Genomic DNA, 72,089 nt, shown 5'->3' with positions numbered 1-72,089 from the left:
AATCTTCTGGCCGAACATACTATCTCTCACTTGTTACGAAGTTATTTCTGAGAGTTCGCTTTTTGACCAGGACTGGCTAACAAAGGCGAAGTTGATTCGGTGTTCGACCCCCCTCCCTGAGGGTTTGGAGAATCCGGTATTGGAAAAGATGCTCCAGGTCGCACCTGGCCCGGAGCCCTTGAAGGAAGATACCGGGGAGGATAATATGGGCGGACGCGGGCCCCCAATGCTGCCCATTCTAACCGAGGGAGCGAGCATCTCCATGAATGAAGACGACCGGAGGAGGAAAAGGACTGTGCCCGGGGATTCGGAAGCCGAAGCTTCCAAACGGGAGAAGAAGTCTCCCACAGAGGGTCCTACCTATGGGGGGTGCTTTTGCCACACAAAGTCCGCTGGGGGATCAATTCTCCAGCGAGTCGTAAGTGACCCGAAATACTTCAATCGTACAGGTATGCCATCTTTTTCTTCTGAGAAAATAACCACCGCATATATCTTTGCAGTTCGGGCCTTAGCCCCTCTCGAAGACTCGTCTTCGGGGGATCTTCTTCCAGAGATGATGGAGAGGGAAACGCCTCCTTCGGACTCCTCCGCTCCAGAAGCGGGCAACCCCGAAGTGTCGTCGTGGAGGGCCTCTCCGAGTCCGGTGAGGCCAGAAGATAATCCCATTGACCCCTGAAGCTCCCAGTGTCCGGCTCCCGAAGAGAGCAGACAAAAGAGTCCGGCACCGTCTGGTGTGCGATCGGATGTTCTGAGGGAGTTGGTGGGGCGAGCGGCCATCTCAGATGAACACCGTGTGCTGATGAATATGGTGATGGAGAGAATCTCATCTGCCGAAAGCGGATTGCATGAAGCTTTTATGAGTCTACTGACAGGCTTTGAGGTACGTAAAATAATGTATGATAGTCCTGCACATGCTAGGTGTGCCCTATGTAGATAGTAGCCCCTGAGACTCTAGTTGTCATCGGAAATGACGACGAACAGAGGATCATATTCCCAGGTAATAACCATACTGCCTTTATGTGCAGGTGATGGAAGCTCCGGTGGCTAACCGGACTAGCGAGTTTGCCATTTAAAACGGCAGTTGGATGCGGCAGACGCCGACATCGAGCTTGTTAACAAAAGGCTTGACGAGGCACATGGTAAGTTTCATTATCTGGTAAACGCCACATAGTAAGAGCATCATGATGCCAGTATCTTTAATATGTTGTGACTGCAGATGGAGCTGCCATTGTTGAAGCCTTGCGGGCAGAACATGCCCGAGCCAAGGAACAAGCGAGGTTTGGTAATGCGGCTGCTTTGAAGGCGGCCGAAGAGTTGAAAGCCGAGAAGGCCGCGCATGGCGATAGCCGGGATAAGATGGCCAAGATGGCCATAGAATTAAAAGCCGCCGCCGACCGTTGCCGGATTCTTGAAAAGGAAAACCTGGCAAAGGCATCGGACCTTGAGAAAGCTGCTGCGACGAGGAAAGACATCCGCTCTGCTATGAGGGCGAAGAAGGAGGAGCCGCGGGAAGCCGGGGATATTATAGCTGGGAAATCCTTTATGTTGCGGAGGAAGTTCGGAGATCCACGGTATGCCACTCTGGATCGGCTGTGGAGTTCGGAGAATGTGTATATGGATTTGGCGGCGAGCGCTGCCGATGCAGCCAAGTACTTCCAGGGTCAGACGGACCGTGAAGTAGACCAGCTGTTTTGGAGACAATTCCATTCTCCCGAGCGTCCGCTTTCATTGACTGACCAATTAGCGGAATGGGCCTAACTGAATAGGTTGTCCGGACTTGCCATGAGGTCTGTTGTGGATCAGCTATGGCCGGAAAGGCCAAAGCCGAACAGCTATTTCAGTTTGGTGCAGCAGTTCCTTGACGTGGTGCCGCACATTAATGCGATGAAGAGGTCGGCGCGCATAGAGGGTGTTGGGGAACGTTGCAGAAAACAAAAATTTTCCTACTCGTTTCACCAAGATCATCTAGGAGTTCATCTAGCAACGAGTGATTAGATGCATCTACATACCTTTGTAGATCGCGAGCGGAAGCGTTCAAAAGAACGGTGATGATGTAGTCGTACTCGACGTGATCCAAATCACCGATGACCAGCGCCGAACGGACGGCACCTCCGCGTTCAACACACGTACGGAACAGCCACGTCTCCTCCTTCTTGATCCAGCAAGGGAGGGAGGAGAGGTTGAGGGAGATGGCACCAGCAGCAGCACGACGGCGTGGTGTTGATGGAGCTGCAGTACTCCGGCAGAGCTTCGCTAAGCACTATGGAGGTGGAGGAGGTGTTGGAGAGGGAGAAGGAGGCAACCAAAGGCCAGGGCGTTCAGGTATGAAGTCCCTCCTCTCCCCCACTATATATAGGGGTGCCAAGGGGTGGTGGCCGGCCCTAGGAGATCCAATCTCCTAGGGGGTGCGGCGGCCAAGGGGGTTTCCCTCCCCCCCAAGGCACCTAGGAGGTGCCTTCCCCTCCTAGGACTCTTCCCCCTTAAACCCTAGGCGCATGGGCCTATGTGGGGATGGTGCCCTTGGCCCATTAGGCCAAGGCGCACCCCCTACAGCCCATGTGGCCCCCCCGGGACAGGTGGATCCACCCGGTGGACCCCCGGGACCCTTCCGGTGGTCCCGGTACAATACCGATAACCCCGAAACTTGTCCCGATGCCCGAAACAGGACTTCCCATATATAAATCTTTACCTCCGGACCATTCCGGAACTCCTCGTGACGTCCGGGATCTCATCCGGGACTCCGAACAACATTCGGGTTACTGCATATACATATCCCTACAACCCTAGCGTAACTGAACCTTAAGTGTGTAGACCCTACGGGTTCGGGAGACAAGCAGACATGACCGAGACGACTCTCCGGTCAATAACCAACAGCGGGATCTGGATACCCATGTTGGCTCCCACATGCTCCACGATGATCTCATCGGATGAACCACGATGTCGAGGATTCTATCAACCCCGTACGCTATTCCCTTTGTCTATCGATATGTTACTTGCCCGAGATTCGATCGTCGGTATCCCAATACCTCGTTCAATCTCGTTACCGGCAAGTCACTTTACTCGTACCGTAATGCATGATCCCGTGACCAGACACTTGGTCACTCTGAGCTCATTATGATGATGCATTACCGAGTGGGCCCAGTGATACCTCTCCGTCATACGGAGTGACAAATCCCAGTCTTGATCCATGTCACCCAACAGACACTTTCGGAGATACCCGTAGTCTATCTTTATAGTCACCCAGTTACGTTGTGACGTTTGGCATACCCAAAGCACTCCTACGGTATTCGGGAGTTACACGATCTCATGGTCTAAGGAAAAGATACTTTGACATTGCAAAACTCTAGCAAACGAACTATACGATCTTGTGCTATGTTTAGGATTGGGTCTTGTCCATCACATCATTCTCCCAATGATGTGATCTCGTTATCAATGACATCCAGTGTCCATAGTCAGGAAACCATGACTATCTGTTGATCAACGAGCTAGTCAACTAGAGGCTCACTAGGGACATGTTGGTGTCTGTTATTCACACATGTATTACGATTTCCGGATAACACAATTATAGCATGAATAAAGACAATTATCATGAACAAGGAAATATAATAATAATGCTTTTATTATTGCCTCTAGGGCATATTTCCAACAGTCTCCCACTTGCACTAGAGTCAATAATCTAGTTACATTGTGATGAATCGAACACCCATGGAATTCTGGTGTTGATCATGTTTTGCTCTAGGGAGAGGTTTAGTCAACGGATCTGCTACATTCAGGCCCGTATGTACTTTACAAATCTCTATGTCTCCATCTTGAACATTTTCACGAATGGAGTTGAAGCGACGCTTGATGTGCCTTGTCTTCTTGTGAAACCTGGGCTCCTTGGCAAGTGCAATAGCTCCAGTGTTGTCACAGAAGAGCTTGATCGGCCCCGACGCATTGGGTATGACACCTAGGTCGGTGATGAACTCCTTCACCCATATTGCTTCATGTGCTGCCTCCGAGGCTGCCATGTACTCCGCTTCACATGTAGATCCCGCCACGACGCTTTGCTTGCAACTGCACCAGCTTACTGCCCCACCATTCAAAATATACACGTATCCGGTTTGTGACTTAGAGTCATCCAGATCTGTGTCGAAGCTAGCGTCGACGTAACCCTTTACGACGAGCTCTTCGTCACCTCCATAAACGAGAAACATTTCCTTAGTCCTTTTCAGGTACTTTAGGATATTCTTGACCGCTGTCCAGTGTTCCTTGCCGGGATTACTTTGGTACCTTCCTACCAAACTTACGGCAAGGTTTACATCAGGTCTGGTACACAGCATGGCATACATAATAGAACCTATGGCTGAGGCATAGGGGATGACGCTCATCTCTTCTATATCTTCTGCCGTGGTCGGACATTGAGCTGAGCTCAATTTCATACCTTGTAACACAGGCAAGAACCCCTTCTTGGATTGATCCATATTGAACTTCTTCAATATCTTATCAAGGTATGTGCTTTGTGAAAGACCTATGAGGCGTCTCGATCTATCTCTATAGATTTTGATGCCTAATATATAAGCAGCTTCTCCAAGGTCCTTCATTGAAAAACTTTTATTCAAGTAGGTCTTGATGCTGTCCAAGAGTTCTATATCATTTCCCATCAAAAGTATGTCATCTACATATAATATGAGAAATGCTACAGAGCTCCCACTCACTTTCTTGTAAACGCAGGCTTCTCCATAAGTCTGTGTAAACCCAAACGCTTTGATCATCTCATCAAAGCGAATGTTCCAACTCCGAGATGCTTGCACCAGCCCATAAATCGAGCGTTGGAGCTTGCACACTTTGTCAGCATTCTTAGGATCGACAAAACCTTCCGGCTGCATCATATACAATTCTTCCTTAAGGAAACCATTAAGGAATGCCGTTTTGACGTCCATTTGCCAAATTTCGTAATCATAGAATGCGGCAATTGCTAACATGATTCGGACGGACTTCAGCTTCGCTACCGGTGAGAAAGTCTCATCGTAGTCAACCCCTTGAACTTGTCGATAACCCTTAGCGACAAGCCGAGCTTTATAGATGGTCACATTACCATCCGCGTCTGTCTTCCTCTTAAAGATCCATTTATTCTCTATGGCTCGCCGCTCAACGGGCAAGTCAGTCAAAGTCCATACTTTGTTTTCATACATGGATCCTATCTCGGATTTCATGGCTTCTAGCCATTTGTCGGAATCCGGGCCCGCCATCGCTTCTTCATAGTTCGAAGGTTCACCGTTGTCTAACAGCATGATTTCCAAGACAGGGTTGCCGTACCACTCTGGTGCGGAACGTGTCCTTGTGGACCTTCGAATTTCAGTAGGGGCTTGATCAGAAGTATCTTGATCATTATTATTAACTCCTTCTCTAGTCGGTGCTGGCACCTCAGGAACATTTTCTTGAGCGTCATTTTCCGGTTCAAGAGGTAATACTTCATCAAGCTCTACTTTCCTCCCACTTACTTCTTTCGAGAGAAACTCTTTCTCCAGAAAGGACCCATTCTTGGCAACAAAGATCTTGCCTTCGGATCTGAGGTAGAAGGTGTACCCAATAGTTTCTTTTGGGTATCCTATGAAGACGCATTTTTCCGACTTGGGTTCGAGCTTTTAGGTTGAAGTTTCTTGACATAAGCATCGCATCCCCAAACTTTTAGAAACGACAGCTTAGGTTTCTTCCCAAACCATAATTCATACGGTGTCGTCTCAACGGATTTCTACGGAGCCCTATTTAAAGTGAATGCGGCAGTCTCTAAAGCATAGCCCCAAAAAGAAAGCGGTAAATCGGTAAGAGACATCATAGATCGCACCATATCTAACAGAGTGCGATTACGACGTTCGGACACACCATTACGCTGAGGTGTTCCAGGCGGCGTGAGTTGTGAAACTATTCCACATTTTCTTAAGTGTGCCCCAAACTCGTGACTCAAGTATTCTCCTCCACGATCTGATCGTAGAAACTTGATTTTCCTGTCACGTTGATTTTCAACCTCACTCTGAAATTCCTTGAACTTTTCAAAGGTTTCAGACTTGTGTTTCATTAAGTAGATATACCCATACCTACTTAAATCATCAGTGAGGGTGAGAACATAACGATAGCCACCGCGAGCCTCAACACTCATTGGACCGCACACATCAGTATGTATGATTTCCAATAAGTCGGTTGCTCGCTCCATTGTTCCTGAGAACGGAGTCTTGGTCATTTTACCCATAAGGCATGGTTCGCACGTGTCAAATGATTCATAATCAAGAGACTCTAAAAGTCCATCTGCATGGAGCTTCTGCATGCGTTTGACACCTATGTGACCAAGGCGGCAGTGCCACAAGTATGTGGGACTATCATTATCAACCTTACTTCTTTTGGTACTCACATTATGAACATGTGTAGCATCACGTTCGAGATTCATAAAGAATAAACCATTCACCATAGGAGCATGACCATAAAACATATCTCTCATAAAAATGGAACAACCATTATTCTCAGATTTAAAAGAGTAGCCATCTCGAATTAAACGAGATCCCGATACAATGTTCATGCTCAAAGCTGGCACTAAATAACAATTATTAAGGTTTAAAACTAATCCCGAAGGGAGATGCAGAGGTAGCGTGCCGACGGCGATCACATTGACCTTGGAACCATTCCCGACGCGCATCGTCACCTCGTCCTTTGCCAGTTTCCGCTTATTCCGCAGCCCCTGCTTTGAGTTACAAATGTGAGCAACTGCACCGGTATCAAATACCCAGGAGCCACTACGGGCACTAGTAAGGTACACATCAATTACATGTATATCACATATACCTTTTGTTTTGCCGGCCTTCTTATCCGCTAAGTACTTAGGGCAGTTCCGCTTCCAGTAACCGCTTCCCTTGCAATAAAAGCACTCAGTCTCGGGCTTGGGTCCATTCTTTGGCTTCTTCCCGGCAGCTTGCTTGCCGGGCGCGGCAACCTCCTTGCCGTCCTTCTTGAAGTTCTTTTTACCCTTGCCTTTCTTGAACTTAGTGGTTTTATTGACCATCAACACTTGATGTTCCTTCCTGACTTCTACCTCCGCTGATTTCAGCATAGCAAATACTTCAGGAATGGTCTTTTCCATCCCCTGCATATTGAAGTTCATCACAAAGCTCTTGTAGCTTGGTGGAAGCGACTGGAGGATTCTGTCAATGACCGCATCATCCGGGAGATTAACTCCCAGCTGAGTCAAGCGGTTATGCAACCCAGACATAGTGAGTATGTGCTCACTGACAGAACTGTTTTCCTCCATCTTACAGCTGAAGAATTTGTCGGAGACTTCATATCTCTCGACCCGGGCATGAGCTTGGAAAACCATTTTCAGCTCTTCGAACATCTCATATGCTCCATGTCTCTCAAAACGCTTTTGGAGCCCCGGCTCTAGGCTGTAAAGCATGCCGCACTGAACGAGGGAGTAGTCATCGAAACGTGCCTGCCAAGCGTTCATAACATCTTGTTCTGCAGGGAGAACGGGTGCGTCACCAAGCGGTGCTTGTAGGACATAATCTTTCTTGGCAGCTATGAGGATGATCCTCAGGTTCCGGACCCAGTCCGTATAGTTGCTGCCATCGTCTTCAGCTTAGTTTTCTCTAGGAACGCGTTGAAGTTGAGGACTACGTTGGCCATTTGATCTACAAGACATATTGCAAAGATTTTAGACTAAGTTCATGATAATTAAGTTCAACTAATCAAATTATTAGTGAACTCCCACTTAGATTAGACATCCCTCTAGTCATCTAAGTATTACATGATCCGAGTTAAACTAGACCGTGTCCGATCATCACGTGAGACGGACTAGTCAACATCGGTGAACATCTTCATGTTGATCGTATCTTCTATACGACTCATGCTCGACCTTTCGGTCTTCTGTGTTCCGAGGCCATGTCTGTACATGCTAGGCTCGTCAAGTCAACCTAAGTGTTTGCATGTGTAAATCTGTCTTACACCCGTTGTATGTGAACGTCTGAATAAAACACCCGATCATCACGTGGTGTTTTGAAACAGCGAACTGTCGCAACGGTGCACAGTTAGGGGGAACACTTCTTGAATTTTATTGTGAGGGATCATCTTATTTACTACCGTCGTTCTAAGTAAACAAGATGCAAAACATGATAAACATCACATGCAATCAAATAATAAACGTGACATGATATGGCCAATATCACATAGCTCCTTTGATCTCCATCTTGGGGCTCCATGATCATCTTGTCACCGGCTTGACACCATGATCTCCATCATCATGATCTCCATCATCGTGTCTCCATGGAGTTGCTCGCCAACTATTACTTCTACTACTATGGCTAACGCGTTTAGCAATAAAGTAAAGTAATTTACATGGCGTTTCTTGATGACACGCAGGTCATATAAAAGAATAAAGACAACTCCTATGGCTCCTGCCGGTTGCCATACTCATCGACATGCAAGTCGTGAATCCTATTACAATAGCATGAACATCTCATACATCACATATAGATCATTCATCATTCATCACAACTTTGGCCATATCATATCACAAACCACTTGCTGCAAAAACAAGTTAGACGTCCTCTAATTGTTGTTGCAAGTTTTACGTGGCTGAATTAGGGTTCTAGCAAGAACGTTTTCTTACCTACGTTAAAGCCACAACGTGATTTGTCAACTTCTATTTACCCTTCATAAGGACCCTGTTCATCGATTCCGCTCCAACTAAAGTAGGAGAGACAGACACCCGCCAGACACCTTATGCAACTAGTGCATGTTAGTCGGTGGAACCGGTCTCACGTAAGCGTACGTGTAAGGTTAGTCCGGGCCGCTTCATCCCACAATACCGCTGAAGCAAGAAAGGACTAGTAACGGCAAGAGAGTTGACAAATCTACGCCCACAACAAATTGTGTTCTACTCGCGCAAGAAGAACTACGCATAGACCTAGCTCATGATGCCACTGTTGGGGAACGTTGCAGAAAACAAAAAATTTCCTACTCGTTTCACCAAGATCATCTAGGAGTTCATCTAGCAACGAGTGATTAGATGCATCTACATACCTTTGTAGATCGCGAGCGGAAGCGTTCAAAAGAACGGTGATGATGTAGTCGTACTCGACGTGATCCAAATCACCGATGACCAGCGCCGAACGGACGACACCTCCGCGTTCAACACACGTACGGAACAGCCACGTCTCCTCCTTCTTGATCCAGCAAGGGAGGGAGGAGAGGTTGAGGGAGATGGCACCAGCAGCAGCACGACGGCGTGGTGTTGATGGAGCTGCAGTACTCCGGCAGAGCTTCGCTAAGCACTATGGAGGTGGAGGAGGTGTTGGAGAGGGAGAAGGAGGCAACCAAAGGCCAGGGCGTTCAGGTATGAAGTCCCTCCTCTCCCCCACTATATATAGGGGTGCCAAGGGGTGGTGGCTGGCCCTAGGAGATCCAATCTCCTAGGGGGTGCGGCGGCCAAGGGGGGTTTCCCTCCCCCCCAAGGCACCTAGGAGGTGCCTTCCCCTCCTAGGACTCTTTCCCCCTTAAACCCTAGGCGCATGGGCCTATGTGGGGCTGGTGCCCTTGGCCCATTAGGCCAAGGCGCACCCCCTACAGCCCATGTGCCCCCCCCGGGACAGGTGGACCCACCCGGTGGACCCCCGGGACCCTTCCGGTGGTCCCGGTACAATACCGATAACCCCGAAACTTGTCCCGATGCCCGAAACAGGACTTCCCATATATAAATCTTTACCTCCGGACCATTCCGAAACTCCTCGTGACGTCCGGGATCTCATCCGGGACTCCGAACAACATTCGGGTTACTGCATATACATATCCCTACAACCCTAGCGTAACTGAACCTTAAGTGTGTAGACCCTACGGGTTCGGGAGACAAGCAGACATGACCGAGACGACTCTCCGGTCAATAACCAACAGCGGGATCTGGATACCCATGTTGGCTCCCACATGCTCCACGATGATCTCATCAGATGAACCACGATGTCGAGGATTCTATCAACCCCGTACGCTATTCCCTTTGTCTATCGATATGTTACTTGCCCGAGATTCGATCGTCGGTATCCCAATACCTCGTTCAATCTCGTTACCGGCAAGTCACTTTACTCGTACCGTAATGCATGATCCCGTGACCAGACACTTGGTCACTCTGAGCTCATTATGATGATGCATTACCGAGTGGGCCCGGTGATACCTCTCCGTCATACGGAGTGACAAATCCCAGTCTTGATCCATGTCACCCAACAGACACTTTCGGAGATACCCGTAGTCTACCTTTATAGTCACCCAGTTACGTTGTGACGTTTGGCATACCCAAAGCACTCCTACGGTATCCGGGAGTTACACGATCTCATGGTCTAAGGAAAAGATACTTTGACATTGCAAAACTCTAGCAAACGAACTATACGATCTTGTGCTATGTTTAGGATTGGGTCTTGTCCATCACATCATTCTCCCAATGATGTGATCTCGTTATCAATGACATCCAGTGTCCATAGTCAGGAAACCATGACTATATGTTGATCAACGAGCTAGTCAACTAGAGGCTCACTAGGGACATGTTGGTGTCTGTTATTCACACATGTATTACGATTTCCGGATAACACAATTATAGCATGAATAAAGACAATTATCATGAACAAGGAAATATAATAATAATGCTTTTATTATTGCCTCTAGGGCATATTTCCAACAGAGGGCTCATGGATGGCCTTTGCCCGTGTTAAAGCATACCGGGCGGAGATGGATGCTACCACTATTGCAGCGCGGGATTCGGCCATAGGCCTAAGGGCTGCTGAGCACTACTTTGAAGAAGTTCTTGAGGGTGCTCGTTTGATAGGGACCCAGTGCTCAAAAAATATTATGTTTGAGTGATATGTAATCTCATTGTAAGCGAAATGCTTTTATAAATTTTTATAAGGCTATTTTTATACTTTTGCCTGAAAGTAATATGATGCCTCCTGGGCGGCCGTTTATGTATACATGTGTATAACCTGAAAGATTGCAGCCGTCGGCTTCGACCCCCACGCATATAATGCGGAGGTGCTCGCAAAAAAACACGCATTCACACTTAACCCAACGTCTTGGTCCTATTAAGGAGGTTATAGCGGAGCGAGCGAGGCAACCGGACTATAATGCTTTAACACTTTCACTTAGCCATAGGAGTTTGACAGTGGGCTACTAGATAGCCCCTGGTGGCTCCGCACTCTCCCGATCCCGGGGTGCGTACATGCCTGGCCGGAAAACGGCCCTTCGTTAAGGCGGAGGAATTCTAACATTCCAACAGGTCATCGAGTGGTTGACCAGTCTCACGCTATATCATGACAGTCAGTTTTCGGCTTTCTCTACTGAGGTGCTCATCCGGATGAACCAGTGCACAATCACAGTAGTTCTCCTGGTGCTACCTTAGCTGGTAAAGCGGAACATAAGGCACCAAAACACAGGAGCCGGGCAAACCCAACATTTGACCAAATACAATGATTCGGAGCTGATGCATATAGGGCCAAACTCGCGACGCCGAACACTCCCTAAGGTATTCGGTCTTTGTGGTATAAACCGAGCCTAAATAATGGCCTTTGTAAGAAGCCCCTTGTGTCCAGGTACGTGCATTGTTCTGGCGTGGCCACATGCCAAGACGTCAGCATCCATCTCAACGGTGGATTTGTATCAACAAGAGACAGTAAAAAAAGGTTTACGCAGGGTCTTAATCTAAAAAGAATCCTTGGACCGGGTCCCTGCTGCAAGTCTGCGCCTGTGTCTTCGTTGTGCCGTATCCTGGACGGGTGTAGCACGATGATCGTCTGTAAAAGAGAGGAATTTAGGTGAAAAAGTTGTCGTGCAAAAAGATAGTTTTTAAAGAAACCATGTATAATTTAAGATGAGAAAAAATTGCCACTTGTCTACGCGCGTTGAGCCCCTTGTATTGACAAATAGGGGTGTGACCATTTATTCGGTATAACTAGCGGTGCCGGACTTGATTAGTTGTGTCTGAGGTCTTGACGACCTATTGGATGCTTTCGCTGGTCCGGGCGCCTTTAGTGTGCGTCCACCATGTATACGTCATACGATGGGGTGGCTTTCCGGGGCCCAATAGGCGCTGGTTCTTCATCGTCTCTTTCATCAGCGTCCATACCGTCGATGTCTTCGGAGTCGAAGTCGAGCATGTCGGTTAAATCATCGACAGTGGCTACAAAGTGGGTGGTGGGTGGGCTTTGAATTTCTTCATCGTCCGTATCCCAACCTTGCTGACCGTAGTCCGGCCAGGGCTCTCCTGATAAAGAGAGAGACTTTAGTGTCTTCAGAATATCGCCGAAAGGCGAGTGCTGAAAGATGTCCGCGGCAGTAAACTCCATGATCGGCGTCCAATCGGATTCGATCGGCAGGGGCGTGAAGGGTTCGGAGTCCGAAGAGGAGTCCGGCTCCTGGGAGTCACGAGTCTCGCAGAGTGCGGGGCTGGTGTTCGACTCAATCGTCATTGGGATCGCAGCCCCCGAGGCGGCGTCCAACCACCCGTCCTCGATCGGCGCAGTTGGCTCCGAATTAAGGGTCGAAGCCGATGCGGTTGCGGCCTCCAGGGCACTGTTCGACGGCAGAGCTAGGTCATGCTCGTCGTGACAGTGCGGCGCGCTCGACAGTGGCTCGAATCCGTCGAAGATCAAGTCCCCGCGGATGTCAGCCGTGTAGTTTAAACTTCCAAATCTGACCTGACGGCCGGGGGCATAGCTTTCGATCTGCTCCAGATGGCCAAGTGAATTGGCCCGCAGTGCGAAGCCGCCGAAGACGAAGATCTGTCTGGGGAGGAAGGTCTCACCCTGGACTGCATCGCTATTGATGATTGTAGGAGCCATCAAGCCTAACGGCGACGACACAAAGGAACTCTCAATGAAAGCACCAATGTCAGTGTCAAAACCGGCGGATCTCGGGTAGGGGATCCCGAACTGTGCGTCTAGGCCGGATGGTAACAGGAGGCAAGGGACACGAAGTTTTACCCAGGTTCGGGCCCTCTTGATGGAGGTAAAACCCTACGTCCTGCTTGATTAATATTGATGATATGGGTAGTACAAGAGTAGATCTACCACGAGATCGGAGAGGCTAAACCCTAGAAGCTAGCCTATGGTATGATTGTTCTGTATGTTGTCCTACGGACTAAAACCCTCCGGTTTATATAGACACCGGAGAGGGTTAGGGTTACACAAAGTCGGTTACAATGGTAGGAGATCTATATATCCATATCGCCAAGCTTGCCTTCCACGCCAAGGAAAGTCCCTTCCGGACACGGGACGAAGTCTTCAATCTTGTATCTTCATAGTCCAGGAGTCCGGCTGAAGGTATAGTCCGGCCATCCGGACACCCCCTAATCCAGGACTCCCTCACTCGCCTTCGCCATCGCTGCGCCCTAGGGTTAGACGATCGCCGCAACTGCGTTCCGCCGGAACTGGCCGGGCGCGCCGCATCCTCCCTCTTGGTTCGATGGCTGGAGCTGGAGGGGCTCCTCCTCCCGGGAAGAAGCCGCCTCCCAATGGGGCTGGCCGGGCTGCGGGGGTGCCGCCACCGGGTCCTGGCAGCGGATGGGGCGTGGTGCCGCCGGGTCTAGGCGCTAGCCGAGGAGCGTTGCCGCCGGGTCTAGGCGCTGGCCAAGGAGTGCTGCAGGTGCCCATTTCTGGTTCTGGTCGTGGTGGCGCGCCAAACTCTCATGCCGCAGCGGCGCGTGTGCCTGTCGGGGGGCACGTAGGGAGGCCGCCGGCTCCGGCCTTGCTATCTGGCGGGCAGGGAGGACCAGGCGGACCGGGCTCCGGTCTTTGGCCGCTTGCTCCGGGAGGGGCGGCGGTGGAAGTTGCGGGTAGGTGGGCCGGGCCGCCTAGGCCTCCTGTGCCTTTGGGTCCGGTGCTTAGACCGCCTACAGCCGTGCAGAGCTCTGCGGCAGTGGTAGCGGCGGGCCGGGGAGCTGCGCTACCTAGGCCTCCGGAACCTCCTCCCCATGTCGTTGCTCGCCCGCCTGGTACTGCAGCTGCGCCCCGAGGACAATGGGGGGACGATGGATATGATGCTTACGGGGCTGGCCAGCATCGTGGTTCTTCTTCCACGAGTGGTGGTCGTGGTTTTGCCTGGCAGAGTGATGGGTCTGTTGAGAGGCCGTCCTTGGGCCCTTCAGGTGGCTTCGTCGAGGGGCCCTTGGATCCGGGTCATCGGCAGAGACAAGGTTATCGAGGCTATCGGGGTGGTCGGGGAGGCCGAGGGGGCCGGTACCGTCCACGTCCCCCGCTACCTCCTGTTGTTGTCGACCAGACGATAGTAGACGGGGCTGCTGAGGAGCCTCTATTGCCTGGCCACGCTATGGAGGTGGTGACAGCTCTTGCCTCCGTGTAGGTTCCTGAGAACGAGGTTATGACCGATGTGTCTGCGGAGTTGACAGATAGGTCTGAGGCTGAGAGGGCATCCAAGTGGGCGCGTAGGAAGGAAAAGATGCTTTGCTATCGTTGCGGAGACAAGGGTCACTTCATTGCGGAGTGTGTGGCTATGTTATGTGATACATGCGGTAAACTGGCCATGACTCTGGGGAGTGTCCGCTGCTGCGAGATCAGGCACCGTCGCTCATGATGTATGGAGTGTACTGTGCTAAGTTAACTTTTTTTGAATCTCCAAATGAGCGAGAGGTTTCTGATGAGTCCATGAGTATGACCACGGTGATAGTCAAGGTCACCAGAGGGGAGGTGTCTGAGACACAGATCGTGCAGAGGCTCCATGAGTTGGCTCCTGGGGAGTTCCAGTGGGACCTTGTCAGCCTCGCTGATAGGATGTTCAAGGTTGAGTTTCCTTCTGTGGAGGATATGCAGAGGTTGTTGAGCTTTGGGATGTGTAAGGTGCCGGGAACGGATGGTATCCTTGAGTTTCAAGAGTGGAAGCTTGTTGAACCTCAGGGCAAGCCGCTTACTCAGGCATGGCTGCGATTCTCCGGGGCTCCCTCCAGGCCGCTGCAGGATGCTCGGGTTGTGGCCAGTATGGGCATTTTAGTGGGGAAGCCTGAGCGTGTGGACATGGAGTTCACGAGAGCTCATGGGATTGCTCGGGTTTTGGTTAGTATTTTGAACATTGAGTATGTACCGGAAGTGGTTAAGTGGGCTTATCGAGGCAGAATTTATGATCTGCTTATTGAGTTTGAGGATGAGAGCCTTCTAGTTGCGCCGGCTCATGACTCTGATGTGGATATGCACGAGGGTGATGGCGGTGCGGGGGTACGGGAGTCGCCGGTCGAGGACCCTGGACGACAGCTGTCCAAGGGGCCGGGGCCCGAGCTTGCGTCGACCGGATATGGAACAGTCCCACCCACCCTGGTACCTTCTACGACTCTGAGATTTGGGTCCTTTGAGCCTTCTTCTGCTCCCCCGAGGCTGTGGAGTGATCGGGTTGAGTCCGAGGAGGCTTTTGAGCTCGAGTTACCGGCTATGGGGTTGGAGGGTGCTATGGACACGATTCCTGGGGGTCGGTAGGTGGCCACTCCCTCTTGTGCTCAGCACACAGTACCTCCTCAGGAGGTGACGCAGCTTGTCGTACCTGGCTTGTCGTGTGGGGCCTTGGGGCAGGCGGCCTTGGGTTGCTCTCCTTCTGCTGAGGAAGGGGATTCGGGGCAGGTGGCCCCCGTGTCCTTTTCTTCGCCGGGAGGGGGTCTGGGGCAGGTGGCCTTGGATACCTCCTATCTCGTCGCGTCTACTTTGCGGTTGATGGCGGTTCTGCCTTCGGGAGAGGGCTCGGGGCAGGTGGCCTCGGAGCTTCCTCCCCCCTCGGCGCATGTGCGGGTAGCTTCTCCGGTGCTGGGTGGGGAGCGAGGGCGGGTGGCCCTTGTTCGGACTCCACCACCCACCCTGCCAGCTTCGTCGGGTGGGGCACGCCATGAGTCTGCGGAGAGTGCTTGCCCTCTCTCGGGCGAGGCTGTGGGTAAGCCCGTGCAGTTTGATCGGCCAGCTGGTTGGGGGCGGCACGAGGCCGGACCCCGACCGCGATCTCTCAGGAGGAGGTCATTGCGTTTGGAGGGATTCAGGATCCGGTATCTGAGGGGCGCCGGATGAGCGGCCGTCTCCAGACACAGCCGGATGTGGACGACATTCAGCAGCGGTGCACCATGAGGGCGGCCAAGCTTCGTGACGTGGATGTCACTACTGGTATGTCCGTTAATACCTCTAATTCCATTTTGCATTTTTCAAATGATGAGATTGTTCAAAATGCAAATCAATTAGGAGTCTCGTTGGGTAGTAATGACACTGAAATCTCTAATTCTGTTAATGATCTTCTAGACCTAGAGGCTGAGCGGGCCTTAGAGATGATTCGTAATATTGCGGCTGTTAAGCCCATGAGTGATTCTGAGGTTGATGCGCTCGGGGTCAAGGTGCTCGACAATTTTTGTGTGGATCTTATGCAACCTAATACTGACGAGGATGTAGAGGCTGATTCTACCGAGATAGTTTTGGCTAGCAACTCTGAGACTGGTTGTGAGGACCAGTTGCAGAGTCAAACTATTACCAAGCGCAAGTGGAAACGAAAGGTATAACCGGCATCCGCAGTGCGTAGGAGTGCTAGGATTCGTACGACAAAAAAATTCCATGATGATCTATGAAAGGAATATTCTGGAATAGCAGAGGTCTAAAGGACTTGGCTAAACGAAGGTTTCTTGCTGAGGCGTTTGTCGAGCATTGTTTAGATTTTATCGCTCTATCAGAGACAGGTAGAGATAACTTCGCGCCTCAATTTCTAAATACTTTATCGGGTGGTATAGATTTTGACTGGCATTGCCTGCCGCCGAGAGGGAGGTTGGGTGGAATCCTTCTCGGAGTTAGGTGCGAAGCGCTTGAGGTTCGCAGTGTGGTCATGGGAGACTTTGCTATTAAGTTTAGGGTGCGGTCGAAGGTTGATGGGTTTAATTGGGCCCTTGTTGCGGTATATGGTGCTGCACAGCCCGAGCTTAAGCCCGAGTTCTTGGCTGATCTTGTTCGGATTTGTGGTTCCGAACAGTTGCCAATCCTGGTGGGGGGTAATTTCAATATTATTAGACGGCGTGAGGATAAGAACAATGATAATTTTGATGGCCGTTGGTCGTTCATGTTTAATACTATCATTGAAAGTTTGGACCTGAGAGAAATTGATCTCTCGGGTAGAAAATTTACCTGGGCGAACACGATGCCAAATCCGACGTATGAGAAGTTGGATCGAGTGTTGGCCAGCGTCAATTGGGAACAGAAGTTTCCCCTGGTGACTGTCCAGGCCTTGTCCCGTGGTATTTCTAACCATACGCCGTTATTTGTCGACTCTGGTGAACCCACCCACCTGGGGAACAAAAATGTGTTCTCCTTTGAGATGGCTTGGTTTGAACGTGATGGCTTCCTTGATCTCGTGGCCAGAGAGTGGGCTAAGGAGTCAGGAGGGAGGACTGCGCTTCAGCGCCGGCAGAATAAGATTAGGCACTTGATGAGTTTCCTACGTGGGTGGGCTAAGCATCTTAGAGGGATTTATAAGGTCGAAAAGGAAAAGCTCCTTGCCCTTATTCAATCTCTGGATGTAAAAGCAGAAACCAGGATACTGCCGGCCGCGGAGCTTCATGCCAAGCTCGAGGCGTAATTGAGGCTGAAAGAACTTCTTAGGGAAGAAGAGTTGAAATGGGCGTTGCGGGCCAAGGTCCGGCGAGTAGTCTAGGGGGACGCGAACACCCAATTTTTTTCACATGATCGCCAATGGTAAGCATCGAAAGAAGAGGATCTTTCAGCTTGAGCAAGATGAGGGCACAATTATAGGACAGGAAAACCTAAAATTGTACATTATCGAGTACTATAAGCTGCTGTTTGGCCCTCCAGAAGAGAACTATGTGTCTCTGGACGAGTCAAGGGTTGAGGATATTCCTCAGCTCATAGCGGTGGAGAATGATATTCTTGCGGCTCCTTTCTCGGAGAAAGAGGTGCTCGAGGCCATCTCCCAAATGAAGAATAACAAGGCAACGGGCCCTGATGGATTCCCAGCGGAGTTTTATAAGAAATGCTGGCATATCATTAAAGGGGATTTGTTGCTATCGGGACCCCGATCCTAAGTCACATCGATCTAGCATGTAACACTTCATATCACTTTGCGGCCTCACGAACGGTATTCCCACGAGTGCCACCTTACCTGGCCCGGGACCGTTTGCGCATTTTGGCTCACGTATATGATAGTGTCGCTAGCATCCATATGACAGAGAACCCGGGCCGACATGACTAGTCGTGAACCCAAAGTGGCACTAACTTACAGGGACAGGCATACATGAATCAACCACGAACATGTCAGTCAACAGCGTATGAATCCGGGCTGTAGCACTGGGCTAATAGGACTCCAGGAACCTGGGCTGTAGCAGGCTAGGCAGGACTCCGGATGTCACCGCGTGACATTTCCCCGAAGGGACAGATACAGGAACAAAGTGAATCACATGCCAGCCAGTCAAGTGTTCCGGAGCAGTAGTGCTGGGCTAGCAGGACTCCGGTGAACCGGGCTATAGCGGACTACTATGGCTCATGGAAGCACAAGACTACATTTCCCCATAAAAGAGGCTATCAGAGGTAAACAACTAGGTTGTCGGATCCCACACATAGCAATACACGTTACACGTACGCATAACATGCAAGTATGTGTTGTACAACATGGCATCACAACATAACTCAAACTCATATAGATAAAGGCCCAGAAGAGCCACATAGAATTCAATACAAATAGGGGTCTCATGACCCATCATTCAGAGCATACAAGCAACAGAAGCATTACATGTCTGAGATTAGACAACTACAAAAGGAAAAGACTAAGAAGCCTGACTAAACACGACCCTCCCAAGGGTACAAGATCGTAGCTAGGATACAAGCTACTCGTCGAAGTCACTAAGGTAACCAACTGCAAAACATAAATAAGCAAACGTGAGTACAAAGGTACTCAGCAAGTCTTACATCAGAACTATCTACATATGCAACATTATCAACCAAGGGGGTGGTGGAGTTTTAACAGCAGCAAGCCAGCTTTGACTCAGTGGCTAGCCTATACTACGAGTATCAGAAACTTCTTTGAGGGGAGAAGACGCACACGAGTCCACATATTCACTATATCAATACTCCACTATGGATCCGTTCCCGTCTCCCTACAAGAAGGCCATCCATAGCACTCACGCTTATCTTGCGGATTTTAGAGTATCCACTTCAAGTTGTCTATGTACTACATAAGTCCTCCAAGTTTCCATATCCGAGGAAAACGGCTATTCGAATAGATAATATTGACCCTGCAGGGGTGTACTTCTTCACACACGCTCTCGCCACTTATAGCCCTGTACATGTCATGTACCTCGGCAACCTTCAAGCGGAAGTCGGGCGAGGGTGTCGGCCACAACCTGACTAACCACACAAGTCTCTCGTCCAGGTTTATCGCCTATTCGGGTTCCATCCACAAGGAGATCCGGCCGGGGTGTCGCTCACGGCCCCAAACAATGTGTGCAGGGTTCCCAAGCCCACCATCCGGGTGCCACTTGGTACACCGTGCCACGGTGCCTAGTCTGTCCCAAGCCCGTCCCGTCGGACACCACCTGGTAGACAAGTAGCACTACCTACAAACGCCAGAACTAGTTGCAACTCCTGGATAGAGATCAAGTGGATTAATAAGCCGAGAGGGGCCGGATAATCGGAACCCAATGCGTGGTAGTAACTAGACTTGGATAAAATACACAGAACTCAGTTCTTAGGGACGGTTCCAATGAGACAACCCACCATGTACTCCTACATGGCCTCTCATCGCTACCTTTACCAAAACATGTTCACACACTTAGCCTTTACCGGAAGGACATGTTCACCACTCCGATTCATTCCCGGTGAATCAGACCTGAAACAACTCTAAGCATAGCTGGCATAAAGAAATCAAGCATGGATGAGTAGGCAAATCAAGGCTCAAGCAACTCCTACTCATGCTAGTGGGTTCAACTATTTACTGTGGCAATGACAGGTCATGCAGAGGAATGGGTTCAACTACCGCAGCAGAAAGCAGCAGTTTGAATCGTTGTTGTCCTAATGCAGTATAAGGAGCAGGAGCGAGAGAGTGGGATTTATTGAAATGCTGAAGGGGGGGGGGGTTGCTTGCCTGATAGATCCACGAAGAAGCACTGCTCCTCAGACAGGTGCTCGGAACACCTTCCGGAGTAGAACCTATCGAGAAGGGACGGTGCCGGCAATCAATAAACAACCATATGCAACAATATGATGCATGAAGATGACATTTCAAAGATGCTATGATTTGCCCTAATGCATGTAGCATCAATTTGGTTGAAGTCCATATGAACCAAGGGTTCATATGCAAATCCCAAATTAAGTATATAACATGCCATTATTACGTTTTCACTTATACAGCAAGTATAAGTTGGTTTTTCATGCATGAAACTGGCATAAATGGATTCCTTGCATTTTTCTGATAATTTTTCATATATAAATTATTTCATTCTGAGCTACGGTTTAATTTCTAGGAATTTTAGAAGTTTTAACTATTTTCTGAAATTCTCGAAATTATTTAAAATCCAGAAAATCAATTACTGCGTTAGCGTGACATCATAGAGGCGTCAGCACGGGTGACCAGGTCAAACCTGACGTGTGGGGGCCACACGTCAGTGACACAGTTGTTAAGCCCGGGTCAAACCCGCACTGATCAGGGTTTGACTTGGCTCTAGGGTCCACTGTCAATCTCAGGGGGGGTGATTAGGCTGTGGGGTTAGCGCTAATTAACCTGCCATGTCAGCCTCGCCAGAGTTCGGCCGGTGACGACCAAACCGCGCGGCGGTGCTTCGCCGAAACGCGCTACAGGCGTCCATTTGACGCGCGGATGGGTGCTGAGGGTGGCTGGCGCTCGCGCGCATCTAACGGAGCAGGTGGGAGGCCGTGAGGTGGACGGAGCTTGCCGGAGCAGGGCTCGCGGCGGCGGCCGGAGCTCAGTTGATGCGAGGTTGCGGCTGCAGCGCGAGGCGAGCGAACGTGGGGTGCTAGGCAGCACCTAATGGGCAACAGGAGCCCGCCGGAGCAACTAGCAGGAGCAGAGGGCTCAGGGGCACGGAGCTCGCCGGCCATGGCGGACGGCGGCTCCGGTTACCCGCGGGGCAGTGGTTACAGGATGAAAATGACGACATGGTTAAGGGGAGAAAGACCGGCAGCTCACGGGGATCACGCAAAGCAGGCCAGCGGGCTCGGGGAAGGCCCGGAGCGAGCGGAGCAACGAGGAGGATCTTCGGTGGACGGCCATGGAAACAAAGACGGTGGCGTCGATGCAGAGCTTCCCGGGTCGCCTGGCTCGTTGAGGACGTAGCAGGCGGCGAGGCGGAGCTCTGGGGCACGTCCGAGAGGCAAGGGGAAGGCAGTGGCCGCGGTGGTGCTTGTCGGCGGCGATGGCAGCGCTCGGGTGCGTGCGAGAGAGAGGACCGAGGAGGGGGATGAGCGAGAGGGAGTGAGAGGGGGTCGGGGAGACTGTGTGGCGTCATCCTGGGCGTCGAGGCAGCGGCGGGAAGCAGGAGGTGGCCGGGCGTGCGCCGGCGCGCGTTGGGCACGCGCCGTGCATCCGACTAGCGGGAGGAAGAAGACCTCCCTGCCCCTGGTGGGCTGGGCCGGCCAGATGGGCTGCCAGGTGAGCGCCAGGTAAGTGTTTTCTATTTTTTTGTTTTCTTTTTCTATTTCTGACATTTGTTTTGACTCTAAAAGAAATGTTAAAATATTTCCATAAATGCTGAAAATATTTGTGGCATCTAGATATAATATTCCAGAGGCCCTCACCAATTCCCAACATTTTTGGAGCCATTAAAATATTTATATAATTTAAAACAACTCCAAATCAAATATTTATGCATTGATTCAAAAATCCAAAATGTGTAGCAAAAATGTGCATCACCTCTGGTTGTTGTTCCCAACATTATCCAAAGAGCATGAACATTTTTGAAGAGCATTTTGGGTTCATTGCAACTTTCCCCATTTCAAATTTATTTGAAAGATTAAACATGATGCACAAAGCAAGCCTAGGTCATACCAGAACTAGGGATGTGACAGTTGCCTATGTTTAATGATCTGTTTGCTGGACAGCTTCATCTTTTTCAGCTCAATTTTGGAACGATCACCCTTCTTCCTAAGAAAACAGAGGCTGTGAGAATTGAGCAATTCAGGCCAATCTGTCTTCTTAATGTTAGTTTCAAAATTTTCTCCAAGGTCGGGACCAATAGGCTCACAAAGATTGCGCATACTGTTGTGCAGCATACCCAATCTGCTTTCATGCCGGACAGGAATATCCTTGAGGGGGTAGTGGTCCTTCATGAAACGCTCCATGAAATCCACATGAAAAAACTGGATGGGGTTGTTTCCAAAGTGGATTTCGAAAAAGCGTACGACAAAGTCAAATGGACATTCCTTCAACAGGCCTTGCGTATGAAGGGTTTTGATGAGGCTTGGCGACGCCGGGTAGAATCCTTGACGCAAAAGGGGAGTGTTGGAATTAAAGTAAATGATGATATTGGGCACTATTTCCAGACACACAAGGGCCTGAGACAAGGAGATCCAATGTCCCCTATTTTGTTCAACATTGTGGTTGACATGTTGGCAATCCTAATAGGTCGGGCAAAGGAGGCCGGTCAGGTGGGTGGCTTGGTGCCCAACCTAGTTGATGGGGGGGTGTCCATTCTGCAGTACGCTGATGATACTATCATCTTTATGGAGCATGACCTGGCAAAAGCGAGAAATATGAAGCTAGTGCTATTCTTATTTGAACAATTGTCTGGGTTAAAGATTAACTTTCATAAAAGCGAGTTGTTCTGCTTTGGTAGATCCAAGGAGGAACAGGAGGCTTATAGGTAATTGTTTGGATGTGAATTGGGGGCTTTACCTTTTACCTACCTAGGTATACACATTCACCATCGTAAGCTAACAAACCGAGAGTGGAAATGCATCGAGGATCGGTTTGAAAAGAAACTTAGTTGCTGGAAGGGCAAACTTATGTCATATGGAGGCCGGTTAATTCTTATTAATTTGGTGCTCACGAGTATGCCGATGTTCCTACTATCTTTCTTTGAGGTTCTAGTTGGGGTTAGGAAAAGGCTGGACTTCTACCGATCAAGATTTTTTTGGCAGAGTGATGAACTTAAGAGAAAGTATAGACTCGCCAAGTGGGATGTTATTTGTCGACCAAAGGACCAAGAGGGTTTGGGTATCGAAAATCTTGAGGTCAAGAACAGATGCCTGCTTAGTAAGTGGCTGTATAAGCTTTCAGCTCCGACTGACGCAACTTGGGCGCAGATTCTTCATAACAAGTATCTGTTGTCCAAAACTTTGTCTTAGGTGACAGTGAGACCAACTGATTCGCCGTTTTGGAAGGGGCTTATGAGAGTCAAGGTAACCTTCTTTAATAGAACAAAGTTTATTGTCGGTGATGGCAATGATACACGTTTTTGGGAGGACACTTGGCTGGGTGATACACCATTAGCACTACAGTACCCAACCTTGTATCGTATTGTCCAACGACGTGATGCGCTAGTTGCAACGATTATGCAGTCCATTCCCCTTAATATTCAGTTTCCATGGGTGCTTGTTGGTGAGAGATGGGAAGCTTGGCTCCATTTGGTGCGTAGACTGATGGAAGTCCAGCTAGCTCAACAGCCCGATCTGTTGTGTTGGAAGCTTACTAGGAATGGACAATTTACAGTAAAGTCGATGTACATCGATGTTATTAACTCTACTGTCATTCCTAGTACCAAACATGTTTGGAAAGTAAAGGTTCCTTTGAAAATTAAAGTGTTTATGTGGTTTGTCCATAAACAGGTAATTTTAACAAAGGACAACTTGGTCAAGCGCAATTGGACAGGATCTACTAGGTGTAGCTTCTGTGATCATGACGAGACCATTAAGCATCTCTTCCTTGACTGTCCTTTGGCGAGAATTCTGTGGCGCACCGTGCAAATCGCCTTTAACATTACTCATCTGAGTACGATCGGGTCGTTATTTGGAACGTGGCTGGATAGGATAGAGTCCGATACAGCTAGACATATTCGTGTAGGAGTGTATGCGTTGTTATGGGCAATTTGGAACTGCAGAAATGATTTGGTTTCTAACAGAATAACTACTATTCAATTTTTGCAGGTTATATTCCGTGCTACGGCGCTGATCTGTATGTGGTCCTTACTCACTCCGACGGAGGCCAGAGAGCGTTTGGTTACTGGATCTGTCCGGTGGGAGATGGTAGCGCGGGATATCTTCAACCGGTTTGGTTGGCGATCATGTAATAGGATAGGCAATTAGTTTTCCTATCTTTATTTTACCAGCCGGTTGTGGCTCTTTGGCCTTTTCTTGGTTTGCTTCGAGGTTCTTTGTGATCTCGCTTTTATTTTGTTGAAGACTCTATGACTTTGTTGAACCTATTTTATTTATTGAAGTGGCCGTATGCATCGTTCTGATGCAGAGGCCGGGGAGTCCCCCTTTTCAAAAAAATGAAACTTCATTACTACATTTTGTAAACACATTACTACATGAAAATTGCCCTAATCATGCATAGCCAGACAAGGAGAGGCAGTAATGAGCAAAATCTATTACTATGTTCCATTAGAATTTTACGATGGATTCCACACGTCACGGAAGCGCACGAAAGATCAAGGTTACTATGTTCCATTAGCATTTTACGATAGATTTTTCACCGTGTTCCATTAGCATTTTATGATAGACTGGGTCAGGCGGCTGGAGCGTAAGCTAATCCATAATGCGCTCAGACTATATATATAGTCGCGCTATTCGTCACCCCGGGTGAGGAATAATTATTCTCCACCCCCCTCTATTTTACCATCAATGTACCATAATTTTACGTTACGTAAGTTTTGTCTTATTTCCGACGTAAAAAGAGACCGTAAGAAAATATATAATCGTCATAAAAAATATTTTATGTTATGTAAAATTACAACGTAAAAACAGTGTAAAATACACATAAACTGTAATTTTTTGTCTTATGACCTATATTTTTATTTTCTTGTGCCAAATTTTACGTAGTGATCATTAGGAATGTAAATATTTGAATTCCAAACGTAATTTAATTATGAAATGATCGTAAGATTACCTCGGATGAAGAATAACTTCTTATGCACCTTGGGTGATGAATAGTATCACTATATATATAAAGAGAGAGAGAGAGAGAGAGAGAGAGAGAGAGAGCGGCTTTCCTACCATCACTAGTAGCAGAGGGTGCTATCGGAACCCTTAGTTTGCATCAAGATCCGAACTTTTATGTGGATAAGGTTCAGAATTGTTGCATTATTGGATATCACATTTATAGAAGAGGAAAGCATGTGGGAAAGCTTTACTGGGTTGTGGATGAAAATGGCAAGCTAGGTTCTAACATAACAGACTTATAAGTGGAATGGGGGTAGTTCCTTTCCAGCATTGGTCAGCGAGCTTGCTCTATTTGGAGAAGGACTATTGTCTAGGTTTTGTTGCGTTCCTAGTTGTGAAAGATTCCATACATCTTGGGTTTTAAGTAGGTTTTAGTCTCAAAGATCTGATGCATCATCTACCAAGGGTTCTGCACCTTTTGCGTCACCTATGGCAAAACTATTGCATTTGTTTCCGGTTGTCCCAGTTGGCACTTGAAGAACACCATTGCACACCCCAGTGAGGAACTTGAATGAATCGCCCATTTGTTTCAATCTTGCAAAGTGTGCTACCCACTGTCTGCTGTGCATCAGAAAGGGCCATCAAATTCACACCCAAAAAAAAGATTGTAGTCAAGATGACCATTTATTTGGTTTGCAGTGCCAGCCCGTTGCCATAACTGTGTCCCTTTGGTTGGACTTCTTCAATCACCAATATATATCGCTGCAGCCATTTGCCGGATTTGAAGAAGCTACTTTATCTACGATGGCAGGGCTGGGTGATGGAAAAAGAACCATGTGAGGTTCATCCAGCAGTATTTGTAATGTTGAAGATCATTTTAGAGAGGGAATCACGCTGCCCTGTGATGTTCGTGTAACCGGAGGAAGCGATGTTGTCCAGTGCAGCAACGTTCAGGTATAGATCAACTTTATCCTGGGCATTTTGGTTCGACTTCCTACTAAACTGATGGATTTATGCAGCAGGTTGATCTCCCTAACAACCTTGTTCCTTTGACGGTGAAACAAATAACAATGCTCACTCCTTCAACGCAATATGGTGGTGCACTGAGTCTCCATGGGATTCTAGTCAAAACTTAAACTTCAAATATGAAGGGACGTTCCATTGGTGTGATGCAGAATCGACATGACTTGGACAGCAAAATTATGTTTGACTTTCATGACGGGACTAGCAGAATTCAGGCCAGGGAATTTGTGCATCAGATCAGACCAAGGAGTATGAGCCTGCTGTTTTCTGCGGCTGCGGCGCCAAGGCAGCCCGGCTGACCTCGTGGACAGACGCCAAACCCGGCCAGAGGTACCTGTCGTGCTCAGGGACGCCGGTGAGGCACTCTGCAAACTCTTTATTAAGTTGTTTTGCTAAAACATTTCAGACCGCGCAGAACACATCAAAACCTTTTCCCTGCAGGTTTGCGCTCACCCCCTCTGGAGCTAGATCAACCCCAAATCAAGTGAATACATGAGAAAGATGCTTGTGGATCTGCGAGACAAGATCTGCCGTCTTGAAGGTGATAATCATCTGCTGCGCGTTACAGTCGCTCAACAGAGGGATATGATTGAGCATAGTGGTCGCTGTTGGCATTTCGACACAAGATCCGTGGTGTACATGCTTTTCTTTGTCATCCTAGCATCCATGGCTTATCGCATTTGGATTGTTTGAGTGCTTTAAGGCAGAGCTTTTTATCGGCTATGTCTGTTGTATCAGTCGTTGTATCCGATGTTAAGACGCAATTAATACCTTTCGTTTGTTACTTTGTTTCATGCCAAAATGTTTACTTTGTTACAACTACACTATAATCTGCACTGGTCGTTCTTGAACGCCAGCTTTGCTCACGCCATGTACGCGCCATACCTTTGTGTCTGTATAGGAGTCATACTTTGTTTAATATAGCGAAAAGGCAGGCAACTCCTGGATGTATAAGTGTCAGACTACTCCACTGGGCCAGATAACTAGGCTCTCACGAGCCACCAGCACTGCCAAACACAACAAGATAGCAAGATTCAGCTCGGCGATTGAGTGGACTTGACTTCAAACATATGTGCTACTTTGAGACATGCCTATCACTCCTAGGAGCTGTGCATCCCGCTCTCATGCCGACAGCTCTGGCTGCATGCAGGCCGGTGCGTTGCTGACCGTGCCCAGGATGCACGGAGCGGATTTATCCGTCGCTGCCTTTGTTTTGTAGCGAATGGCCGTATTTTTGTGTGAAAAGTTACCGTAAACTAGTTAACTCATCGCTGTCTAACTTTACATATACGCTTGCTGTAGGCACGACACCAATGAACCGAAGCTGTCTCCGCTCACAGAAAAACATCGCTAGAGCATACACCGAGTGAAAATAGCAAATCAAGCGACCGCGTAGCAATTATGAAAGCAAGAGAACGCGAGAGTGTTCACTCGGGCAGATCAAGTTAGAACGGCTACCAATCTAGTGCGCCAAATTTTTAAGGAGATCACCAGGAGGTCCACGCGCGCGGCAGAGGCCACCGGGAGCTCCATGTTGTGTGCTCTGTTCCTGCATCTTTGATGTGTTCGAAGAAATGATAAGGCCGAACAAAACCGGACACTGTTTGGAGCGAGTCTGCTGCGTTGGATGCACCAACGGCCGCATGACCGCAAACGGACAGGCGTATCTGTTTTCCTGCCTTAAACAGATGAAATCCGGACATCCATTTGGGGTCGTGCGTTCGAGTTGGCCTAATCGCCAGCCACTGTTGTCTCACTGTGTGCTTGAGCAGATTCAGGAGATGGTGGAGGAGAGTCGCCTTCGAGCAACCGCTTTGGTTATCAATGCTACATGCACTGAACCATCGATGGTGAAGTCGGCCATGATCCGCTGCTTCTCTGACATCCCACGGGCAGCCATCAACGCCCCCGTCCAAGGCCACGAGCGGGCATCGACCAACTACCTCGTTAGGTTAGCCGACATGGGATGTCATGATAAAGTTGAAGTTGTGTGTCGGTGTTCTGCGACCGGCTGGGCATGCCCTACCTCGTGAAGGAGTGGTCTGCGGCCACGGAATCAGCAACAACAATGTTCACCTGCCTTTCATATTTCATTCACAATTCTTTGTTCATGATTGGTGTACCCTCTTAGGCCAACTCTACATGTATATATTTCGAGTGCATTTAACCACGTGTGAAGTGTTGGTGCCAACATTACATTCTAATCCATCTATCCCTAGACCAACACTCTCTCTCTCTCTCTCTCTCTCTCTCTCACACACACACACACAGAGTATGGATTGTCAAAGGCGGTAGTGGATCGTCAAAGGGAGCTGCTCGACGGTGGTGCACCAAGGGTTATAATGTTAGAGGTATAAAAGGTGACTGGTCCAATAAATAGAGTGCACACATATGATGTGCAAGGTTTTGGGACAAGTTTTGTTCGGTACCACCACCATCTAGCACCTGGTCGACCAGGACGGTGCCTCGAGGGGTACGCCCTTCATTTTATGAAAGGTGCCTTATCCAATAAAAAGAGTGCAATCATATGATTGTGCAAGGTTTGTGCAATAGAAAATAAAAGTTCCCGTGTCATTATGACGATACTGGGATACTAGACCACCGCGAGGGGTATAAGTTTAAGGTTGCTAATCCAATAAAGAGAGTGCACACATACGATGTGCAAGGTTTGGGGACAAGTTCTGTTAGGTGCTACCGCCATCTAGCACCTGGTCGACCAGGGTGGTGCCTTGAGGAGTACGACCTTCGTGGCATGAAAGGTGCCTGATCCAATAAAAAGAGTGTACTCATATGATTGTGCAAGGTTTGTGCAATGGAAAATAAAAGTTCTCGTGTCACTATGATGATACAGGGATACTAGACCACCGTGAGGGGTATAAGTTTCATGTTTCATTCACAATTGTTCATTCATAATTGGTGTGTCATCATATGCTAACTCTACCAATATATATTTCGGGTGGGTTAAACCACACGTCAAGTGTTGGTGCCAATATTACATTCTAATCCGTCTATCCTTAAACACATACACACACACACATAGAGAGAGAGAGGAAGAGATGAAGAGGTCGAGATTATATGGATGGTCGGAGGCGGCGGTGGACCGTCAAAGGAAGCTGCTCAACAAGGATGGTGCCCGAGGGGTATAATGTTAAGAGTTATAGAAGGTTCTCGGTCCAATAAAGAGAGTGCACACATATGATATGCAAGGTTTGGAGACAAGTTATGTTTGGTGCCACCGCCGTCCACCACCTGGTCGGCCAGGGTGGTGCCCCGAGGGGTAAAAAGTTAGATGTATAAAAGATGTCCGGTCCAATCAAGAGAGTGTACACATATGATGTGCAAGGTTTGGGGAGAAGTTGTATTCGGTGCCACCGCCACCCACCACTTGGTTGACCAAGGTAGTACCCTGAGGGGTACAACCATCATGGTATGAAAGGTGCTCGATCCAATAAAAAGAATGCACACATACGATTGTGCAAGGTTTAAGCAACGAAAAATGAAAGCATCACTGGCCAATGCGCACTCTTAGTCTAATATCCATGCCATTATAATGTCAAGTGGATCTTAATAATTTTGTTTAGGGCGGGTGTCCTAATTTGTATAATGTTCTAATAGACTACACAAGCAACGAAAAACCTAACCTACACATGCCCTTATAACTCTCGGGCAGATGGCCCGGTCAGTGGCCGGTCATAAAAATGCCACCTAGACGGACTCTTTAAAACGGGCCTCAAACGCCCAGGTTGGCCGGCACCCCTCATATCCAACCCAAATAGGGACGGATATGGGGGCGCCTGGGCCTTCCCGCCATGTCAGACTGGTGTTGGGGTCCCACAGGAAAACAGTCCGAAACATGGCGATTCGAAGCTCGTCTCCCCCGTCGGACCGGTGGCACCACATGGCGCTGCTCCGGCGGGGCGCATAGTCCCTAGCCCGGTTATTTAAGCCGACCGCCGGCACCAAACCCCTACCCTTTCATATTTCTCCCCTCCCGTCCACCGCCGCCGCCACTTTCCACTCATCGTCGGCCACCACTAGTGGCCATGCCCCCACGCAGTCAGGTAAGGAGCTACCCATATCTAGTTGGAGCACCATCTGCAACTCCTTGAGCGGATCCGAGCAAGGCGTGAAGCCTGAATCGCCGTGGGGCTACCTCTGGATGCTGTGGACCGGAGGAGGACTTGGAGAAGGAGGAGGATCCGGAGGAGGACTTGGAGGAGGAGGAGGAGGAGGAGGATGTGGGGGGCACTAGGGACGCAGATCTGCAGGCGGAGCAACAAGCCATCATCGGTTCCCTTTCACTTAGAGTCAGATGTGGAGGCCATATGCCATCATCAGTGGGACATGGAGGCGGAGCACGCCACGGAATTCAACGAGATGCTCGCATACATAGATGAGGAGGAGGAGGAGCCGGAGCCCTCCTACACGCCCGTCCACCCGGCGCCCATCACCAATGTTGTGGACATCTCCGACGATGAATCGTAGCTAGGGTGTCGTGGTACGTAGGTTTATTTTGCATGGTTTGTATGGATCTAGGAGATGAGATATGAGAGACTCGGATGTAGAGGAGCAAATTTGAGGCGTGACCGGTCGCTGTCTGCAAACGCGCCCGGTCAGGTCCGTGGATGTTTGAGGAGTTCGATTTGCTAAGACCGGTTGTAAATGCTCTAATATTTATGATATGAAAGGTGCCCTGTCCAATAAAAAGAGTTTATGGATAAGATTGTGAAAGGTTTACCGATGAAAAATGAAGGTTCCTGTCAATACAATATAACGTGCATGGTATAAAATGAAGGTTCCCTAGACCAACACACACAACCACAATTGATACCCATCATGAGCGCAAGTCAAAGTCTTATTTCTCGATGCGAGCAGTGGCCGCACCTGCTCCAACTTTCCAGTTTGCAGAAAATCAGACAGTCTCTGTTTAGCAACGGCAGCATCGTATGTGTAGGAAACCAAGCGCAGCCTTACTAATGCTGGACGTGACCGTGCATCTGAGTAGAAAGAAGAATAGAGCAAGCCATGTTTTCACAGGTCACCAGAGCGCAGCAAAAAAGAATGATACTCATCATACTTTTTTATGCGCAACGAGGAAAAGCTAGAAAGTGTGCGTACTTTGTTCTGTTGCACACGCAAAAGATGCAGGACCGGGCTTCACTTCATACATCACACATATATTCAAGTCTGACTTCGATAGTACGAAATGAAGGGTCGTTCTGTTTTGCTTAAAATGTGAATGTGATTTTGGTTCATGAGAATTAAAAGATAGCACACACGAGAATTAAAAGACCTTAAAGAGAGCCAGCGTGTCAGAACTAACGGCATTTGTGTGATAACATAAATCAATTTTCACATCCACGAGCACACACGAGTATCAAGTTACTTTAGTAACAGCAGCCAGGAGGCACACACAGAATATGCATTGCTTTCAGTATACTAGTACTAGTATGTACGTTATAACCTCCTAACGAAATTCTCTCCCACTTTATGAAAGTCAGGAAGCCCCCGCGTCCCCCCCTGCTCTAGCGACTCAGGTGGCACCCCAACCCTAGCAGCCGTAGGGGCCTAAATCATCTTCCTCCCTTCCTTCCGCCGCCGTCGGAGGACGCCGCCGGTCTGCGCGCGGAGACCGACGGCGGTGGTGGGGGTCCTTCCTCTCTCCTGCGTGTCTGGGGTGGCGGGACCCCAACGCACGTGGAGGTGCGGTCGATCTAGAAGCAGCGGCGATGGCTTCGACGACGTCGGTGGTGGTCGGCCCTGCCTCGGGCCACGGGCGGTTGTCTGCGGCGGCTGGCTTGGATCGGGCGGCGGCGTGATGCGATCTGCGGCGACGCATCATCGGGCTTTAGATCGGCGACGGCATCGAGGGCCTGGTGGAGTATCAAGTTATTTTCTCTCCCATTTTATGAAAGTCAGGAGGCCCCACGTCACCCCCTGCTTGGGCGACTCGAGTGGCACCCCAACCCTAGCTGCCATTGGGGCCTAAATCATCTTCCTTCCTTCCGCCGCCGCCAGAGGACGCTGCCGGCCTGCGCCCGGAGGCTGACGACGGTGGAGGGGGTCCTTCCTCTCTTCCGCGTCTCAGGGGTGAAGGGGCCCCAATGCGCGTGGAGGTGTGGCTGATCTAGAAGCGGCGGCAATGGCTTCGACGACGGCGGCGGTGGTCGGCCCTGCCTCGGGGCACGGGCAGTTGTCTGCGGTGGCTGGCCTAGATCTGGCGGCGGTGCGTCATCGTGCTTTAGATCAGCGACGACATCGAGGGCCTGGTGGACTGCTCAGTGGCACCTCTGCCAGATCTGTTCTGGCCAATGTAGCCAGCGGTGGTGGTCATCTTCTTTGTCAGAGGTGGCCGGCCAGAGGCTGGGTAGTCGGATCTTGAGATCCATCATCTAGTCCTGGCTGCGAGTTGGGGAGACATGGTTGCCGGTGAAAACCGAGCCGGCGGCAGGCGATGGCGGCGTTCTACACTGTTACATTCATGAAGGCATCATCGTTTAACTACTGTCGACCCACTTTTGCTGCTCCGGGGGAAACCCTAGAATCTGGTGTTCCAGATCGGGCGATGGCGGCATTGCGGTGTCGTTTCTTTCTTGGAAGCGTCGTTTGTGGAGCAGCGCTGGAAGTCAGAGGCAGGAGGTGGAGTGGCTTCGTCTTGCATGGAGCTTCGGTGGAGATGTCAAGTCATGCCTGACCGACAGGTGCTACGCTTTGTCATGTCTGGTCGGCAGGTGCTACGCACGATAGATCTTCCAAAGACTTCAAGCTGTGTCGGCTGGTGGTACTTGGCGGCATGGTGCTAAGATGTATCGGGGGCGCCTGCGACGTGCTCAGTTGTTCGTGTGCAGGGAGGTGGTGCCGTTGGCCGACGTGGTGGCGTCGACGATAGCTAGACCGAGCAATGTTGATGCGTCAGTACAGGTCTGAAGATGGAGCGATGGCAGTTGGTGGCGGTGGCCTCTGAGAGCGCGCCAGACCGATGTGTGCTCCAGACCCGGCAAGTGGCTAGGTTGGGGCCTCGGGTCTTAAATGTTAGGCTTGGCTGCAAGGTCTGTGGTATTAGGGCTGGACTATCAGCATCCCTTCATCAATTAGATATGAGTGCATTTCTTTGTAAGGTCTTTTGAAAATAATTAATAAAGTGGTTGCATGCATCACCTAGATGCAGAGGTCGGGGTCTTCCTCTTTTCTAAAAAAAAATTCTTCATCCATTCTACTTAACAACAGTCAAAATAACCAACAGCCCCAGTTTATCTCATCGTTCAAATTTTTGAAATGCAACAGCCCCAGTTTCATATATGAAATCTCTCTTTGAAGCAGCAGACATTTCAACCGTTTTTTGCTTAGTGATCTTTTTCAGGATAAAGAGTAACTTGTAGCAAACACCGGCTGTTACCTGCATGCATGAACACAATACCAAAGCATTGCTCGTTAGGCTCAGCAGTACACTTCATGCACCTTGTCCTAAATAGTGTTACTGATTAATTAAATAGTTCAGTGATAAATGTACCGCAGCCTTGCATCCTCTACAGTTTTCCGCTAATTCTAACCACACTGACAAGTTAAATGCAACCGTGAATGCATTCAAATACATTAGTTCATTCCATTTGTATCCCTATTCTAAAGTTATTTTATTGCCAACAATCGGCTCATGAAAGTAGTTTGGTCATTCGTACAATGTCTGGCAATGACAGCCAGAGCACAAAGGTCCAAAACTGTACCCGGCCCATAGAATACAAGCAGAGCTCGATCAAAACTAGGTGATTTAGGGAGATGCTCTGACCATGTAATGAAGGCGATGCTGCCATTGCCATCGTCGAGCGTGAAGGAAACATCCACCTTCCTAATGAGCCTGACCTGCAGATCAAATTTGGGAGGAATTGGTCAAATTGGCATTATGGAGAGGGGTATATGGCCACACATGGTTGTTGGCTAGCTTGTCACTAATTTTGACGGCACCCACCAAGAAGAGGGTAAAGGATTAACCACGGATGGATGGCCTTGGGCACATGGGATGATGATGATGATGATGATGAGAGAGAGAGAGGCTTACGGCTTACCTAGTCAGGAAGCCCACCAGCCGCCGTCTCCAGTCCGATGTACAACCAGTAACAACGCTAGTGGGCGCGGCTAGGGTTGGCTACCTGCATGCACCTGCCTGAGTGAGGAAGGAAACCAAACATGTTAGGGAAGGAAGGGGAGAAGATGGGCGAGAGAGTAGCTACCTTGACCCTACTAAGGACATCCTCAAGAAGATAGGCATGCATTAAAACTTCAGACATGGAGTCTTCCTCATCTACAGGAGTGGTAGAGACGATGTTGGACATGGTTTGTGCTAGAGGATGATGACGGCTGTGCTGGCTAGCAATATGGTTCTGGTTCTCATATCCATCGTATTTCAGCCCATCAGACCAACCCAAAAAACGATGCCATGCCGAGTTCGAGGGAAGGCAAATTGAGGATCTGACCATGCCGTTTAGGTAGGCCACAGGTGCGACAGAGTGAGGACTGCGGCATGCATGAAAAAAGCCGGACCATCGGCTGTGTGCTGGACATGCATCAGTTTACTAGCTGGTGTGGGGGTTTCATTTCATTGCATGCATGCCATCAGGATGAACATTGACTTCACCGGATTTGCGTCCAAAACACAGTGCCTTGTGATTAGCTTCTGTTCATGCAAATACTCGCCGGGTCATGGGAGTGATTCCGCATGTGTCCGGGTGAAAAGATGTCTACCTACTTATAATTACTTGAAATATATATCCATAGCTTGCTATTCTTCAGGTTATGCACCAACTATTTTTTTCCTTCGTACAGACTCTTCATTTTGAAAACGTTATACTACTCACAAGTTGAAATAATTTTTTAGTAGTCTTATAGCGGCCCATTAGAGGATGGAGAAAAGAGGAACCGAGCCATCACATGTGCTTGCTATTGAGGTGCCGTGGTGTTGCAGTCTTACAGGTCCATCCGGGTTGTGATGCAAACAGCCCACACACATATACTACAAAAAAGGAGAGAAATGAAGAACAAAAAAATCTCGCACCTTTGCTGAGCAAAGAACCGAACGGAGGCTAAGAACCTTTGGTGGGCTCAGAACCTTGTGCGCATGGCCCGATGGCTGCAACGTGCAGGCCATGCCAGCCTACAGGCTGGGCCTATGGCCTATGCCCATGTGCATGTGGTCCAACTTGTGCTCAAAGAGGAAATAAACTTTAGACATCAAAAATGAGGAAAATGCAAAGAGGGAAAGAGGCTGGAACATATCCCAATGCTTGCATGTGGCTGAGATAGCACTCTCTGCTAAGAAAGACATCAGCCATGCTTTTCCCTATCTTTCCCTACTAATAAAGCACGGAGTGCTTCTGGTGGTACGTCATTAGTGTTTTTGCGAAAGAGCCCCTCTGTTTCTTTGAAATAAACCCGCAGTCCCTGCTTAAGTGACTAAAAACGTTTCATGTTTAAAAAAAGACCATGCGTTTCTCGAGTGTTCAACCCACGATGGAGAACTGCTGCAGGGGCTGGAGCTTGCAGGGAGTGATTTATGCGCGACTGGGGTTGGGAAGGCGAATCCAGAGGCGGGCGGCGAGGCACTGGTCGCCGGTGGCGACGAGGAAGGCCGGAGCGTGGATTCCTGGGCAGATCCATGGCATCCACGACTCCGGGGCAGAAAGGAGACATGGAGGTGAGGGAGAGAAGAAGAAAGAAAGGAGGGGCGATGCAGTTCAGACGAGAGGGCGGCCTCCTGCAGCAGCAGCGCGAGCAGAAGGTGCGGCGGCACGGTGCGGCGGCGCGGTGCAGGGTGCCGTCGTGGCATTGGTGGCCACATGCGTCATGGAGACGGAGGTAGAGCGGCTCGGGCAGGGTGGCACGATGCAGCAGGAGAGGAGGAGCATAGAGGCGAGGTAAGGAAGAGCGAGGCCGGCGGCGAGGCAGCCTCGCCGGCGTTGGGCGGAGCCGGTGGGTGTCGGGCATCGGGCGCGCTCCTGCGGCGCCTCCCCTGACGGCGCAAGGTGGGGGAAGGATCGATCGGGATAGAGGAGCGAGGGGTTCGATCGAGCTAGGTTAGGTTAAGGTGCGACTGGGCTGGGCCTTGGCCCAAATGGGCTGGCTGGGTTAGTTGCTAGGCTGGTCTTTCTCTCTCTCCCTATCTCCCAATTCGCCTCCTTTTCTATTTACTAAACATAAATGGAGACAGAGTAAAAAGGACAGAGGGATAGGAATGGTGTTTTGGCAAGTTGTTATTTTCCTGGACTCGAAAAAATGTGCTTGTTCCAAGAAAATTAGAAGTGGGCAATGCAAGGTTTAAATTCAAACTAATTTGAATTTAATTCAAATGTGCTTGAACTAGGAATAGGTTTTAGACATGTCCAAAATTTATGATAATTTTGTTGAGCTTGGTAAAGTGATAAAAGAATTATTGGCAAAGTTTGGGGACTAAACTTGAAGTAGAAAAAGGCATGGGATTTTTGGAGTGGCTCAAAAGGAATTTGGAAATGCAATTGCATAAAATATAAGGATGGCTCAAATGATTTTTGAAAATGTTCATAGTTTTTAATTTGGTGCAACTTATTTAATGACATTGAAATGAAGATGCAAAAGGAAAAACATTATAAATATGGAAGTTAGTGGAAGTATGGAATTTATTGGTTAACAGATCAAAAATAAAACAAGGGTGGAATCATAAGCAGGCGACGTATCATGCTGAAATGGAGAAGCCCGTCTTTGGCACCGGTCAATGACTCATGAGGAGGACTTAAAAAATATTCGCAATTTTGAAAACAATTATTCAGAAAATAAAGAAATCATGATTTTTTAGAAAGTTCGCATATTAAAAAATGTTAATGAAATTGAAGAAAATTCCGCTAATTCAAAACAATCTTAAAAATGGAAAAATATCCTAAAAATTCAAAAAACTGCTCGTGACTTACAAAATAATTTATTTATTATAAAATGTTCGTTGTTTCAAAGAATAATCATGCATTTCAAAAAATGTTCATTAAATCGAAAAATGATTGGTAAATTAAAAAATGTCCGTGAATTTCACAAATTATTCCACCAATTTCCAATAAAATATCCGTCGATTCTAGAAATGTTCGCCAATTCAAGAATATTGTTTAAAAGAATGTTCAGAATTTAAAAATAGTGTTTGCAAATAGTATAAAACGTTCATGAATTCAAAAAAATTCTTGATTTTAGAAAATGTTCAAAAAATTAGAAGTCACGGTTTCAGATATGTGTACGAGTTTTAAAAAATGTTCATGATTTCGAAAACTGTTCATGATTTCATGAAATTGAGGGTCATAGTGTATTTCGGTGATGCAACAAAATGTAGTCATGGCCGTTGAAGGTTATGGTTTTTTCTCTCCCGTTGCAACGCACGGGCCGTTTTGCTAGTATATATATATATATATATATATATATATATATATATATATATATATATATATATATATATATATATATATATATATATATATATATATATATATATTGTAGCTACTCCCATTTTTGTTTCATACGTTCTAGGTAGTATCTATCATATTGGAGAGTATGTACGCGTAGTATGTAGTATACAAGAATGTTTAGGTAGTATATATACTATTTTTTTGTAGTATGTATCATATTTTGTGCATACTTCATTTTGCGTACAAATATGTACGTATTTCACAAATACAATAAAACCACAAGCTCACTTACAATTTTTTCATATAACTCACTTTAAAGTATCTTAGATATAGTATATGAACATAATAAAAATAATTATTTAGAGTATATACTACCACATGGTAGTATATAAGAAATGGGTGTAGCTACACCAGTAGTAGGATATATATATATATATATATATATATATATATATATATATATATATATATATATATATATATATATATATGTACAAGTAATTCATTTACCTCTCACCCCTAACCCTCCGTTCATGTGTAAGTTCAACTCTGGGTTGTCGCACGTGAAAAAACATGTTGTCTCTTTTCCATCTATCGTTCTACTTTTGGCTCATCACAAATGAAATCTCCGTCCTCAATCCTTCTCCTCGGTTGTACTCCCAGAAATATTGTCCCAGATATTATTCTTCCTAACTTGACCAGAATGAATGTTATTAGTGATGCACAAGCATGGCTTCATCATGTTCTTTTCTTATATTAAATAGTTATAAACCAACCCCTTATCATTTATCAACAACTAACCCTTATACTGGACACAACCAAGCAAATATATAACACACTGATAGACCAAATGATAAACTTTTATGAAGAAAACAGTGGACAGTGCCGTTGCAAATAAGAAAGTTATGTCCATCGCCATATGCTTATTTGTAGACATGCTAGGTTCAACAACGGTCATTTTGACTTCTTTACCATTACAACAGCCCTCTTTTTGTCTCCCATCGGTCATAATTTCTATGTTACTATTACATGCAGCTCATACAAATCTTATTTACGTTAGATTGATCAAAGGGCACTTCAGCCTTTTGATACGTAACTGATGATGTGCAATAATCAGAAAAAAGCATTCAATCAATCATCTGCAAGCTATTGAGAAGTTTGTGAGAACTGGAACCATATAATATCCGACAAATAATGTACATGTGACATTATATGGACAACCGACTATTAGGCCAACCCCAAATAGAAGAATAATCAAACTTCACAATAAAGTGACTTTTCTAAAAATAGGCAAGTTCACCTGCAGATGAATAGTAAGCGATTACCAAAGTTGATAGAACAAAGTGATAAAATAAATTACTTTGCAGATTCTAAAAGGACCTTGCAATCCGAATCTGGAATCTTAGACATAGCTACATTTGCTTATTCATGTAACCGGGGGATGGTAATGTAATCCAATGGAATGAAGATGATATACTATCCAACAAAATAATTTATAATCAACTTTAAAAATATATTTTAAAATCAGGTTATATTAATGTGGAGTAAAGGTCAAGATCACAAAATAAATATCTAAATAGGAAAGCACGACTACTAACTGAAGAGATTAAATGTGCTATAGATTGTTCTTAAACCTGAGAAACTGAGAAGTATTGTGCAAGGAATTTTAATTAACATGCTAGAGTTGTTCATTTAAGTTACATTGCTGCTAATATACATGCCAATAGGTTGGTGTAAAGTTATGAACAAAGCAGTTTCCTTTGTTTATAAACATGTAGAGTTGGTGTAAATAAGATCCTAGTACTCCCTCCGTCTCAAAATTCTTGTCTTAAATTTATTTAGATACGGATGTATCTAACACGGAGCTGCTGCTGCAGTCGTCGTTTGCGATGGACGCGTGGAGCAGATGTGCCTGTCTTTCAATGTGGGGGCGGCAAGGATCTCAAGGCCCCAGGGACATCAAGACGGCCACCCAAATACATATTCATGCATGTACATGTTGAGCATATTACAAAGTACTCCCTCCGTTCCTAAATATTTGTCTTTCTAGACATTTCAAATGACTACTACATACGGATGTATGTAGACATATTTTAGAGTGTACATTCACTCACTTTGCTCCGTATGTAGTCACTTGTTGAAATGCCTAGAAAGACAAGTATTTAGGAACGGAGGGAGTATAAGTTAGAGGTCCACCTAAATGCTGTTATAAAAATACCATGGAATCAACATGATATATGTGCCGGTTTGCTTGCCATGGATAGCCTAAAGACTTCCAAGTCACTCATCAAATGACAAATAGATCTAAGAACAAAATTAAGCTGAATGCTTGGTCGAGTGGTTCTCAAATAGCGAAGCATCTGTATGAGTGACTGGTAGATCTTGGTCTATTTTCTTTACCGGCTCACACACAAAATTATATGAGAATGTAAAATATGGCAAAATAGGATAATAATAGTAACTGTTATGAACCGTCATCTATATCAGCTCTCCATGATTGTCCACAGTGTGCATCCGATTTTTTTCATGTTGAAGACTTGAATTCCTAAAACTGTTGAAAGAATTCAAGGTTAGTCTATTCCGATTTACTTACACATGCAACAAATCTAGCTTGATGAAAGTGTGTACATAACATCAATTATTTTAACTGGTCATTTGAGTTAAATTATATAGAGGAGAGAGTTTGAGGATACAGAGTTATTTACCTAGTGAGTAGGCGTAAGAGGCCCCGGTGACAAAGTTGAATGACATGAAGGAAATAAACAGCCTCACATGCAGTAGAGGACACCTGATATCCCTCATACAGCTGGTACACCTCCAGCTCTACTATATCATGCACTCGAATGTGCAAATCAAAGTCATTCACTTGCTGCATTTCTCAAACTTTCATGCCAGCCAGTCTGTATTTTCAATGTTGGAGTTTGTAGGGTAATTTTTATCCATAGGTACAGTCTTATGCATGTTTCGCAAGCCAATAACAACAATATAATCGTAGAAGGCATGCAATTCCTATAACTGAAGCACATTCATCTAGCTAACAGAGGCGAATAACCATGAGGCATGGAAAAGGAAAATACTGACAATATATAACCGTATATATTTTCAGGTTAGGCTCATACAGAACAAAAGGAGCTTTCAAAAGGATGGAAACTGCATGGGAAAAAATGGGTGAAGAATAATTAAGAGAATTTGAAGATAGAAACTACAGAGAAAAAGGGTAAATAATTCCGAGAATTTGAAGAGAAGGTTGCTCCAGCCATATGCAACCTTACCATCTTCTGAAGTTTGCGACAGTTCACCATGCATGCCACTTGTTCGCTTCTGGCCCAGCAATATCAGAATATTTCAAAGCTTTGTATTAAAAGTTGGGCTTAGTCCTTTCTCTAAAAGTAGGATAAATATCATCAATCGATCTACACAATGCAGATCCAATTTGTTCTGGAACATGTAGCCGTTAACTTAGCTCAGCCATTACTTCTGCCTACGAGGAAAGCAAATTGCGTACAACCAGAAAATCGAATATAATTAGGGATATAAGCTATTGCTAGCCAACTACAACTACATAACTATTTTGGTGGTCTACCCATATAGCCTGCCCTACACCCGTTTTCACTCTCTAGAAAAGGGCACCTTTAACTGAATAAACAGTACTGCATAAATAATATATAGATTAGTCCATTTGAACTACAAAGAATCCATAGATTACGTGTAGATAGATTGCCTTAGCACTAGAAAGAAAAGATATATTTTCCTGTAGATATGAGGTAGATATGTGAGACGGACAAGGGCATAGGGCATAAAAACTGTCGCTCAGATGCGAGGAACCGTGCTTTGAATGTCTTGCCATCGGTTCATATATAGGAAAGGCAATTCAGCTCCCAGCAGGGTGTAGAAAAAACATGTAAAAGGGATCCTCAATGCCAATTTTTAAAAATAGAGACGCCGATATATAGACAGGAAAATATATTGCCTCACCCATATGTTGTTTCATGAAGGCAAAGAACTATGGGAAGCATCACAAAAAATTTCACTTAACCCGACAAACTAACAGGGGCACTACTTATGCCACCTAACATCCAAAATTACCGAACTAAAAAGATGCACTATGCATTTTGGATCAATTCATTTCCTAATGATTTAAAATATACCAGATGTACTTAAAAGAACATGTTTTCGAAGCTGTAGTATATAAGTAACATGTCATTACCATGTTGATAATTTATTGAAGAACGTAAGATCTGAAACAGTATTTAGTTCAAGGTAGAACATATTAGCTATATTATCAGCCCGAAAAGAAAAGGGGACAATTAATATCAGAACGAAAGGCACAAGATCTAACCTGTACTTTCTTGTTCCATGGAGTGATTTATTGAGCACACGTCCTTAATAGAAGATATGTTCCCCACATATGAAAAAGTTAAGATTGAGCTTGTTCCATTTAACTTCAAGCACCAATGGCATCCTTTAAAGGAGACAGATTTGTCGACATCAGACACACCGGAGATACTAAGAATTTCACTGCAAGGGAACATTAGATAAAAATAATGAAGAAAAGATTGTGATAGAATTAGTCATGGATTTACCAGGAGGAAAATCAACGGATTTACCAGGAGGAAAATCAATCGGTCAACAACATTAACTCTATTCATCTTGAGTAAACAAAACAAAACAAAACAAAACAAACAATCTTCAGACTGATAATGATACAACGCTAGCAATCATTTAAGTCTATAGGATAATTTGGGAAGAGCTAATGAGACGTTGCAGTATGCTACTGGTATTTTGTCAATCCTTAGCTCATAGCAATGCATGCATCAAACAGCCTGCACATGGACATGTCGGAAAAGATCATTAGGAGAATGCCGCTAAACATAGCAGCATCTACAAAGGATAGACCGAAAAGCCATGGATTTTCATGCAAGTTCAGCGCATTGACCATCATGTCTGTTTGGTTAAGAGATGCACATAATATAGCATTGGACATTAAATAAATCTGAACAAAGTGAATAAAAAAATACAACAAAAGTAGGTCGGTTGGGTAATAATTAACCTGCAAATATCACGTTGAGAAATGTAATTGAGAAATATCATATGCAATAAACAACGGTAAATATGTACTGTCATTGAATTATGGTAAACTAACTTTTTGTACATTAGACTGAGGACCAGTGACCCCCTGTATACAAGAGAGCATAGAGCTAGAAAAGTGATGCGACACTCTTTATATGATTATACCACAAACCATCTACGAATCGGTCAATACATCATTCCAATATAATATAGATGTAGTGCCATGGAGCCCATCTGCTGGCAGAAGCATGCTAGCTTGCGGATACAAACATACATGAATGGGTCAGGGAGTGATTTGTAATTTCAGTGAAAACATGAATGACATTGTTTTGATTTTGAATCTCTACTGAGATGAAAGTGAAAACACGGTAGGAACAAAGCATCACAAACATGTAATTGCATTGCCTGCCATTCTGTAAAAAGCTGCAAGAAGCGTAGCTGCATGAATGTTGAAGCAATCTTGTAGGGATATCACATACACCCTGATCTGCAGCTCCTCTTCTCCCGTGGTTTTGAGAATTCTTAAGGTTAACTAAAACTTGTCTTATTGAGCTAGACTTGAGGGCCTCCGTCGTTAGTTATTCCCTACAACTCCAATCTTTTAGCTCCACAGCTGAACCTTTCATTTTTTTATGCGGGTAGCTGAACCTTACATATCTCTATGTAAACTCACCCGTTTGTGCTGTTGTGCATTACAATAACTGAATTGCCTTGATAAAAAAAACTGAAGCACCAGTGGTCTAGTTGTGATAGTAGAATGCATCGTGGTCAAAGATTATGTAATGAAATGGAAAAATATTCATTAATGACAGACCATGAAGGGATAACATAATGTGAGCAGAAATTGTACTCTGTTAACCTCAGTGACTGAGAATTAACATATATTTTAGTTAGCGTCAATGAGCATTAGCTGCCCCACTGCCGTGTCTCACGATGTTTCGGACGGCCATGGTCTGCATTCATCGCTCAAATTAGAAGAAATGTCATTGTAAAAGACTCTCCATCCACACCGCTGAATGCTGTAACATCATGGTCTGTGCTAGTGGCTAGCCATGGTGACGGAGATGCGAGACCAGATGGGCTTACTGTTGATTGGCGAGAGCATTCACCTTCGGGCACCGACAGCCTGGGCAAATCCCGCCAATGTCGATGACAAAGGCTATGACCGTAATTGCAAAGAATCCCTTCTTGCCCTGCATGCGGCATCGAATGTGAGGACGGGGATGTCCATCTCGACGGTGCGGTGCCAGATGGGGCGAGTGTTGGTTGATCAGGTGGCAACTGGCGTCAGTGGCGAAATGTGGAGTTCGCAGCAATCACGCTATGCGCTGGCTGCGCACCGCTACGACATGACATGATCCTTTCCTTGCGTTGCTTGAATCTTGGTAGTACAAAGAATAGATTGGTAAATTCAGAAAGTGAAAAAGATTATAATTGATGATGCATATATTAAAATTGGGATACCTTACTTAAAATTGTAGCTTGGAGCTCTCCCTGCAAGCCATGGAGACCCGCCTCTACCTGCAAGGAATTTGCGCCGCCGCGCCAGATCCGTCCGTCGCGCCCGTCCGCCGTCGCCCAGCTCCGGCGAGCTCCTGCCTAGGTCGCCGGATCCCTAGCTCCGGCCTTCCTCGTCGTCACCGGCGAGGCGCCCAACCGCTCGAGCCGCCGCGTTGATCCGATCCAGAAGGTGGCAGGGTGGGCGGTGGCGGCGCGCGGTGAGGGGCGTGGAGATTGGGAGGCAGGGCGTGCGGTGGGAGGGGGTGATTTTCTTTCCTTTCTCTCGGGCGTACCGGTTCGTATTAGACTGCGGGTTCAATGACAAAAACCACAGGGATCTTTGTGTAAAAGGGCGCGACGGTGAACCCGACATGTTTTAAATTCAAAGTGAAAATGTAAACTTACGAGAAGAAGCGTATTGTGACGGTAAACCCACGGAGTCAATCTGTATTTTATTATTAATTAATTAGAAAGAAATTAGGGAGAGACTAGTACAAATGCCCGTGCGTTGCACCGGGCAGAAAAAGGCGCACAACGTGCTTTATGCGCCATTTTTTATATCCAATTTTAACAAACATCAATAATAAGGTTACACTCATTATTGCTTTTGTAGGATGAAGTTTGGACATGAAGAAGAAACTTAGCATTGTCTGATGGAAGAGTAGTTTTGGATGGAATAGTTGCCCATCAGTTTTACTTTCTACTTTTCGAGAAAATGCAAAAGTTTCCTTATTTTTAATAAAATTCACAAAAATTGGGACACTTTTAAGGAAAGCTAACGTTTTTACGGAAATTGGAGAATTTTTTTGAGAAACTTTTTTTGAACAGATGTCTTTTTTGATAAAGAAATTTTGATTATTTTAAGTTTTTGTACATTTTAAAATGAAAATATTTTTTTTTGAAAAATTGGAACCTTTTTAGGAATTTTGAACATTTTTATAAGTGAACATTTTTTTAAGTGTAAACATATGTAAAATTGTGAACATTTTTAAACTATTTTACTATGTCAAATTTTTCTACAGATAGTTGGTTGTTTGCTTGGGAAGAGTTTATCCTTTTTCTTAAAAAAGATATTGCTAGTAAACATACCCATGCATTGTAACGGGAAAAAATATCACATGTATTTAACCCAATAACGACATCGCAACATATATGGTGTTGGCGTCGACCAGCGCAAATCCCCCTTCTATTTGATCAACCTCCGGCTTGATATCGCCTGAGCAGCCATGTTGTGAGTCAACGTGTTTGCCATGCAAGCTCTACCCCAACCTTTTCTTCTAGCCTCCCGTGTCGCTCCTCATGCCGCGCGTTGCTGTCAGCACGTATGCCTCCTCAGTTGTTGCTTCGTGTGGATTGCTGTCTCATCAAATTTGATATTGTCTGCTCAATCCTGGTCCGTTATTTGATTCACGAGACCTAAACCAGTAGTGATTACCAAAAATACTTGCTACTACGTAAAGATACACTTGACTACTCATGTACGTGTGTGATAAGCACCGGATAGCACTTGCTGAATATCAATTATGTAATATAATGAGAGTATTCATCTTCGTCGTAAACATACTGGCCATGAGAACATTTTAAGCACTAAGGGAATATATATGTTATAATGACACAAAGATAGAACAGTATATGGAATACACCCTTGCATACCTCTTTTCCTTCATCTACAAAGGATACCCTCGGATCTGTCATCGTTATTGGACTGAGCGAGGAAACAGTTAAGCATACAGGAATTATCTAATTAATGGAGCGATATGTAGGATCACATACTAATAAACTTGGTCAGTGTCATCTACACTCGGTCATTCAGTCTCCCCCTCATTAGATTTTCTAAAAGAGAACCTTCTCTGTGAATTCTATTAACAGAAACCAAAAGTTCATCTACAGCATGAAGAAAACTAAAAAGGGAAGAAGAAAACAGAAATAGGAACATCCAGGTAACCCTAGAGGGCACCCAAAACCCACAGATATCTAGGATCCGGGGTTTGCCCTTTCAGCAGCTGCGCAATAGAAACAAAATATTTCATCGCTAGATGAGAGTGAACATACTCGCAAAAGCAGTCACCAACAAGCAGGAACAGTCCACAAATGGCAAGAGTGGCTTTAAAGTTTGATTCCTCTGTTCACTTTAATTGCTTTTAAGCTGCCAGTCAAATGACTCCAGGTCGTCCATCTTTGAGATGCTCGAAAGACATGATTTGTCACTTGCTCGAAGAGCTTTACTCCCCAAATCAGCACTAATCTGCAAAATTGATCATCAGTTTAACCAAATAACAAACCACATGAATCAGAACAAAAGTATCAGACACCGCATTTATTCTCAAAACAGGCCTCATTCATAAACCTCCAAATTGTCAATACAGCAGCCAACCCCACTGCAATACAAAAAATTGTCTTTATTTTTTCAGTCTAAACCCTCAGAACCTAAAGAAGTCATGATCAGTATAAGGTACAGTTTTTCAGATTAAAAGTGAATTGCAAAATGGTTGAGATCAACTAAGTAGCCCATCTCCGCCACGTAACTAACATGCTTTATTGTTGTTCCACAGTTGAAAAGTATCTCCCCAAAGAGTCCATGTAAATCGCACTGATTCCCATATGATTTTAGGTTTAACGTAGCTGATTTGAACATTAACAAAACAATCACTGAAATAAGACTGACATACTGAACAATATGCTCGGGACAGATTCGGTAAGAGAAGAACAATCAAATAATATGACTTGTACCATTCACACTTAAAACTGACTAACAGAAAGGAAACCAGGAATAATTTTCCAACAATGTAATCATCAGGGATTCAACATCAAACACAGCTAACCCTACAGTTTGCGCTCAGTATGATCAATACGAATTCGACATGACAACCACAATTGAACATGACGACTTGCAGAATTCACACATAAACTGCATAACGGATAGGAAACCATCTTAATAAAATGATATAAACTTAACATAGGAGATTGGAAGATGGAGAAGAAAGGGTCAGGGGAGAGGTTCAATTGGGTTGGTGCCTTTTTGAGATCAATATATGCTCCTATACCTGGGTGGAGATGTCATGACCTCGGCGGGGATCCGTGTAGGATTACGGGGCGCAGACGCGGGGCGCCTCGGTGGGGATGTCATGATGATCAATTGTATTTTACATACGGAAGGGGATTTATTCGGCCAAGAAATAAATAACTAAAAACTTCAGTAAAACTAATGATAGGTTATGATGCATGGTACTGATTAGACCACATATATCAATGTACATACTTTTTTGTAGGCGCAAAAAGTAGGAGGTAATAAGCTACGTACCAGGTTGAAGCTCCCTACACATCCAAGGAATAAGGCCATCACAATCATCTATATTCAGCAAGTGCACACAGGCATCAGAGTTCTTGCCTGATCTTGACATGCCGCCATTCTCCGGTTACATATGATGTAATATGTATTCCGTCCCAACATAAGTGGGATGGAGGGAGTACTTGTTTACGAAGAACAATTTTCTTCTGTAATTACAATGCACGCACATCTTAGATGAGGTTCAACTGAATCTCAGTTCTATAAATTATGTAAAGATGCGAATTGGTGGCACCTTATTCTTCTTTTTCTTTTCTCTGGACGGGTTCCATCTATTCGTCTGGACCATGCACCATCTCCCATAATTATGCCTTCAATCAATAAGCATGTGCATGCACAACCCTTTTGTCCCACTAATAGTTGTAGCAGCCCATGAGCCGTACCTGATCACCTTGAACCTAGTATGAAAAAGCAAAACATGTGAAGAATTTCTTCGTAATATACATGAGAAGATATATATACTTCTTCCTATTCCTTGACTGAATATTTAGCACTGTATTTTTTTGTTTGACATTCGGACCTTCACTTCTCATTCATTATAATCTGAATGATGCTCATAGTCTATTATGTTCATAGTCTATTATGCTCATATGGTAGTCCGATTGAATTCCACCATTTCAATTAGTCTCCAGAAGCATCTTAAGCCACAACTACTTATTAGTCAGGCCTTGCAAGATATTACGTACTATATTTGTAAACTAATATAAGATCTTTTAGATCACAGTTAGTTTACAGAGGGAGTACAACTCTCGCATATTTGCACATGATGATCTCATAAGAGGAGGAAGAACACATGCCTGCAAGGACAGATGAGACGCCCAGGGGATCTCGTGCTTGAGAGCTCCTAGTCAAATCTACGATGTTCCCCTGAGGGAGAGAGTCGCGGATAGTGGACTCCTCTTCCCCATGAACCCCACCATCATACTTTCTCCTCCCTCTTCCAGGAAATCCACCTCAAATTCCATGGATTCCTAACGGGGGTCGCTCAATTGACGGCTGGTTGCTCGGATTGGGTGCCGCGAGCTTGAAGATTGCAGGAGGTTGAAGACCGAGGAGGCTCAGAGTGGCGCCGAAGAAGACGGGGGCAGGTGCAGAGGGCAAGGAGATAGGGTGATAGACGACCGCGGAAGATGACCGGCCGCGCGTGCGGTGGCGATGGCGGCGGCGGTGCCGTACGTGTGTAGGCATCGAGGAGGAGAGGCTGTGCTAGTGGGTTTCTTTTTATAGAAAGATCTGCTCCCCCGTGCGTCAGCCCAACCCACGAACGAAACGTTTTTTCACCGTTGACATCGGATAGAAAAACAATGGCAACATTAGTACCACCTCGCGTATATGTATTAAATTCAAACTGAAAGCGTAAATTCATAGGAAGAAAGCGTGTTGTGACGGTGAACAAGAGCCCGTGCGTTGCAACGGGTTAAAGAAACCACAAAAATTTGATGGGCCAAAAAAATACATTAGCAATTGTAGGAAGTAAAACACATTTATAGAAGGACCAACATCCCAAATAATAGATCTTCAATCAAATTTCCAATAGTCAAATCATCCTCCGACAACACTGATATGGAAAGCTTAATTAGATATTTTGATGGCAGATTAATTAGAGAAATATTCAACAGAACTCACAACAAAAACCCAAAATGTCAATGTCCACCACTGTGTTGCATAGCTATTGTTCTTTTGGGATCATCATTGCATACTTTTAGAGCACCGTAATGCTGGCTATCACCATACTTTTTGATGATTCAGTTTATAATGCATGTTCAGAAATGCAAGCTCACCTTCTCCATGCATGGCCTCAACCGAGACTACGAGTCTACGATTGAGGAACAAAAATAAAAGAAGACCCGATCATCAGTTGAATAAAGTAAGTACATGTGAACAATATAAAATTGACCAGAGGTATATTCGGCTATCTTACCGTGAATAAAGAAGACCCAATATGAATTGCTACATATTTTATGGGATTGGAGAAAACAACGGGGTACACATATGTAGGCACCACAACTGCTCCTGATATGTACCACGTCCTCCTTTACCTCTCTGCCCCATCCAAGCGCATCCCATCTAAAGCACCCCGCCGGCTTCACCCTCAGCCTGCGCCTCTCCGCTGCCTGGCTTTCATAGCTGGCCGCGGCGCACTGCACGAGCAGGCCGTCCTGGTCAACACAGCAGCGCGGCCGTGGATTTGATAGCGCCTCCCAGGGCCTGAAGCCAAGTGCACCTGACCATGCAAACATTGCACCGGCACATCCTCGAACCAGCACCACCGCCCCCGACATCACCCATCTACTCACTCCTAATCCTACTTTGCTAGGTGCAGCTAGCATATCTATTCATCTGTATGTAATTAAGCTAATTGATAACTGAAGAAAGAGCAGAATATATGAAACTACAAGAATTACTCCAGCATCATGTCCAAGAATTACTGTAACCAAGTTCAAGCCACCATGTTCAGGTATATGTAGTCAGCAACATGAAATTTCCTGGTTCAATCCTTTTCTAGTAACAACAAATTTTCAGAAAAATAGACTGAAACATGGGCTTGTATCGCTGATTACCTGAAACATAATGCAAAATACATAAAAAAGCATACAAAGTAGTTGGTTTAAAGACTCTAGTGCATATCAGCTAAGCTGAAATTATGAGCAATCGGAAAAAATAAACTGAAACAGGGGTAGATTCGAGGGGGGCAAATCAGTTGCATTCATTATACAGCAGTGCAAACAAAGGAAAATCAGATGAATTCACCGATCATACAGTGGTCTACCAACTACAGTAACATCAAAAACAACTACTTGAGGAACACAGGCACCACAAGTTCACAACCAAAGCAGCAGGGCTGTTTTTGAGGGGGGCGAGGCATTACATACCTTTGCTGTAGCCGCGATATTAGACGGCTCGACAGATGTTCTTCTACCTCCGGCGAAGTCGAAGGCGACATGATGCTTTTCTCGTCCAAGTATTTCGAGATTTGATGGATTTTCCGGTCCAAGTACGCAACCTAATGGAGATTCCGGTCGAGGACCCTTCCTTCTTATAGGAGGGAAGTCCAATCCGGGTCAGGCACTCCATTGATTTGTGTTGGAGAAGGACAGTAGGACACGGTCACGAATTCAATCCAAATCAGACACGAAGCAGGATATCGGAGATTAAGAAGCTTACGTCGATGGAGGCCTGATTGGTTAGATCGTAGAGGACTGGCAGTGGAGACTCGATGTTACACAGTGAAGCGAGCAAAATCGACGCCAACCACCAATCTGTATCATCCCATTCCCAGGTTGATGAAATCTATGCTGGAGATTTTGTAAGGATCAGCATTCAAACACAGAGCGGATCGAATAGGGCGAACGAAAGCGAGCAAGCGAGTAGAGAAACAGACTAACTTTTGCGCGATGGCAACGCGGCCCTCTCGATGACGGCCGGGCGCACGGCGGCAGCCTCCTCGGGGGCCGTGAGGCGGGAGGGCCATCCCTTGAGAACCTGGGGGCCCCACGTCTCACCGACGGCGGTGAGCTGCATGACGCAGGTCCAGAGCAACATGGTCGTGGCGGCGCGCACCATCCAGAGCTTCATCCGCGACCGTGCTGCGGACGACGACGGCGCTGGCGCACGGCATACTCACCCTGCCTCCTCCACGAATGCTCTCCCTCCACCAGCAGTTCGAGCGCTCGCGCAGGGCGCGGTAGCCGCCGGCGACCGCGCAGACGAACGACGACACGTAGGTGGTGTGGAGGCATAAGTCGGAGAGCGCCGCGCCGCCCTTCACCTTCTTGTCCTCCGCCGCCGCTCTGGAAAGGAAGCGGATAAGATACACTGAGGGGAAGGAGCATTGCGGGTTGAATATTCCAAATGACAGGGGTTTTATGCAAAAACGAATAATTATTTTTAGCAGATTTTTGGGCCACTGCCCAGCGGATGGACGGACGGGCTGAGGCCCAAGTGGCAACGCTTCAGCCATGTGAGACGATCTTAGGGCAAGGCCCAGCTAGTAGTGCGGACGACAGGTCATGTATGTACGAAAATTTGGCGACGTGGTTCCCCGAATTAGTACCATCTCGCATATATGTTTTTAATTTAAACTGAAAGCGTAAATTCACAGGAAGAAAGCGTATTGTGACGGTGAACCCACGGAGTTAATCCGTGCTTTATTATTAGAGATAGACTGGCACAAGTGCCCGTCCGTTGCAACGGGAGCTGTGTTTTGATTTTTGGTTAAAAAACGGATTTAAGCTAAATTTTGCCCATTTTCGCCTGGGACGGAAAGTAACGAAACCTTTCGGCCAAAAAATATATATATTGGTGAAATTTCGGCCACATCGCTTGGCGAGTCTCCCTTCCCCCAACTTATAGTTCATGGGCCTGTAATGCTCCTAGTATTAATTGATATTTCAAACGGGCAAGCACAATCATAAATCTAAGATCTTAAAGAAATACCTCATTAACTAATATATAAATACAACATAAAAATGTCAAATATTTTAGCCGCATTTCTATTTTCTTTCCCTCCAAAGCAACATTCGTAAAAATATTCAAACGACAATCAAACTTCCTTCTTATTTAAGTAGCCTTACACAATCCTTCCCTTTTAAGGATCTGACCTATTTGAATCCTTCCTTATTTCTTGATCACACAATCCTCCTTCCTTTTAACTATTATTATTTCGGCTAAATTTTGGCCATTTTGGCTTGTGGCGAAAATACCTTTCGACTGAAAAATATATATATTTGTCAAATTTGGGCCACACCGCTCGCGGGTCTCCCTTCCACACAACTTATAATTCATGGACATGTAATGCTCCCGTGCGTTGCAACGGGAGAAAACCAAAAAATAATAGGATACAGAGCCGGCTTTGTAGTTGGGTTTAGTGCTTTTATGGAAGGCTACCATCAAGATGGGCCGTTGCTAAGGAGGAACTTAACTTGGGCAAGCAGAGATTACAATTGAGAAGGGCAACCCCGAGGGAGGTCAATGGCACGGTTGCAAGCAATGGCAACAAAGTTGTTCAGCTATCATCAACGCAACAACGTGCTCAAAATTTTCAAGACTACTATTTTTGTACCGAGTGAATTTATATGTATCGTAGTCAGGAATAATAAAGTTTAAGAATATATATAATACTGACAAAATAACAAACATACAACGTCCAAAAGATACATTGGTACCTGACAAAGTGACGATCATCATGATAATCAAAATAACAAACATATTGTTTCTCATACAGGTTACTGATCTATTAAGATGATCGTACCGCAGAGAAAGAAATCTGTGTACCGGATCATCTTGAGATGCAAACAATATATGCTAGCACCTGTTAGAGACACCTGATTATCCATTTTCCTAGTATCGATACTTCATTCGTTTCTATTCGATGCCGATAGTCACAAAACAGTTTCTTCCTGTGGTTAACTGCTTAAAAAGCAATATCGTCCCATCTCATTAGTTGAAGCTTATTAACGACTCCTAGTATGAGAGACCAAATATCAAACTGGGCAGGAGTTGTATAAACATCTACTTTAGAAGATCATGTGCATATACATACCTGAAGACGTGAACTCATGCCCCTGGTTGTTGGCTTGAAAGATCGTCATTTTCCTACAATCACCAAATAGGATTAACCGGTGTCCATGATGGTCGGCTAGGTTTGTACGTATGAGTTTTTCATGTGTACGTATGTGTTAGAAGGGAGAGAGGAGGATTTGGTGGAATAGTTGTTGTATTGCTTGAGCCTCGTGGGCATATATATAGGAGTACAATGATCTACTTGGAGTACAAGGCAAGTCAGAATATTTCCTAGTCTAACCTATGTTTCCTATACAATCACGTTACTCAACATCCCCCGCAGTCACAACGGTAGCGATGCAGACGGTGAGACTGGAGAAGAATCCGAAGGCAAGCCGACGGACACCCCCCACAGTCGTAACGGTCGATGCATCGCGGAGTTGTGGCTGGAGTGGAAACCAACGAGGTTGCTCAAACAGGCGGTAGCCCTTTGTGCCGTTTGTCGATGTAGCCGAGAGCGTGGGTGGTGGAGCCGTGGTCGAGGTAGCCGTGCGAAGAATGCCGTGGTCGATGTCGAGTCGGGGTAGCCGGTGTCGAGGAAGTCGCCGTGGAGCCGCGGGCGCAAGGGGGCGCCGAGTTAGCATGGGCGCAGTGGTGTCGAAGTAGTGGTGCGCCAGGAAGTAGATGGTGTTGACGACGCGTCGCGGCGGGTGTGCCAAGCCCGGGGACACATCGTGGACGAAGGCACGCACCGGTGTTGCCAGCACCGGGCATGCGTAGACGGACGAAGACGAAGTTGACGAAGCGCCGCGCCAGGCTTGCCAGGCCCGGGGACACGTCGTGGACGAAGGCACGCGGCGGTGTTGCCAGCACCGGGCATGCGTAGACGAGGGACCTGCACGAGCTGTACACCATGTCGGAGAAGTCGGAGAGGCCAGCAGAGAAGGACTCGACGACGGTTGCGGCGCCAATCGGCGCGGGGCCAATGTCGCCCGCGGTTGTCGGAGTAGATGAAGCGGTCGGGGTAGATGACGGCGACGCTGGCGACGAACTGGTGCTGGACGAAGACGAAGAGGGTGGACGGGCGGCGGCGGCGGCTACAAAGGTAGCGGCGGCGGCGGCCAAAGAAGAGCGGCAGCGGCGGCCTGAAGGCGGCGGCGGCGGCTAGGTTAGGAGTGCGGCGGCGGTGCTCGACGTAGGCGAAGAACCCTGACAGCATGACGAAGACCGGCGTGGACGGTGGCGTTCCCGCGCCAAGGGAGACGGCGCGGCGCATACCACGGGAGGTCGACGCGCGGTGACGGCGGTGGACCGCGGGCCGCGGCGCTACGGCCCGAAGGGGCGACGCGGCGGCGGTGGGCAGGTCGGGGTGACGACGGAAGACCTCGGGACGGTCGCAGGGACCGCGGGCCGCGGTGCTATAGCCCGAAGGGGCGGCACAGCGGCGGAGCGCGGGGTGGTGCAACCGCGTGGACGGCCTCGAGACGGCGGCGTGGACCGCGTGCCACGCTCGCTACGGCCCGACGGGGCGACGCAGCGGCGGCGCGAGGGTCGGTGCAGCCACGGGGACGGCCTGGAGTGGACGACCTCGGGGCGGCGGTAGACCGCGGGCCGCGGCACTACGGCCTGAAGGGGCGACGCAGCGGTGACGCGGGTCGGTGCAGCCGGGAGGAGAACCACGGGGCGGCGGCGCTGCGGCCCGACGGGGCGACGCAGCGGCAGCCCGTTGCTCGATCGACGGAGGGGCGCGCTGAACTCGGAGACGATCTTCACGGGACCTGCGAAGGCGCGCGTAACCGACGGGCCAGGTCGGTCGCGCGGCGTAGATGAGGCTGATAGCGGCGGCGAGCGGGTGATCAAGCCGATCGCGCGCGAGGTCGGGGACACCGCTCGGTGAAGGCGTGGTGGCGGCGGAGTCCGAGATGAAGCCGGTGGCGGCGGGCGGCAGGGCGGCTATGATTGGCCGCCGCATGGCGCGAGGCCGCCGGGTCGGGGTGATACAGGAGTCCCGGTCGGAGCAGGCGGTGACGGCCGGCGTAGATCGACGGGCGGGCCGTCGCGCGAACGGCGGCGGTGAAGGGCCGCCGCATGATGCGAGGCCGCCGGGTCGGGGCGATCGGCGGGTAGACGCGTGGACGACGCGTGAGGCCGCCAGGTCGGTGAAGACGCCGGTGTAGTCGATGCCGAAGTCGGAGTAGAGGCGCACGGGGTCGACGGCGGCGGTGGGCGACGCAAACCGGATCACAAAGACCGGAAAACCAAAAAGTAGACGCCGATCAAAGCGACCGGCAAGAGAGAAAACCCGGATCAAAGGATCGGGAAAAAGACTCTCTAGGGCAGCCGGTCAACACGACCGACGGACGAACCCTAGGTACGGGCGGCGCAGCCCCCGGCGGCGGTCATGGAGGCCGACCGCCCCGGGGGCGACGCGCGGGTGCGGAAGCGGCGGCGGCTAGGGTTTAGGATCGACTTGCGATAGATACCATGTTAGAAGGAAGAGAGGGATTGGTGGAATAGTTGTTGCATTGCTTGAGCCTCGTGGGCATATATATAGGAGTACAATAATCTACTTGGAGTACAAGGCAAGCCAGAATATTTCCTAGTCTAACCTATGTTTCCTATACAATCACGTTACTCAACAGTATGAGCCGGAAATGACAAGGGAGACGATGGCGCCGCCACCGCTACTCCTGCAGCTTGTCGATGACCTGGAGCAGGAAGGGGCGGAACCTGGTGAGGTTCACCTTCACGTCCTGCTTCATGATGGTCTCGGTGAGCGCCTGCCACCCCTGCTTGTGCAGCGCATTGGGGTCGTTGAACACCAGGTGCTCCCTCGGGTACTTGTCCTTGAGGCTCGTCTCCTCGACTCTTCCTCGTCGACATAGTACTCCACGTACCGGAGCTGTATGTCCCGCGCCGGCTGCCCGTAGAAGTTGGTGGCCATCCAATCCATGTCCCCCCACGGCACGATCTGCAGCACCACCGCCTGTGTCGGCTGGAAGATCTGGTTCGTCAGCCCGGCCACGTGCACCGCCAACAGCACGTCCACCGCGTTCACCAACGCCGCGAACACCGCCACGTGCGCCCCCACCGCCGCCACCTCCTCCAGGTTCAGCAGCTTCCGCGTGCCCCCGCCGGAGATGACCAACATCTGCGGCCGCATCCCCGGGGCCTTGGTCGTGGGTTTGAAACTCACGTGAAGTATTTTTTGCATCGTTTTTTTTCTTTTGACCAGGCCCCATCACGCGGTTGACAAGAACGATCAACACGGCCCAGTCGAGCGAGCCAGAGGGACAAAACAGCGACTTATATGAATTGACCTACGCGATCAATGAACAGTTTTTTAATACCACCTCGCGTACATATTTTAAATTTAAAGTGAAAGCGTAAACTTACGGGAAGAAACGTATTGTGACGGTGAACCCACGGAGTCAATCCGTGCTTTATTATTAGGGAGAGAGGAGAGACTAGCACAAAAGAGCCCGTGCGTTGCAACGGGTGGAAACAAAAAACCACAATCCCCTAACCCAATAACTATGACTCCGGCGCGTGGAGCTCGTCGTTGGCAAGTTAGCCGTCGCTCACGATAGTGAATTCGATGATGGAGTCCCTAGAGCAGAGATGCAGAGGCTGTGCGGCACGGGCAGGCGACCTCGTCTTTGCAGAGGCGCGTGCAGTCCTGCCCAGGGTGGTGGGTTGTTGTGGTGGTCGAGGAGGACGCGTGTAGTTGTTGGGTCAGTGTCGGCGGCTTGGAGGAGGAGGCAGGCAGCGGCAGGTGCGGATGGGATGCGTCCTACTTAGGCGTGAAGGTGTAGGCGGCCTCGTAGGGGACGATGGAGGGGACACGGGTGTTGCCGTAGAGCGTGGCAACCATGGCGGGCGGGCGCCATCCGTGCATGCGAAGGAGAAGAAGGTGCCATGAATCGAAGAGGCTCGCGTCGGACACTGCCACCCCCACCTGGCCATGGTGTGAGTGTGCGTTTGAGACACCCAGTGAGGCATGCTATCGTTTGCAGCAGTGCCTAGTCATCGCGTACCTGGTTTTTGAGGTGAACCGCACATGAGGCAGCTTTTTCTCGGCGCGCCGTACGCGAGCCGGCGGGTAGGAGGCAACGCGTAACTGCAGGGCAGCCGCAACTGTTCGTGTGCGAACAGTAGGATGGTGGCGGTGGAGAGCTGGACAAGCGGCTATGTTCAAGCCGACTAACGACGGACGCATTGACGTGCGGTGGATTCGCCACTGCAGGCTGCAGCCATGGATGGTCCTCCGCTCCTCCTCTGACTATGATCGCAACCGGATCCTCCTCCAAACTTGAGCTCCATCTTGCCCGTCACGGCGCAATCATCCACGACACCAACCATGAAAGCTCCCTTTGCTGGCTTCGGCCTCGACGCCGGGCCGCAGCGGTTCAGGGTGCCTGCCATGCAAGCCCCCTCTTCCCCAACGCCCCGTAACCCCTATCGTGTCTTCCCGTAGGTTTCTAACGTGTCGGCCGTCTATGCTTTCCAACAAAATCTGAAGGTGCAGGGGCTATCGCCGGTGGCTTTTGAATCCACTTTTAAGATCTTTGGTGCTTCCAGGATCCGTTGGCCTAATACAACTTGGTGAAGAAGCCGGACTTGAACACGCTAGCGATCCTAAAGGAACGCTCCTCCGTTTTTTATCAAAAACTGACTGGATCAGAAACAAAAATCAGAAGATCGTAAGGCCGCGAACAGGATGACGACGTATGAAACTTTTTCTGGACGGGCCCAAGTGGATGAGAACGTTTTCCTTTCTCGCGTTGTACTCAAGCTGGCCCAATGACCCAACCAGCAGACCGAAGTTAATAGGAACGCATCGAACGTGATGCTTTCAAACGAAACGGGATGGCGACGTATGAAACTTTTTTTGAACGGGCCCAAGTGGATGCGAACGTTTTCCTTTCTCGCGTTGTACTCAAGCTGGCCCAACAGCCCAACCAGCAGACCGAAGTTAATAGGAACACAACGAACGTGATGCTTTCGAACGAAACGGTTTTAGTACCACCTCGCGTATATGTTTTAAATTCAAACTGAAAGCGTAAAATCACGGGAAGAAGCGTATTATGACGGTGAATCCACGGAGTCAATCCGTGCTTTATTATTAGGAAAAGATAGCAAAAAGGCCCGTGCGTTGCAACGGGTGAAAATCAATATCAGATGCCCTTGTCGTTTCGCAGCTTATCCTCTCCCCGCCTTTGTCCATGATAGTTGTGATGTCTACATTATCGCAATGCACCAAAATGTGATCAATCCCGAAACGATGCATCGATCCATCACATAACACACTATCTATGTAGGCTAGCATTAGCCGACAAACTCAGGTGGAATTAGTTTTCATACATGGATATTGGTACTAATAGCTAACGACCAACAGATGAAAAGGTTGAAAATATCACTCTAAGGCCGGCACCAACAAGAGCGTTTAAAATCTTGAGCAAATTAACATGCACAATCATACGGCCCAAGCAGCTACATTGTGTATTCTTTTTTCAGTGTCCGACTCTAGGCTATGTGTCGATGCCAGAAAAGTAGCCAGGACGATGCAAAAATTGCCAGGATTTTATTCCTAGTGCATGTATTGTACGAGCCCTAACCACGTTTCAAGTGGGAAAAATACTTTTAATTTTTTGGAAAAACTGAGATGGCTTTTCTGAACTTTTCTTGATCTTGTATATCCATATGGCAGGGAGCCTCCCAAAGCTCACAAGCAAAAGAGCAATTGCGGCAAGGAAACATAATTTTGTTCCGTAGCGGACATCTTGCTCTGAAGATGAAGTTCCTCGATCTGCATGGATTTGTTTCATTGGAAATTGAGCGTAATAAAAATAAATTTGCTCGTAATCTAGCTAATATTAATTGCTAGGTAGCACCGCTAGTTGGTAGCACCGGTTTGAACACGTATATCTAAATTTGTATTAACGCAATATAACACTATTACATTTATCCCACGAATAAATATGTTTATTGGCAATTGGTGTAGGCAAGCAGCTGGTCGACACAACCGATAATGAAACCAATAGAAACAATGATGACTTGAAGAGGACGTTAGGGAAGTGGAAAAATAAAATAAAAAGCGCATAGCCACGAGTAGAAAGAGCGCTTTTTCTCTCCTTCATTTCTTAAAACAAAGCGGCAAAAATAGGCCACGGGAAGTCTGCGGACGTGGACCAGGCTGGTCATTGTGATTTCCATTCATGGACCAACGTGTAGAGCCTCCCCATGCAACGTATAGGCCTTCCTTTCCTTCCTTATTACCTTTTTATGCGGATTTCCTTCTTTCCTTATCCCTTTTTTTGTATCCCCTTTCTTATTTACAAGGGTGCATATACATATTAGAAGGCTTCCTCTTTCCTTTCTCTTTCCATCCCTTTCCTTCCTCCTTATTTCTGTGACATTGCTTCTATTTTCTTCTTTTTATTTTTCATGTAATTAGCCTCATCTCATCCTTCTCAGCGCGCCCTTTTCCCTTCTTTATTATTACTATATATCGATTTTCTCTTCTTCCTTAATTCGTTCCCTTATTCTCTAGGCGGCTTGCTAATTTTAGATTATAGACATATATAAATTAGTTGAATAGGTTGTAAAGGAGCGATGTGGTACTATTTAGTAACGAATCAAATCCTTGTTTTGCACGCAATCAGGAGTTGGCTCAGTTGGGCATGGCCTTTGGGAGAAAGTAGGCAGGTCAGGAGTTCGACCCCTCGTATTGGCGTTCAGGGTTTAGGGTTATTTTTAGGTTGTTTCTCTAACGATCTGCTGATGGAGTGGAGCAAGACCAGCCAAGGCCCAATAAGACTTCGTGGCCCAGGTGGGACGCATACCACACATAGCGCTCATCAATCGTTTTTTCAGAAACACAATGTGCAAAAAAATTAGTATAGTACCATCTCGCGTATATGTTTTAAATTCAAATTGAAAACGTAAATTCATAGGAAGAAAGCGTATTGTGACGGTGAACCCACGGAGTCAATCCGTGCTTTATTATTAGGGATAGATTATTATTATTACTAGCAAACATGCCCGTGCGTTACAACGGGAAAAAACAAACACCACAAGTTCTAACTCAACCAATTGAGCATAGCGTAAGACCTCACCTCCATGCCCCTAACCAAATAAACATGAGTAAGACCTCACCCTTAGGTCGGCGTTCTCTATTTGAACATGACACTGGAATCAAGTTTCCACTTATCCACTTTTCCACCCTCGTCGTCGATAGCTGCCCTGCCAATTGTTACTAAGCAAGGTTGGCCAGGCCCAAGAAATGGATGGTTTAGCATCCTTCGTGTTCAGCTAGACTAAGAACGTTGGGCAAAGAATTATTATCATTCGTATTGGCGTTCAGGGTTTAGGGTTATTTTTAGGTTGTTTCTCTAACGATCTGCTGATGGAGTGGAGCAAGACCAGCCAAGGCCCAATAAGACTTCGTGGCCCAGGTGGGACGCATACCACACATAGCGCTCATCAATCGTTTTTTCAGGAACACAATGTGCAAAAAAATTAGTATAGTACCATCTCGCGTATATGTTTTAAATTCAAATTGAAAACGTAAATTCATAGGAAGAAAGCGTATTGTGACGGTGAACCCACGGAGTCAATCCGTGCTTTATTATTAGGGATAGATTATTATTATTACTAGCAAACATGCCCGTGCGTTACAATGGGAAAAAACAAACACCACAAGTTCTAACTCAACCAATTGAGCATAGCGTAAGACCTCACCTCCATGCCCCTAACCAAATAAACATGAGTAAGACCTCACCCTTAGGTCGGCGTTCTCTATTTGAACATGACACTGGAATCAAGTTTCCACTTATCCACTTTTCCACCCTCGTCGTCGATAGCTGCCCTGCCAATTGTTACTAAGCAAGGTTGGCCAGGCCCAAGAAATGGATGGTTTAGCATCCTTCGTGTTCGGCTAGACTAAGAACGTTGGGCAAAGAATTATTATCATTCGGCTAATATAGTAGGGAAAATCGAGTAGTTCGTGTTGGACACACCATGAAATTTGAGTCCGACTCCTCATGTGTTGTGACTGGTGGCACTGGGCTGAGTGAGGCTGGCTTCTACGTGACGATGTCTAGCAGAGGAGCATGTCAATGACCGGCATCTGTTGGTCGACTCGGTCATACCAAAGACGCAATGGAGAAAAAAAACATCCAATGAAGTTTCCTTAAAGTTTGAACATATATTCATTCCCGGCATTACACTGGCGCTTTCAATATTATTATTCAGTCTTAGCAATCTGTCTAAATAGCAGCCACCACGTATAGGCATGGGTGGCTCCTAGTTTAGGAATCTATTTAATTAGCCCACCACTTAAATAGAAGATTAATCTCTACGTACGGATATCATGGAAATTTGGCACAATTTTCCCTCAATTCTCGTTCCTTTAGGAATCTGTTTAATTAGCCCACCACTTAAATAGAAGATTAGCCTCCACATACGGATATCATGGAAATTTGGCACAATTTTTCCTCAATTCTCGTTCCTTCCTTTATTATTTCTCTCAGTCTATATTATTGACTTTTCCCTCAATTCCCGTTCCTTCTTTTATTATTTCTCTCAGCCTATATTATTGACTTTTTCCTCAATTCCCGTTCCTTCCTTTATTATGTCCTCAATTTTCAATCCTTCCTTGAATTACCTTTTTTATATTTTTGTCCCTAATTTTCCCAACAATTCTCAATCCTTGCTTGACTTACCCTTCCTGTATTTCTCTATTTTTCTGAGAGATGCAGAGTCATTGGGCCAATTTGTGTGCATGTGTTTTCTCATTGCGGCAATATAATCCATCGAGCAGCCAGGTTCCACGTAGGTGCAGTTTTTACACATATATTTTAACTGGTGATATGCGATGTACTAAAGCGATGTGGTACTAAACAGAAACGTTCTCTAGCTCGGTTGGCTGCAGCCTTAGAAATTTCCTACGAGGTTGTGAGTTTGATCCGGTAGCGACACAATTTGCCACTGTTTTTTTGCCTTTCCTGGTGTAGGTGGGCCGGCTTCATGAGGCCCAAGCGGGTGCGGGGCGGATGGATGCAGGCCCAAAAAAAACGCACCGTAGGGCGCACGCTCAACGACAACGCTCAAAAAAATTACGTACGCAAGAAGTAAAAAAAATAGAGGATGACGATGAATCCGGAGACTCAATCCGTGCTTTATTATTAGGGAGACTAGCACAAATGCCCGTGCGTTGCAACGGGAGAAAAGTTGATGTGTATTCGATTATGTGCAAAACACATCAGTTGTTCATAAAAATTGTGCATGCAAAATATCCCTTGTTTTGCAATGGACATTATAAAAAAGTTGAGAGTTTGTGTGGTACTCGATAGTTTACCTCGTCGTGCATAGTCTGCTTTTGCTTCCCTTATCTTCACTTTGGTGTGAAACTGCTGGCATGCAATGCCGATCCTTAAAAAGATAGAAAATGATATAATTTGGATATACATGTGACATTGTCTTATAAAGTTTTCACCTGATTATCAATCAAATATATGCCATTTCCATATATTGCACAAGCAATTGAGGAAATTTATATTACTGGGTTTGGATCAAATCTACTACCTTTGCTTTCCAAGAAAATAACTTCTTTGAAATGCATAATTACGACTCACATGATGCTTAATGTGAGCAAATCTTTTTATAAATCTATGCAAAACCAAATTACTAAAGTTACTTATCAAGATGTACAATGCAATTTCAAAGCGGGAAATGAAATATAATTTGTACGGAATGGGCGCTAGCATTATGAACTTATAATCATGGAAACGACTCGGTCATCAGATTATAAGTTCATTCCATACCGAACCAGACCGTGCACATTTTTATTATGAGAAGGGGTCATTTGAGCCTATGAAAACACGATACTATGTTTAAATATAAATCCCTACGTCGTTACATTCTAGTTAGGATTAGCAATAGGTGTAATGAGGCCTTGTTTTGACATTGGGTACCATATGCAACTCTTTGGGCTTCTATTGAATCAACAAATTGAAAACAATTTTTTGGTTTTTACGAAACTGGGTTCCTTCTATGTCTTGTATATTCCATAACCGGGGTCCAGCTATCTGCGTATTTGTCTCTTAGTGAACAAATGGAACTGATATAGCACCATCATTTTTAGGCCCTGATTACCCGCGCACATTATTGGTAGAAGTGTTCTAGCAAAAGAGCCCGTTTGTTGCAACGGGCATAAAATAAATTTCAAAGTTCGCGTGATATTGGAAAGTACTAAGCTATATCTCTCTATCCGTTATATATATTCTTCCTCGTCTTATCATGAATTCATTTTCATACTTGCCCACTTTGAAGATAAGATGACCGGTTAGACAATAAAGTGTTTACATTGATTGGCGCTCTTTTGTTCATATGGTGTGGTCAGCAATAGGAGCACACCGACCGCGCCAACGCAACCACTTTCCTCGACGCCATCATCAGGGCTCATGGAGGACCAGGATTGAGGCACCCAGAAGAAATATCGTTTCTAATCAATCCCAAGATATATTTCTTGAAGAACCATGATCAGCTAGTCCACAATAGAGCCTCAAATATCATTTTCCTTTAATAAATATTTCTTTCTAATATTTCCGTCACACGTATTTTAATTACTGTAAACACTAATGCATTCATTAACATTAAACCATGGTTCTTCAGTGTTAAAAAAAACAATGGTCCTACAAAAAAATACTCCCTCCATTTCACAATGTAGTGCTTCCTTTATCCACGTGCCTCAACTTTGACCGTAAATTTAACTACCAAGACCGATTGCGGCGGGAGCAAAAATTATATCAGTGAATTCGTATTCGAAAGAAGTTTTCAATTATATAATTTTTTCTCCCGTCGCAGTTGGTCTCGTTGGTTGAATTTATGGTCAAAGTTGGACCTCAGAAAGCGCGGGCGCACTATATTTTGAAATGGAGGGAGTAGCAACCAACTAATAGTACTCCTCGATCCAAAAAAAAAGAAGAAATTGTAGAGCGACACCAACAGCTTCTAATCGGTGCGGCCATCTTTGATTAAAAAAAGCAGCATCTAATCTAGCCCAGCCCAGCGAGCAGTGCGTCCTTATCTCCTCGCTCCACAAGCTCGCCATCGCTCGGCCTTTTATCCCTCCAGCGCCGCCTACGACCTGGCTCCACCTCGGCCTCGCCGCCCGCACCCTCATCCTCAATCTCCCCTCCCTTGCTCATCGTCTCCCAGCGGGGGACCGGCGAGGTGAGTGTGCTCCGCCGTCGCGCCTCTCTCCCACTCCCTTTGCTCTTGTCTTTCTGATCCCCCCTCTCCCCTCTCTCTCTCTTCTCCGCGCCCTGCCAGGTGGACGTGCTACATAGGGAGGCAAAAACGAACCGTTCCTTTAGTACTACATCGAGCGTAACGTACAGGGCGAACCATACGGACGGGCGTTTGACGGTGAGACCAAAAACGGACGAAATTACAAGGGCCTTTTTGCAAAACGTGCGTGACGATGAATCCAGAGACTCAATCCGTGCTTTATTATTAGGGAGAGACTAGTAAACATGTCCGTGCGTTGCAACGGGAGAAAAATAATAACATCACAACCCATCACTGCACACACAATCTGCTTCATCCACTTGAACACGGTAATCAATCCGTCTCGTAGTTAGCCTTCTTCCCGCCATTGTTGACATTCACCTAGTCGCAACGTGTCTGAACGTGGTTAACCTCAAGGCGATGAGCTCACCCACCACACTGTCATTAAACCACACCAGCACAAGAGAACATTTTTTATAACTTTAAAACCTAATCTTGTCGAGCTAGACCGTGAGGGCTGCCTTCCACGAATTGCTTCCTAATGTTCGTGATTGTTACATACTGAAAATTTTCTCACAACCAATATTTGTTAATTTGGTAAAATTTGTATAATATCAACCTTCAAATTTGGAGTATAGTAAATGAAAAAAAGATGAAACATAATTGTTTGCAACAGAAATCTAAATTGTTAACAAATCACCTAATGATATACACATTTCCATCTATAAATCTTCAATACATATTACTACAAAAAAGATCATCTGCCCATTACGAACAAACTGAGATTTATCAGGAAACCACTCAGGAGTGTAGTACAATTTGTTCACATTGACAACATACTCTCCGATTTGCTCTTGAGAATTAAGAACGATACCAATACAAAACTTATTTTTTACATCCACATGAAGCCAATGGTAGTGATACAAATAAAAAAGCGGCTAATCAATCGGCGTAACTACCGCTCGCCAAAGTACGACTCGCACGCGAAGCAGCCTCACCTTTCTTGGATATGGCATCAAGTTCATGATCGATTCCTACGAACTTCACGACAAACCCCAAAACTGCATAGATGTTTCTTTCGTGAAATAAATGATAGATGCAATCATGAGAAGATCGTTACTAAATGAACAGATAAATAAAGAGGATTTTAAGCCTGTGCATTGCAATGGGATAAAATGGTGGGATGCAGAACCAGCTCTATCATAGGGTTGAGTGTTCGGGGTGCAGAAGCAGCTCCGCCTAGGGTTGAATGTTCTTAGGGGAGGGCAGTAGCAGCAGATCATTTGAGCTAGTTGAGACCAGTGCGTGTGTGTTTTTACATTTTCTTGATAGTATATTTGTATTTTCAATAGTAACTTATTGGTATTTCTGGTGCAAGCAATAAATAAGCAGTTGCAAGCACACCAAATACATACATTAATCCACTACTCAATACATACTGGATCACAATGCTAAAGTCTGTTTCTTCTTACTGAGTTTACATCTTTTTTAGATGATACAAAGCATAGCACGTGCTCTCAGGCGAGAGCATAGAGCATTAGTATTGGTGTGCATATGACACAATTACACGACAATGCAACGGACTTAAGCATTAGTAGTGGTGTGGATACTACACAATCACAAAATGTAGTACTGCAAGCCAGTGCACATGTATGTTTACTGATAGAATGCCAAACATATGCATCTCCGTCGGGCATTTGTGCTAGTAATGAGAGAAAAAGGGAAACTGAATTAGCGTACTATTAACATTTAAGCACTGAAAAAAGAGGAAAAATAGATGCGTGTGTAAAAAAAAGAGGGAAAACTGAGACACCAGTAGCCACCTCATTGATGACGCTAATTATACCTGAGAAACCATTTATCCATCACATCTCCAGAATCTGCAAAGGACCCTCGTGCAGGAGCAAGGGAATCAAGCTCATCGAAGAAAATTACTCATGGGCGTGCTGATCTAGCCTGAAATGGATAGTGAAAACTGAAAACCCGAGTATATGTGCATATTTCATGGCAATTACAAACATGGCTTGTGCAGATGGATATACCTTCTTAAAGATGTCCCTGATATTCCTCTCTGACTCTCCAACATACATGTTTATCAGTTCTGGACCTTTTACGCTAAGAAAGTTTAATGAGCATTGCTTTTTGCAAGTAATGTCTGAAAATTCTAAAGAAAACATCCTAGTAAAGTAATTTAATGAGGAAACATTGGTTCAGCAAGAAGGAAAGAGCACAAAGAGCTGTGAAAATTCACATCAAAGTAATTTGATCTCACAAGAGAAGTTGAACAAGCTAGCTAAGCATAGTGGCAAGCTCATGAATGTATCGCCCCATCTGCCTGCATGAGATGGGCTGCAGAAAATGCATTGATTGTATCATGGGAATTGGGGCTACATCAACATACTGAAGATGTATAGATAACTGAAAATATATATCAACCTATCATGAGTGTGAGAGAAGTGAAAAACAAGGAATTGGTGGTAAAAATCACCACCGTTATAATTGTCATTTATGATCTTACTGAAAAAAGTACCAGGGTGAGCAATCAAAAAGAAAAATCATGCATACTAATAGGAAAATTGCAGAGCCATCATTAAACCTATATTTTTACGAATGTGAATAAAAATGGGAAGAACAGTACCAATATTTTTTGCTGAAATTAATGAATGGATTGTCCCAATTTAACTTGGAGGATGAAACTTTCCAAGTTTGGATGCCCCAAAATTGTACAGAAACTAAATCAATAAAATGGTCGTGCTAAAAGACATCATCTTTGAGAACTCCTTTATTCAAGGCAGCCTACTGGGTGTGCTTGAATTGGACCAGGTGATGGGCAGCAGCAACGTTTGCAACCCATAATTGCCCACCTCATGGTTACTCACCTCCATGCAAGAACCAAGAACCAACACTTCTGTACATACTAATTACTCGATACATATCCTATAACAAGTTAATGTTATGTCATTATAAAACTTGATAGAGTCTAGTAATACTTGGATGGAAAAATAAATGCTCTGCAAGCATACAGCTGAAGCAGAATACCTTATCAGACATGACTCTCTTTCTATTTCGCAGGTAAGTTGTGACAGCAATACAGTAGCCAAAAGTCAAACCCAATGAAGGTAATAATAAGTATGCTCCCCTCAGAAATATAACCTAAGCTCCTAAAGAAAAAGAAGAAACAATGGTCAGTCTCATGCAAGAAATTCTAAAGAAAAAGATGAGACATACTTTCTCGACCTTTGGAAACAAAGATGCAGAAAAAGGAGGGACATACAAAACTTATACATGTGGAAGTGCCATCAGATAGCTAGCTGGATTCCCTACTCGTCAGATCCAGTGTAGTGCAACGATGTCATTTGGGGGAGTATATCCGATGTTTAATCAACAGCTGACACTGAGCTTAATTTGGTTGAGCAGGAGTGTTTGCACTGCAGCCTTGTTTTCAATCTCTGCTCATACTACCATTCCCCTTCCAAAACTAACCATCCTATCAACAGTACTGCCAATGTTGCAATCCTTTTTATCTGAGCCAACTGCAGTTGAACCTTGGGCAGAGTCATGTGTGTGGCCGCCCTAATTGAGCATCAAAGCTGAGTCCAGCATCTGTCTGGTGCCACAGCCGCCTCCTTCTCAGCACCGTAGCGGCTGTGCCTCAGGTACCATCCCTTGTTGCGTCCGGCCATGATGATGGGCCTCTCGCTCTGTCCGTCACATGGCCGTTGCCGAACACAGCAGCACCATTGGGAGGTTCAACACACTGGGAGGATTCTAACAACCGCACGATCCAACCTTCTCAGCTCCATGCCCTTCACTCATCAAATTCAATAGACCTACGCGATCTAAAGACGACGGTGTCCTCTAGTGCAGCTGCTCTTGAGTCCGACTGCGTCGTCCTTCTCAAGGCCTTCGACTAGCGTCCGTGGATTTTCCGTCATCTCCACTGTCCCTGACCTCTACCTCCCAGACCTCATCGGTGCCGTTGGGGCGGCGGCACTTGCCCACGACTGGGGCTTCTTCCACCTCGTCTTGGGGATGTGGAGCTCCAGCGGCGACTATTGAGCCTGCCAGGTCGACGACGGCGATCACCTCCAGCGGCACCAGATCAGCGCGTCTCGGGATGGCGGCGCCTTGAGGAGAGAGGAGTGGCATGGCACCACGACGCCTGCAACCGCCGCTCAGGAGGGGAGGATCGAGCGAATTGAGACGGACGAAAAAAATTGGGTGGAGGAGAAGGGGCAAGAGCAGAGGAGGGAAGGGGAGGAGAAGAGGGGCGGATCGAACCCTAGCTCGCAGCACCGGATCGAGCGTCGCCGGATCGGTCGCCTCCTGGGATCGGGAGGTGAGGGGAGCCCATGCTTCTGTGTGCTTGAGGACTACGGGTTGGATATTGGATACTACAGGGGGAGTTTTGGAAACAGCCTAAATGAAACGTTTTTATCACTTAATAAGAATAGGGAGATATTAATAAGAAATGACTGTGGGTTCAATAAAAAACAAAAGGACTTTTTTGCAAAAAGCCTACGACGGTGAACCCGGAGACTCAATCCGTGCTTTATTATTAACCGTGCTAGCACAAATACCCGTGCGTTGCAACGGGAGATAAAAAACCTCACTTCACTAACCCAATGGCTCAAGACTTCCTCCTCTCCCCATGGCCCATCACCAGACATGACATCATCAAGAAACTCCTTGAAATCCTCCACACTACTACACGAGAAACAAAATAAATATTAGGAGCACTGTCCAAAGATCCCCCATCTTTGGCTAATATAACAGAGAAAAGAACGGAGTTTGTGTCGCACACAGTTCCAAGTCCCGACTCCTTGTACTTTGGTGACAGGCGCTAGTGGGTCGAGCTGAAAAATAAGAGTGAAAATTTTTTTGTTCGTAGAAAAATATAGCATATGACCAAAAAATAATGAAAAGTTTCTATTGTGATTTAGACATAGTTATTTTTGCATGTGTTATTGCAATATTTTGCTCCTGAGTTAAACAATTCTGATACGTCAAATATTAGTATCACAGTATCATATTAGTATCATGTATGCCCCGTGGTGATTCCACATTTACATCACTTCACTTTTTTAACCATACTTCATGTAGGGTTTTTGATTAATCCGAAAAGTCACTTTGGAGCACGGGCACATTGTAGTCATTTTTAGAAACATATTTTTATCCAAAAAGTATAAAAATGTAGTATATTTGTGTGAATTTTCGTCAAATTTCATGTTTGTATGTGAAAGATCAAAAGGAAGACAATTACGTGCAAAAAAAACAAATTGTTTTTGCTGGATTTTTTCTTTTTAATTTATTGAAATTTGGTATGTACTTGGATTTTCATATTTGTCAGGTTTATTATCTTCTTCTACTTTTTTTTGTGGCGACGTTTGCTCTAGTCGCGCACATACATTTGTCCCTACTTTTATGGATGTGCAGACACATTTTTCCTAGCAAATATTGGGCGTATAAAAGCACTTTTTTAACTTTAGTGTTTTTTTGAGACAATCCAATCAGCTTTAATTAACAGCCATCCATGAGGTGGCTGCGCAGCTTTTTTTTTAAGAACATGGTGGCTGCTCAGCTGGGCCAGGGAGGCTGGGCTTGGGCGCGAGCGCTGTGCTGGGCCTTGAAGGGTCACGCGGCCCACACGAGCGAGCAGCAGAGGCTGTCGTGTCGTTCTCCTCAAACGAGGGCAGAGGCTGGATGTGGCCTGCGGCGGCGCTCGAGGCAAACTCCGACGGGGACGGCAAGGGGCCGTGCAGATCTAGCGTAGGAGTGGCGGGGATGGGTTGCCCGCGGCCGGATCTCGCCGGATCCGAGCACGGACGACTCGTGGCGGCGGCTGTGGAGCTCCTAGCGTCCTGGAGAGAGAGAGATGAAGAAGAAGGAAGGGAGAGAGAGATGAAGAAGAAGGAAGGGAGAGAGAGAGATGCGCTGCTCATCCGCTGGTCCGGCCAGGGTCCGGTCGCCGGCGGCGAGGCGAGGTGGAGGAGGTCCGACCGACACGGTCGGGCGGCGGGGTACTGGCGTAGCTCGGGCTCGGATGAATTTCCCAAGGCCCGATATGGGTCTCAGCGGGCTGCAGATTCGCCCCGAAGGAGCAGTGCGAAACGTTTTTTTTATTAATTTACTGGACTGCGGGTTCAATTACTCAGAATTGTAAGTGCTTTTTTGCAAAAAAAGGCGCGATGGTGAACCCGGAGACCCAATCCGTACTTTATTATTAGGGAGAGACTAGTACAAATGCCCGTGCGTTGCACCAGGCAAAAAATGAGGCACAACCTACTTAAGATCGCCAATATGATGTTAATATGCCGGCAGTTTATTGTGCCTCTGTTGCGATCCTCTTTCCAACCAACATAAATCAGTATTGTAGAACACTGATTTTGATGTATAAAGGGGATGCAGCAACCAGATAAATAAATCATATACTCCCTCCATCTGGAAATAAGTGATGTTGTTTTAGTTCAATTTTGAATTAAAACAGCGTCACTTATTTCCGGAAAGAGGGAGCAATAATTAATGGTCTGTACATTATTGCACCTTGAATCGAATGGAACAGAGGTGCATTATGGTATTTAAGGTTATTTTCATCTTTGTACTCATAAACCAGAGTCTGCAATCTTATGTACTGAAAGGAGAATCAAAAGAGGAGAACAACATATTTCGAGAGCTCTTAGATCCTTGATGACAAATTCTTATTGTTTCTGATAAACTTGTGTTCTCCAATTTTAGTCCAACACTCTGAACTATCTCATCATACAGTTTTGATAAACAATACAAAGTGTTTTCGCTTTCGAATATGCTTGGAGATGAAAACTGTTTGTTGCTATTTATAAAGAATGTTAGTTGGTTATGTACTACTAAAGTGGTAGCGCATAATACCTCAACCACAAGAATTTTAGTTGGTTTTGTACATATGCCCGTGCGTTGCAAAGGGAGATGAAAAAAATATTTTGGAATGGATCTACGCTCAAACACGTACTATTATCATACTGAGGCTCATTGATCCGAACTCATAAGGAAGAGCCTAACAAAATGAATTGGAAAGTTCATGTCAGAAGGACATTATGATGGCCGCATCAAACATTGATCGAGATGCATGTGCTTCATTGAAGAACGAATGTCAGTTTTCATGAAGCAAGCCAGATCATGGAGATATGCACGCGTCATAGCTCGGGGGCTGACTACTTTTGGACTGGGCGAACGAACTGGTGTCGGTTGAGGTCACGACCATCACCTTTACCATCTGTTTTTTTGGATCTTTTGCGACCTTGAGGCGGATGAATATGGTAGCTGAGGCAGTAGAGATAATCTTATATCGTGTATGATAAAGTTGTTGCTAAGCTCGTCCTTGTCGAGGTAGAAGGTGAGGTTATATAATTTATACTTGATGTCCACCTCACGGTCACTGTCATGCGCGAGCCAAGGCGATGGTCGCAAAGTAGGCCTTCTACCCGTGCCAGTCGCCACCTTCGACTATGCAATTTTTATGGTGTCCCAAGGAAGAATGCTTCGTCAATCAGTATGTTTCTCGAGTCGTCTACAATGACACGTGAACATGTGGTTCGGAGATAAAAAGATTAAGGCAATTTGAAGTATTTATTGACCTTTGACAAATTAGTTATATTATAAATAAAAAATGATCTAACAATTCGTCTCTCTTTTGCTTGGAGATGTTTTTGATTCCTATAGTGTAGAGTTGTATGATACATCAATCATGATAGAAAATAGAAACTGAAAGGCAAACTCTGTCGAAAAGAAATGGACGGCTGTTTGTTTGGATAACTCACAACAAAATGAAGAAGTCACATGCATGTTTATCTCTCACAGAGCACGCGGCACAACCCGGCG

General features: G+C 46.5%; 4 long non-coding RNA genes and 1 pseudogene across 6 annotated transcripts; all 5 read right to left on the bottom strand.

Moving 5' to 3' along the window:
- Positions 1–38,040: 38,040 nt before the first annotated feature.
- LOC123102821 (uncharacterized) lies at positions 38,041–44,605 on the bottom strand. Its single transcript, XR_006449401.1, has 3 exons — positions 44,057–44,605; positions 40,228–43,973; positions 38,041–40,073 (listed from the first exon to the last, which is right to left on the bottom strand). It is a non-coding gene; the product is annotated as an uncharacterized lncRNA (long non-coding RNA).
- A 1,235-nt stretch (positions 44,606–45,840) lies between these two features.
- On the bottom strand, positions 45,841–51,277 carry LOC123102820 (uncharacterized). 3 transcript variants are annotated; one of them, XR_006449400.1, is made up of 6 exons: positions 50,825–51,277; positions 50,604–50,734; positions 50,312–50,507; positions 47,674–47,836; positions 47,394–47,587; positions 45,841–46,337 (listed from the first exon to the last, which is right to left on the bottom strand). It is a non-coding gene; the product is annotated as an uncharacterized lncRNA (long non-coding RNA). The 3 variants fall into 3 exon arrangements; XR_006449398.1 differs by having other exon boundaries at positions 50,312–50,734; XR_006449399.1 differs by having other exon boundaries at positions 50,312–50,729.
- A 4,347-nt stretch (positions 51,278–55,624) lies between these two features.
- LOC123106776 (beta-1,2-xylosyltransferease XAX1-like) lies at positions 55,625–56,322 on the bottom strand (annotated as a pseudogene).
- A 9,359-nt stretch (positions 56,323–65,681) lies between these two features.
- LOC123106775 (uncharacterized) lies at positions 65,682–66,338 on the bottom strand. The gene is made up of 3 exons (XR_006451475.1): positions 66,278–66,338; positions 66,082–66,191; positions 65,682–65,937 (listed from the first exon to the last, which is right to left on the bottom strand). It is a non-coding gene; the product is annotated as an uncharacterized lncRNA (long non-coding RNA).
- An 81-nt stretch (positions 66,339–66,419) lies between these two features.
- Positions 66,420–68,558, bottom strand: LOC123106774 (uncharacterized). Its single transcript, XR_006451474.1, has 3 exons — positions 67,510–68,558; positions 67,275–67,396; positions 66,420–67,172 (listed from the first exon to the last, which is right to left on the bottom strand). It is a non-coding gene; the product is annotated as an uncharacterized lncRNA (long non-coding RNA).
- Between the last annotated feature and the right edge of the window lie 3,531 nt (positions 68,559–72,089).

The sequence above is a fragment of the Triticum aestivum genome, chromosome 5A (assembly GCF_018294505.1).
Source record: "Triticum aestivum cultivar Chinese Spring chromosome 5A, IWGSC CS RefSeq v2.1, whole genome shotgun sequence".
Lineage (NCBI taxonomy): Eukaryota > Viridiplantae > Streptophyta > Magnoliopsida > Poales > Poaceae > Triticum > Triticum aestivum.
Note: the sequence above shows the minus strand (reverse complement) of the source record. Positions and strands in the feature narration are given on the sequence as shown.